General features: G+C 44.8%; 1 protein-coding gene across 1 annotated transcript; it reads right to left on the bottom strand.

Moving 5' to 3' along the window:
• Nucleotides 1-15,211: 15,211 nt before the first annotated feature.
• Nucleotides 15,212-40,505, bottom strand: LOC135893019 (butyrophilin-like protein 2). The gene is made up of 4 exons (XM_065420804.1): nucleotides 40,436-40,505; nucleotides 22,511-22,852; nucleotides 20,659-20,943; nucleotides 15,212-15,807 (listed from the first exon to the last, which is right to left on the bottom strand). The coding sequence occupies exons 1-4, from the start codon at nucleotides 40,503-40,505 to the stop codon at nucleotides 15,212-15,214; spliced, it is 1,293 nt and encodes a 430-aa protein (XP_065276876.1).
• Between the last annotated feature and the right edge of the window lie 31,584 nt (nucleotides 40,506-72,089).

Here is a 72,089-nt window from a genome sequence, read left to right as displayed (position 1 = left end):
CTGTATATGTGTGTGCTGGCAAGTGAGTAATGAAGTCTTGCAGTGACATGTGATCATGTCACCCCAACTGGAATCCATCTTTAACCTGGTGCTTTTCCAGTGAGGGGGGTGGAAACCCAGAGGGACAAAGGGTTCCCGCCTTATGCAAAAGATATATAAAGGGGTGGAACAGAACAAAGGAGAGAGGAGCCATCATGAAGAATCCCCTAGCTATCACCTGAGCTGCAACAAGAGCTGTACCGGGGGAAAGAATTGTGCCCAGGCCTGGAAGGTGTCCAGCCTGAGAAAAAACTTACTGAAGCATCTCTGAGGGTGAGATTATCTGTATTTAGTTTGATTAGACATAATCTGCGCATTTTATTTTATTTTGTTTGGTGACTTACTTTGTTCTGTCTATTACTACTTGGAACCACTTAAATCCTACTGTCTGTATTTAATAAAATCACTTTTTATTTAGTAATTTATTCAGAGTATGTATTAATACCTGGGAGAGCAAACAACTGTGCATATCTCTCTATCAGTGTTATAGAGGGTGAACAATTTATGAGTTTACTCTCCATAAGCTTTATGCAGGGTAAAATGGATTTATTTGGGTTTAGACCCCATTGGGAGTTGGGCATCTGAGTGCTAAAGACAAGCACACTTTTGTGAGCTGTTTTCAGGTAAACTTGCAGCTTTGGCGCAAGTGATTCAGACCCTGTGTCGGTGTTGGAGCAGATCGGAGAGTCTGGCTCAGCAAGACAGGGTGCTGGAGTCCTGAGCTGGCGGGGAAAACAGGAGCAGGGGTAGTCTTTGCACATCGGGTGGCAGCTCCAAAGGGGGGTTCTGTGATCCAACCCGTCACAGCACCTTTAAGACTAACAGAAGTATTGGAGCATAAGCTTTCGTGGGTGAATGCCCACTTCATCAGACGCAAGGTGCCACAAGACCCTCTGTTGCTTTTTACAGATTCAGACTAACACGGCTACTCCTCTCATACTAGACTAGAATAAGTAGTTCAGCAATATCACATTTGAGTTCTTTCGGAACTCTTGGGTGAATACCAGCTGGTCTTGGTAAGTTATTAATGTTTAGTTTATCAATTTGTTCCAAAACTTCCTCTAATGACACCTCAATTTGGGACAGTTCCTCAGATTTGTCACCTAAAAAGAATGGCTCAGGTTTGGGAATCTCCCTCACATCGTCAACATTGAAGACTGATGCAAAGAATTTATTTAATTTCTCCACAATGGCCTTATCGTCCTTGAGTGCTCCTTTAGCATCTCTATTGTCCATTGGCCCCACTGGCTGTTTAGCAGACTTTCTGCTTCTGATGTATTTAAAAATGTTTTTGCTATTACATTTGAGTCTTTGGCTAGCTGTTCTTCACATTCTTTTTTGGTCTTTCTAATTATATTTTTATACTTAATTTGCCAGAGTTTATGCTCCTTTCTATTTTCCTCATTAGGATTTATTGTCCACTTTGTAAATGATGCCTTTTTGCGTCTCACTGCTTCTTTTACTTTGTTGTTTAGCCATGGTGGCTCTTTTTTGGTTCTCTTACTATGTGTTGTAATTTGGGGTATATATTTAAGTTGAGCCTCTATTATGGTGTCTTTAAAAAAGTTTCCAGGCAGCTTGCAGGGATTTTACTTTTGGCACTATAACCCTTAATTTTTGTTTAACTAACTTCCTCAGTTTTGTGTAGTTCCCCTTTCTGAAATTACATGCTGCAGTGTTGGGCTCCTGTGGTGTTTTCCCCGCCACAGGGATGTTAAATTTAATTATATTATGTTCACTATTACCAAGGGCTCCATCTATATTCACCTCTTGGACCTGATCCTGTGCTCCACTTCGGATTAAATCAAGAATTTCCTCTCCTCTCTTGGGTTCCATGAGCAGCTGCTCTAAGAAGCATTCATTTAAGGTGTCAAGAAACTTTATCTCTGCATCCTGTCCTCAGGATATGTACACAGTCAATATGGGGATAGTTGAAATCCCCCATTCTTACTGAGGTTTTTTTTTTTTTATTTTAATAGCCATTCTAATCTCCCTGAGCATTTCACAGTCACTATCACCATCCTGGTCAGGTGGTCTTTAATATATCCCTACTGCTATATTCTTATTATTAATGTGTGGACTTACTATCCATAGAGATTCTATGGTACAGTTTGGTTCATTTAAGATTTTTACTTCACTGATTCTACACTTTCACATATAGTGCCACTCCCCCACCAGCACGATCTGTTCTGTCCTTCCAATATATTTTGTACCCTCATAACACCACAGCCCCATGGACAGAAGCACTGAGCAGCCTGAACAGCATTACTGAGGCAACGACATTACACCCTTCAGCACTTAAAAAAATATTTAGAGGGTTGTTGTTATCAAAATACACATGTTCCTATGGAAAGTTTTGGAAAATCCCTTCATCTGATAGTGAATACACTGGAGCAGAGACCAGAATATCTGGGTTCTATTTCCTGCTGTAGCAAACATTCTTGTGTTACTATCAGCACTTCCTTTGCAGGGGGATTGTCGACAAGCCTCCTCTGTGTTCTGCACAGGACGTGGGTTGCCAGTTTTGGGGAAGCTTTTTGGGGAAGACACTTCTCCCTCCATCCCTGAGGCAGCAGGTGTGGTGTCAGCCTGGCCTCAGCTATAGCTCAGACCCAGCTTTAGCAACTCTGTCCTGCTGCTCTCCACATTCAGAGCTTTGTCCTACAGGAGGATGTTCAGTTCCTGGAGCTCGTACATGTTTTTGCTCATTCCTGACTCCTTCAACCTCTCCTGTTCGGACCTTCTTTGAGAAGTGCTGGTGAGGTCTCAGCTCCATGACATACATGATTCCAGAGACATACATGATTCCGAGACCCAAGAGCCATGCAAAGAGAGAATCCCTGCTGCAGTCGGGGCTGTTAGAACCCATACAGGGCATGCAAAGTTTGGTCTGTGGACCGTAAGAGGCAAATATGACACATGATGCTCCTCTACTAATATGTCCTTGGTCAGGGCTCCCTCCATGTACATACTTATAAAGTGTGATTAAATCACCCCTTCCCTTTGGTAAGCTAAATAGATTGAGCTCTGGAGTCTATCAATATAAGTTATGTTTTCTGCTACCTTAATCATTCTGGTGGTTCTTCTCTGACACCCAATATATCAAATTTGTTCTTCAATTCGGCACATCAGAACTGGACACAGTTATCTAATTGTGTATTTCACCACATCCTGCTGTCTCTGCTGTTCGCACCCTACATCACAGATTACATCCCATTTCTTACACGCCATCTCATCCACACATGTGTGCAAGGTAACATTTCAAAATCTTCTGACAAAAACCTGCCAGCACCGGTCACATTTCTGACGACCAGAGAATTAACTGAGCTGAAAGAGGAGCACACAATTAAAAGTTAACATTTCCTGGCAGTGGCAACCTTTTGCAACTAGCAGAAGAAATAACCAGCCGCACCTTCAGATGTGGTCTGTCAGTGGCTATCCCAGTCTGGCTTAACCTGTTCCTCCCCACTGTTCAAAGACAGAGCGAAATAGGCTCCATTAGGAGTCTTTTGTTATTTTAAGTGCTCAATAAGAGCTGAAATCACATGTGGTGGGACAGCTTTTCTGCCCAGCCTGCTAAGAGCTGAAAGTCACTAAGAGCTGACAATGACTAAGAGTTGGGTGGACTCTCAAGACACTGACCAGCAGAGGTCACAACAGAGAGGCAGGTGGCAGAAGGGGACTGGAGAGAAGAACAAGCAGCTGGTGAGGGGGCCAGTGGGGGAGGAACAGCGGCTGGTAGGGAGGCCAGCAGGGGAGGAACAGCAGCTGGCAGGGAGGCCAGTAGGAAGGAACAGCGACAGGTGGATCAGCCAGCCAGAGCAAGTGCTCAGATAGCAGAACAAGCAAGGTGCCTTCTTCCCCAGATGGGAGGTGAACTCACACAGATGCACCTCTGAACCCTGGGTCCTCACTGACCAAGGACAACACACTGTGAGTAGTGTATGGTGAAGAAGCAGAGAGGGGCACAGAAAAGGAACTTTTGGTTGTAGAAATCAAGAACAGGAGGCTGCCAGAGACAAGGGAGGCCAGGAAACTGCTCTGGAAAAGAGCATCCTTGTATACAAAGCCCAAGACTCATGAGCATGAGGCCTCATTTCCCATCAGTCTTCAGCTCTGTGGAAATTTCTGTCTGCTTTACTCTCCGCTTTGTGAGGTAGGAACTCTCCGGATACCAAGGAAACATCCCTGGGAGAGGCTACTGGAGCTCCCAGTAGAGGTTTCCCATAAGATGGGATGATCGGGCCCTTCAGTAGAAATTATTCTTCTTGGCAGAAAGAAGGTATTTATCCTGAAGTTGTTATAGAAAGTTGTGTTGTAGAAGCTAGAGCTCATTGCTAAACATTTCCATAATGAAACGTCACTCTGTGTGATTGGCTCTGCAATCAAAGCAACTTCACCCTTGCCTTCCTGCCATTGTTTAGCAAAGGCAGACACTTCTCAATGTGTCACCCCTTTTGTCTTTGTTTTTTCTTCAAATTGGCTTAACAAATACATCTTTTCTCTGAAATGTGCTGTTCTGAAATCCTCACCCTGACCAAGCAGAGACACAACTTTTCAGTGAAAAAGTCCAAACTGTCTCGAGTCCCAATGGCAAATATGTATCTTCCTCCCCCTTGCGGCAAAAGCTCAAAGCTCCTGATCCCTCAATCAGTTGAAGGGACCCTGCCTACCCCACGTCCCTCACTGGGGAAATGTCAGGCCCTTCCTCCTTCAAACTGCAGCCATCAGAGAAAACTTATGTTTGTTGTCCCCCGGTTGATCTGGGGGAAAAAAACACCATAAGAACATAAGAATGGCCCTGCTCGTCAGACCAAAGGTCCATCCAGCCCAGTATCCTGTCTACCAACAGTGGCCAATGCCAGGTGCCCTAGAGGGAGTGAACCTAACATGTAATGATCAAGTGATCTCTCTCCTGCCATCCATCTCCACCCTCTGACAAACAGAGGCTAGGGACACCATTCCTTACCCATCCTGGCTAATAGCCTTTAATGGACTTAACCTCCATTTATTTATCTAGTTCTCTTTTAAACCCTGTTATAGTCCTAGCATTCAAAACCTGCTCAGGCAAGGAGTTCCACAGGTTGACTGTGCGCTGTGTGTTTTATTTGTTTTAAACCTGCTGCCCATTAATTTCATTTGGTGGCCTCTAGTTCTTATATTATGGGAAGAAGTAAATAACTTTTCCTTATTCACTTTCTCCACACCACACATGATTTTATATACCTCTATCATATTCCCCCTTAGTCTCCTCTTTTCCAAGCTGAAAAGTCCTAGCCTCTTTAATCTCTCCTCATATGGGACCCTTTCCAAACCCCTAATCATTTTAGTTGCCCTTCTCTGAAACTTTTCTAATGCCAGTATATCTTTTTTGAGATGAGGACACCACATCTGTACGCAGTAATCAAGATGCAGGAGTACCATGGATTTATATAAGGGCACTAAGATAATCTCCGTCTTATTCTCTATCCCTTTTTTTATGAATCCTAACATCCTGTTTGCTTTTTTGACTGCCGCTGTACACTGCATGGACATCTTCAGAGAACTATCCACGATGACTCCAAGTTCTCTTTCCTGATTACTTGTAGCTAAATTAGCCCCCATCATATTGTACATATAGTTGCGGTTATTTTTTCCAATGTGCATTACTTTAGATTTATCCACATTAAATTTCATTTGCCATTTTGTTGCCCAATCACTTAGTTTTCTGAGATCTTTTTGAAGTTCTTCACCGTCTGTTTTGGTCTTAACTATCTTGAGCAGTTTAGTATAGTCTGCAAACTTTGCCACCTCACTGTTTACCCCTTTCTCCAGATCATTTATGAATAAATTGAATAGGATCGGTCCTAGGACTGACTCTTGGGGAACACCACTAGTTACCCCTCTCCATTCTGAAAATTTACCATTTATTCCTACCCTTTGTTCCCTGTCTTCTAACCAGTTCTCAATCCATGAAAGGATATTCCCTCTTATCCCATGGCAACTTAATTTACGTAAGAGCCTTTGGTGAGGGACCTTGTCAAAGGCTTTCTGGAAATCTAAGTACACTATGTCCACTGGATCCCCCTTGTCCACATGTTTGTTGACCCCTTCAAAGAACTCTAATAGATTAGTAAGACATGATTTCCCTTTACAGAAACCATGTTGACTTTTGCCCAACAAGTTATGTTCTCCTATGTGTCTGACAATTTTACTCTTTACTATTGTTTCAACTAATTTGCCCGGTACTGACGTTAGACTTACCAGTCTGTAATTGCTGGGATCGCCTCTAGAGCCCTTTTTAAATATTGGCTTTACATTAGCTATCTTCCAGTCATTGGGTACAGAAGCCGATTTAAAGGACAGGTTACAAACCATAGTTAATAGTTCCTCAATTTCACATTTGAGTTCTTTCAAAACTCTTGGGGGAATGCCATCTGGTCCTGGTGTTAAGTTAAGATGGGGAGGGATAGCTCAGTGGTTTGAGCATTGGTCTACTAAACCCAGGGTTGTGAGTTCAATCCTTGATGGGGCCACTTGGGGATCTGGGGCAAAAATCAGTACTTGGTCCTGCTAGTGAAGGTGGGGGGCTGGACTCAATGACCTTTCAAGGTCCCTTCCAGTTCTAGGAGATGGGATATCTCCATTTAAAAAAAATCAATTAATTCCAAAACCTCCTCTAGTGACACTTCAATCTGTGACAATTCCTCAGATTTGTCACCTACAAAGGACAGCTCAGGTTTGGGAATCTCCCTAATATCCTCAGCCATGAAGACTGAGGCAAAGTATTCATTTAGTTTCTTCGCAATGACTTTATCATCTTTAAGAGCTCCTTTTGTATCTCGATTGTCCAGGCGCCCCACTGGTTGTTTAGCAGGCTTCCTGCTTCTGATGTAGTTAAAACACATTTAGTTATTACCTTTTGAGTTTTTAGCTAGCTGTTCTTCAAACTCCCTTTTTGGCATTACATTTTTACACTTAATTTGGTAGTGTTTATGCTCCTTTCTATTTACCTCACTAGCATTTGACTTCCACTTTTTAAAAGATGCCTTTTTATCTCTCACTGCTTCTTTTACATGGTTGTTAAGCCATGGTGGCTCTTTTTTAGTTATTTTACTGTGTTTTTTTAATTTGGGGTATACATTTAAGTTGGGCCTCTATTATGGTGTCTTTGAAAAGTGTCCATGCAGCTTGCAGGGATTTCACTCTAGTCACTGTACCTTTTAATTTCTGTTTAACTAACCTCCTCATTTTTGCATAGTTCCCCTTTCTGAAATTAAATGCCACAGTGTTGGGCTGTTGAGGTATTCTTCCCACCACAGGAATGTTAAATGTTATTATATTATGGTCACTATTTCCAAGCGGTCCAGTTATAGTTACCTCTTGGACCAGATTCTGCGCTCCATTCAGGACTAAATCAAGAATTGCTTCTCCCCTTGTGGGTTCCCATACCAGCTGCTCCAAGAAGCAGTCATTTAAAGTATCGAGAAATTTTGTCTCTGCATTTTGTCCTGAGGTGACATGTACCCAGTCAATATAGGGATAATTGAAATCCCCCACTATTATTGAGTTCTCTATTTTGATAGCCTGTCTAATCTCCCTTAGCATTTCATCGTCACTATCACTGTCCTGGTCAGGTGGCTGATAATAGATCCCTATTGTTATATTCTTATTAGAGCATGAAATTACTATCCATAGCGATTCTATGGAACATGAGGATTCAGTTAAGATTTTTATTTCATTTGATACTACATTTTCTTTCATATATAGTGCCACTCCCCCACCCTGCACAACCTGTTCTGTCCTTCTGATATATTTTGTACCCCGGAATGATTGTGTCCCATTGATTCATCCCACTCCACCAGGTTTCTGTGATGCCTATTATATCAATATCCTCCTTTAACACGGGGCACTCTAGTTCACCCATCTTATTATTCAGACTTCTAGCATTTGTGTACAAGCACTTTAAAACTTGTCACTGTTTATTTGTCTGCCCTTTTCTAATATGTCAGATTCTTTTTATGTGAATGTTTCTTGTCTGATGTAGCCCATACTTTATCCTCTTCCATCCTCTCCTCCTGACTAGAACCTAGAGAATCTCTATCAATAGACTTTCCTCTAAGAGAAGTCTCTGTCCGATCCACGTGCTCCACTGCAGCAATCGGCTTTCCCCCATTTCTTAAAAACTGCTCTGTTAAGTGCCAGCAGTCTGGATCCACTTTGGTTTAGGTGGAGCCCATCCTTCCTGTATAGGCTCCCCCTATCCCAAAAGTTTCCCCAGTTCCTAATAAATCTAAACCCCTCCTCTCTACACCATCATTTCATCCACACATTGAGACTCTGAAGCTCTGCCTGCCCACCTGGCCCTGAATGTGGAACTGGAAGCATTTCTGAGAATGCCACCATAGAGGTCTTGGATTCCAGTCTCTTTCCTGGCAGCCTAATTTTGTCCTCCAGGATGTCTCTCCTACATGTGCCACGACCACCAGCTCCACTCCAGCACTACACATAAGTCTCTCTAGATGCCTCAAGAGATCCACAAACTTTGCACCAGGCAGGCAAGTCACCATACGATTCTCCTGGTGATCACAAACCCAGCTATCTATGTTTATAATTCTTGAATCTCCCATTACTAACACCAGCCTTTTCCTAATGACTGGAGTTCCTTCCTCCAGAGAGGTAACCTCAGTGCGAGAGGATACCCCAACATCATCAGGAAGGAGGGTCCCAAATATGGGAAAGTTTCCCTCTGCTCCTGTTGACTGCTCTCCTTCCCTGAGCCTTTCATCCTCTTAACAACACAGGGGCTGTCCGACCGGAGGTGGGGAAAATCTACAGTGTCCCAGAAAGCCTCATCAACATACCTCTCTGCCTCCCTTAGCTCCTCCAGTTCCGCCGCCCTGGCCTCCAAAGCCCGCACTTGGTCTCTGAGGGCCAGGAGCTCCTTGCACCGAATGCACACATATGCCACCTGCCCACAGTGCAGGTAATCATACATGCTGCACTTGGCGCAATAAACTGGATAGCCCCCAATCTGCTGCTGGGCTTCTGCCTGCATTCTCCCCTACAGCTACCTATGTTAATGATAGGGTTAAATGTTTAAATCACAAAGTTTGATTATAGTTTAAGTTAAAGGTTTTTAAGAATTGCAAGTGTACCTCACCCCCTTCCAAACTCTCTCTTGAAACTTCCTGTTAGTGGCCCCTATTTGCAAAGCTCCCTGGTCACTTGCTCACTGCTTTATAAAGCCCTGGCCTTCCTGATAGCCCCACCCTCTGACTAAGGCTCAGCCAATGAACAGAGGCTTCTAGATTTCAAACCTTGGTTAGAAGCTCACAGGTTCCAACTGCTGGCCACAGCACACGGTCCTTCAAACAAACAAACAAACAAACAAACAAACAAACAGACAGACAGACAGACAAACACAAGCTCAGCTTACAGCAAGTAACCTCCCCACACACAAACACACACTACTGACAGCCACTTACCACAAGGATCCTGTATTTGCTCCTCCTTCACCTGGAGAACTCCCTCTCGAAACTCCCTGTTAGCGGCCCCTATTCGCAAAAACACAAACACGTTTCATTATATTCACTGTATGATCTGATGAGGAGCCTAATCCTGCTCCTTCTCATGTAAATCTTTTCATTGATTTCATTGGGAGAAGAACTGGGCCCTTGATTACATAATTATAATTCTCTGGCAAGAGCACAACCTGATATACCTTCAAATGTGTGATTGTAAAGTTCATGTTTTCACCTGAGTTTTGTCCTATGAAACAGACACAAGGGTTTGCACATGTGATTCTGTCCCAGAAGAGAGAGGCCTCAAGGAAAACAGAGGAAACCTCCCTCATACATGTGATTGTGATATAAAATCAGTGCAGGCCTAGGACCAGATCCAAATTCACTGAAGTCAATGGGAGACTTTCCATTCACTTCACTGGATTCTGAATCAGTCACTTGTCACCAGATTCACAGAAGAACGTAGCCATCTCAGTGCCTCTTTAGGTGCCTAAATCCAGCACTGAGGCATCACTGACATTCTCAAACCCAAATCTCATCTACCAACTAACCCCATAGGTGACCAAAGTCCACATGGTGTCTATATTTCTCTGGTCAGCAGGCACAAAACCAGCTAAATGCTGGTGTAGCTCCACAGCTAATGAGCAGCTCAGAGCTCTCACTCACATGTAACTCCCAGCGATCGCAAAGTGGTATTCACAAAACAGGCGTCTCCCTATCTATCCTCCAGGGGGCCTGATCTCATAGCCTTTCTTAGAGCTGGCCAACAGGCTGAGGTCTGCACAAAAGAGAGGGGGTGTGCTTGTCCCAAAATACCCAATAGCCCAATTACAAAGGGATCTGACAAAGCTGGATGAGTAGGAAACAAATTGGCAGATGAAATTCAAGATTGATAAATGAAGAGCAATGAACATTGGAAAACATAATCCCAAATACACATACAAAATGGTGGGGTTTAAATTCGCTGTTTCCACTCAAGAAAGAGATCTTGGTGTCATTGTGGATAGTTCTCAGAAAACATCCACTCATTGTGCAGTGGCAGTCAAAACAACTAACAGAATGTTAGGAATCATTAGGCAAGAAGTAGATAATAATAAGAAAATATCATAATGCCACTATATAAATCCGTGGTACTCCCATACCTTGAATACTGTTTGCATTTCTGGTCACCCTATCTCAAAAAAGATATATTAGAATTGGAAAAAGTAGAGAGAAGGGCAACAAAAAATGATTAGAGGTATGGAACTACTTCAATATGAGGAGAGATTAAAAAGACTGGGACTGTTCAGCTTAGAAAAGAGACGACTAAGGTGGGATATGATATAAGTCTATAAAATCATGAATCACTGAAGAAAGTAAATAAGGAAGCATTATTTACTCCTTCACATAACACAATAAACAGGGGTCACCCCATGAAATGAATAGGCAGTAGGTTTAAAACAAATAAAGGAATTACTGCTTCCCAGAACGCACAGTCAACCTGTGAACTCGTTGCCAAAGTATGTTGTAAAGGCCAAAAATATAATGGTGTTCAAAAAAAAAAAAAAAGAATAAGATAAATTCATGGAGGATAGCTCCTTCAATGGCTATTAGCCAAGGTGGTCAGGGATGCAAGCCAGTGCTCTGGGTGTCCCTAAGCCTCTGACTATCAGAAGCTGGGTCTGGATGTCAGGGAATGGATCATTAGATGTCAAGGAATGGAAGATGGGAGTGATCAGCAAGGAAAGCTACCTTATTGAGGTCAGAACATGTAGGGATAAAGTTAGAAAGGCCAAAAGCCATGTAGAGTTGGACTTTGCAAAGGGAATTAAAAGCAATAGTAAAAGGTTCTATAGCCATATAAATAAGAAGAAAACAAAGAAAGAAGAAGTGGGACCGCTAAACACTGAGGATGGGATGGAGTGGAGATTAAGGATAGTCTAGGCATGGCCCAATATTTAAACAAATACTTTGCCTCAGTCTTTAATGAGGCTAATGAGGCACTTAGGGATAATGGTAGGATGATAAATAGGAATGAGGATATGGATGTATATATTACCACATCCGAAGTAGAAGTCGAACTTGAACAGCTTAATGGGACAAAATCAAGGGGCCCAGATAATCTTCATCCAAGAATATTAAAGGAACTGGCACATGAAATTGCAAGCCCATTTGCAAGAATTTTTAATGACTCTGTAAACTCAGGGGTTGTACCATATGACTGGAGAATCGCTAACATAGTTCCTATCTTTAAGAAAGGGAAAAAATGTGATCCGGGCAACTACAGGCCTGTGAGTTTGACATCTGTAATATGCAAGGTCTTGGAAAAAATTTTGGAGGAAAAAATAGTCAAGGGCATTGAGGTCAAAGGTAATTGGGACAAAATACAACATGGTTTTACAAAAGGTAGATCATGCCAAACCAACCTGATCTCCTTCTTTGAGAAGGTAACAGATTTTTTAGACAAAGGAAACGCAGTGAATCTAATTTACCTCGATTTCAGTAAGGCATTTGATATGGTTCCAAATGGGGAATTATTAGCTAAATTGGAAAAGATGGGGATCAATATGAAAATTGAAAGGTGGATAAGGAACTGATTAAAGGGGAGACTACAATGGGTCATACTGAAAGGTGAACGCTCAGGCTGGAGGTTACTAGTGGAGTTCCTCAGGGATCATTTTTGGGACCAATCTTATTTAATCTTTTTATTACTGACCTTGGCACAAAAAGTGGGAATGTGCTAATAAAGTTTGCAGATGACACGAAGTTGGGAGGTATTGCCAATACAGAGAAGGACCGTGATATCATACAGGAAGATCTGGATGACCTTGTAAACTGGAGTAATAGTAATAGGATGAAATTTAATACTGAAAAGTGCAAGGTCATGCAGGGATTAATAACAAGAACTATTGTTATAAGCTGGGGAGGCATCAGTTGGAAGAAACAGAGGAGGAGAAGGATCTCGGAGTATTGGCTGATCACAGGATGACTCTGAGCCACCAATGTGATATGGCCGTGAAAAAAACTAATGCGGTTTTGGGATGCATCAGGCGAGGTATTTCCAGTAGAGATAAGGAGGTGTTAGTATTGTTATACAAGGCACTGGTGAGACCTCATCTGGAATACTGTGTGCAGTTCTGGTCTACCATGTTTAAGAAGGATGAATTCAAACTGTAACATGTTCAGAGAAGGGCTACTAGGATGATCCGAGGAATGGAAAACCTGTCTTATGAAAGAACACTCAAAGAGCTTGGCTTGTTTAGCCTAAACAAAAGAAGGCTGAGGGGAGATATGATTGCTCTCTATAAATATATCAGAGGAATTAATACCAGGGAGGGAGAGGAATTATTTAAGCTCAGTACCAATGTGGACACAAGAATAAATGAATATAAACGGGCTATCAGGAAGTTGACTTGAAATTAGATGAAGGTTTCTAACCATCAGAGGAGTGAAGTTCTGGAACAGCCTTCCCAAGGGAGTAGTGGGGGTAAATATGCCCAATGGCTTGTGATGGGATGTTAGATGGGGTGGGATCTGAGTTACTACAGAGAATTCTTTCCTGGGTGTCTGGCTGGTGAGTCTTGCCCACATGCACAGGGTTTAACTGATCGCCATATTTGGGGTCGGGAACGAATTTTCCTCCAGGGCAGATTGGCAGAAGCCCTAGAGGTTTTTTGCCTTCCTCTGCAGCATGGGGCATGGGTCACTTGCTGGAAGATTCTCTGCACCCTGAAGTCTCTAAACCATGCTTTGAGGACTTCAATGGCTCAGATACAGGTTTGACACAGGAGTGGGTGGGTGAGATTCTGTGGCCTGCATTGTGCAGGAGGTCAGAGTAGATGATCATAATGGTCCCTTCTGACCTTAAAGTCTATGAGTCTATGAGACAAATTGCCCTGTTCTGTTCATTCCCTTTGATGCATCAGGCACCGGCCACTGTCCGAAGACAGCATACTGGGCTGGATGGATTATTGGTCTGACAGAATATGGCTGTTCTTATGTTGCTTCCCTAGAGCAGGGGTGAAAGTGAGATGGTACGGGCTGGTACTCTTACTGGTAAGAACCTGCACTGGCCCATACCCAGCCTACATTAAAGCACTGCTGTGGCAGTGCTTTAATGTCCCTGCCCCTTTTGCCTCCCCTGTCGGCAGCCCTGCCAATAGGGTCTGTACTGGCAGGGCCGCCGATGGGGGGGCGGGGGAGGGGAATCCTCACAGCACTGCCGTGGCAAAGGACCGCTTTAAGGTCACTGCCCCTTCCCCCCATAGGCAGTCCGTACCGGCAGGGCCGCCGAAAGGGGAGGCAAAAGGGGCAGGGACATTAAAGTATTGTGTTATTAATATGCTGGGTTATATTTCTTGTAAATAGATAAGTATCATTAGTCATTTTCCAAAGAGACAGCACCTGTATGTCCCAAGTACAGAGCGCTGAAATGAAGAACCCAGGACCCAATGCATGCCAGGAGGGAAGATAAGCCATTCCGATTAGCAAGCAGCAAGGAAGAGGCTTAAGCCACAAGGCGGAGAGGGGAGGGAGGCAGGCTACGTGAAATACAATGTTGGCATTTCCCTCAGAGAGCTGCCTCTGCAGCAGGGGGGACTGAAGGATCCTCTGACTCCTGTGTGGCACAACAAAACTGTCAGGGAGTTAGGAATTGCAGGGGATAGGTAATTCCCCTGCTGCCAGTGACAGACAGGTTTGATTCTGAACCCAGGCTGCAATCAGGCAGAGGTAGCCCTCCCTTTTAAGGGAGCCGGGAGCTCTAGCAAAATGAAGAAACACCCACATAACACTTTCTACACTAGGTGTTAGGTCAGTATAATTACGTTGCTCAGGGGTGTGGATTTTCAATACCCCTGTGTGACATTGTTATACTGATGTAGATCTGTATTGCAGACCTAATCTAAGTTTCCTGGAAAGTTAATGGGACTTAGTCTCCAAAGTATCTAAGGACTTGTCTCCATGAGGACACTCAGGAAAGTTAATCTGGGTCAACTTTTAACATGGATTAGTTAAACCACAGTAAACACATGTGGACATTCTTATTCAGAATGAAAGTGGCCTTAATTTGATTTAGCTTAGTTCACAAATCAAATTCAGGCAACTCAAAATCTGAATAAGAATGTCCACACAGGGGGTTAATGACATTTAACTAATCCACTTTACATTCAAACTTCAGTTAATTTGAATTAATTTTCTAGAGTTTTTCAGTGTAGACAACAACTTAGTTACTTTTGAAAATGGGAGTCAAGATCCTAAAACATTTTACCACTTTTGAAAATGTTATCCTTATAGAATAAAATGTATTTTTTTCAACCTGAGTGTGGAAAGAAAAACATCTGTTCTCTGTTGTAAACAAATTGTTGCCATAATAACTCTTACAAAGTTCTTGAGGTCCCTTCCAGCCCCACATTTCTTTGATTCTATGTCATTATGGCTGAAGGTTCTCCTGTTCTTAGGATGCTAACAAACTCTGTTGTAAAATTAAGAATGCTTCAAAAGGGCTTATTAAAAAATAGTTTAAATTACATTCTAATATCACTTTAATTTTTGGAAGATAGATTTAATAATACAGCTCCAAGTATTGGTATTTTAAAAGCAAATAAAGGGGAGAGTGATTATTATTGGTATCTCTTCTAACAGCAGACAGAAACTGATCTCACAGTGACATGCATTAGACCATCTAATAGCTACCCAATGGAAGAAGTGGAAATTCCATTATTTGGGAGTTTTAAAACAATAATAGACAAAGCAATAAAATGTGCTGTGGAGACGGGACAAGCCTGCACAGGCTCCTGAGGAGACAGAATAATAGAGTTTGATAAATCTGCTTTCTCCAATTCTAGGCCTTTCTTACCTATAACCAAGACTTTAATGATGATCTCTCTGTGAAATGAGTTGGCACTGGCAGAACATACATATTTCCCTTCATCTTCCACCTGAATATTGTTCAGTTTCAGGGAAATATTTCCTTTCCCAAACTCCTTCCCTTTAAAAACTTCTGCCTTTTCTTCATATTTCTTCCTGGGCCATTCTCTGCTGTTGACTCCATTTGGAGACAAATAACCCATTGAGCATTTGTCATCCTGTGGATAAGAATTAACCAGGGGGCTGATTTCATCATAGAGGTAGAGATAGATTGTCTTATCCTTCCTAGGTCCAACTTTCCTCCACTGCAGCTCCATGCTGGGGGGCAGATGTTTCGTAATCAGCCGGCAGGGAAGAATGGCATTTTCTCCAATTACCGCGGTAATGATGTCATGTTCTGCCTCCACATCAAAGAAACCTGAAAAATGTTCAGGGGGTTATAATTGCACCAGCAGCACATAATGACTCATATTAATGTGTAAGAGAGAGTGAGTGAAAAGAGGACAGCCCTAATTCTCCTCTTATTTATACTCTTTTTATAATAGTGTAACTTCAATAGCTTCGGGGGATTCACTCCTAATATACACACAGATAAGTAAAATGCTGCACCAAAGACTTGTCTACGCTGTGGGGTAATGCGCACTACTGGAGAGTGATTAATAAAATGCACCAATGTGTTGTGCGTTAATTGGTCTGTGTAGACCTTGGATGATGCACACTAAAAGTTCCCTAGTGTGCTTTCCTGAATTACTGTTAACATAATAACGGCCATACTGGGTCAGACCAAAGATCCATCAAGCCCAGTATCCTGTCCTCTGACAGTGGTCAATGCCAGGTGCCCCAAAGGGAATGAACAGGCAGGTTATCATCAAATGATCCATATCCTGTCACCCAATCCCAGCTTCCGGCAAACAGAGGCTAGGGACATCATTCCTGCCCATCCTGGCTAATAGCCATTGATGGACCTATCTTCCATGAATCTATCTAGCTCCCTTTTGAACTCCATTATAGTATTGGCCTTCACAACACCCTCTGGCAAGGAGTTCCAGAGGCTAACAGTGTGTTGCGTGAAAAAAATACTTTCTTGTGTTTGTTTTAAACGTGCTACCTTTTAATTTCATTTGGTAGCCCCTCGTTTTTGTATTATGAGACGGAGTAAATAATACTTCCTTATTTACTTTCTCTATACCAATCATAATTTTACAGAAATCTATCATATCCCCCCTTAGTCGCCCCTTTTCCAAACTAAAAAGTCCCAGTCTCATTAATCTCTCCTCATATGGAAGTTGTTCTATACCCCTAATCATTTTAGCTGCCCTTTTCTGAACCTTTTCCAATTCCAATATATCTTTTTTGAGATGGGGCGACCACCTCTGCATGTAGTATTCAAGGTGTGGGTGTACCATGGATTTATATAGAGGCAATATGATATTTTCTGTCTTATTATGTATCCCTTTCTTGATGATTCCCAACATTCTGTTAGCTTTTTTGAGTGCCGCTGCACATTGAATGGATAATTTCAGAGAACTATCCACAATGAAAAGGGGAAAGCAGTGGACGTGTTATTCTTTGACTTTAGCAAAGCTTTTGATACAGTTTCCCACAGTATTCTTGCCAGCAAGTTAAAGAAGTATGGACTGGATGAATGGACTATAAGGTGGATAGAAAGCTAGCTAGATCATCGGGCTCAATGGGTAGTGATCAGTGGCTCCATGTCTAGTTGGCAGCTGGTTTCAAGCGGAGTTTTGTTCAATATCTTCATTAATGATATGGAGGATGGCATGGACTGCACTCTCAGCAAGTTTGCAGATGACACAAAACTAGGAGGCGTGGTAGATACACTGGAGGGTAGGGACAGGATACAGAGGGACCTAGACAAATTAGAGGATTGGGCCAAAAGAAACCTGATGAGGTTCAACAAGGAGAAATGCAGAGTCCTGCAATTAGGATGGAAGAATCCCGCACTTAGGATGGAAGAATCCCATGCACTGCTACAGATTAGGGACCAAGCTGCTAGGCAGCAGTTCTGCACAAAAGGACCTAGGGGTTACAGTGGGATGAGAAGCTGGATATGAGTCAACAGTGTGCCCTTGTTCCCAAGAAGGCTAACTACATTCTGGGCTGTATAAGTAGGGGCATTGCCAGCAGATTGAGGGACGTGATTGTTCCCCTCTATTCGGCATTGGTGAGGCCTCATCTGGAGTACTGTGTCCAGTTTTAGGCCCCACACTAAAAGAAGGATGTGGAAAAATTGGAAAGAATGCAGTGGAAGGAAACAAAAATGATTAGGGGGCTGGAGCAGAAGAGAAGAATGAGGGGGGATTTGATAGCTGCTTTCATCTATCTGAAAGGGGGTTCCAAAGATGATGGATCTAGACTGTTCTCAGTGGTACTAGATGACAGAAAAAGGAGTAATGGTCTCAAGTTGCAGTGGGGGAGGTTTAGGTTGGATATTAGGAAAAACTTTTTCACTAGGAAGGTGGTGAAGCACTGGAATGAGTTACCTAGGGTGGTGGTGGAATCTCCTTCCTTAGAGGTTTTTTAGGTCAGGCTTGACAAAGTCCTGGCTAGGATGATTTAGTTGGGGATTGGTCCTGCTTTGAGCAGGGGGTTGGACTAGATGACCTCCTGAGGTCCCTTCCAAACCTGATATGCAATGATTCTATGAATGACTCCAAGATCTTTTTCTTGAGTGGTAACAGCTAATTTAGACCCCATCATTGTATATGTATAGTTAAGATTATGTATTCCAATGTGCATTACTTTGCATTTATCAACACTAAATTTCATCTTCCATTTTGTTGCCCAGTCACCCAGTTTTGAGAGATGCTTTTGTAGCTCTTAACAGTCTGCCTGGGACTTAACTATCATGAGTAGTTTTGTATCATCTGCAAATTTTGCACACCTCACTGTTTACTCCTTTTTCCAGATCATTTATGAATATGTTAAATAGGACTGGTCCCAGAACAGATCCCTGGGGGACACCACTATTTACCTCTCTCCTTTCTGAAAACTGACCATTTATTCCTACCCTTTGTTTCCTATCTTTTAACCAGTTACCAATCCACGAGAGAACCTTCCCTCTTATCCCATGACTGCTTATTTTGCTTGAGAGCCTTTGGTGAGGGCCCTTGTCAAAGGCTTTCTGAAAATCTAAATACACTATATCCACTGGATCTCAGTTGTTTGCTTGTTGACCCTCTCAGAGAATTCTGGTAGATTGGTGAGGCATGCTTTCCCTTTATAAAAAACATGTTGACTATTTCCCAACAAATTATGTTCATCTATCTGTCTGACAATTTTGTTCTTTATGATTGTTTCAACCAATTTGCCCGGTACTGAAGTGAGGCTTACTGGCCTGTAGTTGTCAGGGTCACCGCTGGAGCCCTTTTTAAAAATTGGCATTGTATTAGCTATCCTCCAGTCATTTGGTACAGATGCTGCTTTAAATGATAGGCTACAGATGACAGTTAGTAGTCCTGCTATTTCACATTTGAGTTCCTTCAGAACTCTTGGGTGAAAACCATCGGGTCATGGAGACTTATTACTGTTTAAATAACAGGAGTACTTGTGGCACCTGTAACTCCTGTTATTTTTGCGGATACAGACTAACACGGCTGCTACTCTGAAACCTGTTATTACTGTTTAGTTTATCAATTTGTTCCAAAACCTCCTCTAATGACACCTCAATCTGGGACAGTTTCTCAGATCTGTCACCCAAAAAGAATGGTTCAGGTTTGGGAATCTCCATCACATCCTCAACCATGAAGACCCATGCAAAGAATTCATTTAGTTTCTCCGCAATGGTCTTATCGTCTTTGAGTGCTCCTTTAGCATCTCGATCATCCATTGACCCCACTAGCTGTTAAGCAGGCTTTCTGCTTCTGATGTATTTTTTTTAAAATTGCTATTACATTTGAGTCTTTGGCTAACTGTTCTTCAAATTATTTTTTGGTCTTTCTTATTATATTTTTATACTTCATTTTCCAGAGTTTATGCTCCTTTCTATTTTCCTTATTAGTATTAGGATTTATCTACCACTTTTTAAATGATTCCTTTTTGCTTCTCGCTGCTTCTTTTACTTTGTTGTTTAGCCATGGTGGCTCTTTTTTGTTTCTCTTACTCTGTTTTTTAAATTGGGGTGTACATTTAACTTGAGCCTCTATTATGGTGTCTTTAAAACGTTTCCATGCAGCTTGAAGGAATTTTACTTTTGGTACTGGACCTTTTAATTTCTGTTTCACTAACCTCCTTGTTTTTGCGTAGTTCCCCCTTTTCTGAAATTAAATGCTACAGTGTTGGGCTGCAGTGGAGTTTTCCCTGCAACAGGGATGTTAAATTTAATCATATTATGGTCACTATTACCAAACGGTCCAGCTATATTCACCTCTTGGACCTGATCCTGTACTCCACTTAGGACTAAATCAAGAATTGCCTCTCCTCTTGTGGGTTCCAGGACTAGGTGCTCCAAGAAGCAGTATTTAAGGTGTCAATAAACTTTATCTCAGCATCCCTTCCTGAGGTGATATGTACCAGTCAATATGGGGATAGCTGAAATCCCCCATTATTAGTATTTAGTTTTTTATTTTAATAGCCTCTCTAATCTCCCTGAGCATTTCACAGTCACTATCACCATCCTGGTCAGGTGGTCGGTAGTATATCCCTACTGCTATATTCTTATTATTAGAGCATGGAATTACTATCCATAGAGATTCTATGGTACAGTTTAGTTCATTTAAGACTTTTACTTCTTTTGATTCTACACTTTCTTTCACATATAGTGCCACTCCCACACCAGCACGACCTGTTCTGTCCTTCCGATATATTGTATACCCTGGTATTACTGTGTCCCACTGACTTTTCTCATTGAATCAGGTTTCTGTGATGCCTATTATATCAATATCCTCATTTAATACGAGGCACTCTAGTTCACCCATCTTATTATTTAGACCTTATTAATTTTAAGTTACAGCAATCTGGTTCCATTTTGGTTAGGTTCTGGTTTGGTTTTGGTTTACCATATTATCGTTTCAAACAATAATATGGTAAAGGACACCTGGGAAACTTTAGTGAGTACCAGCTGGGGTCTCCATGGACTAATTAATGTGCAACCCTTTAATGCGCGTTAGAAATCACAACTCACTAATGTGTATTGGTGCTCCATGTAGGCAAGCCTTGAATGACATGGTTGGCCACAAGACGGGTAAGTTTAGCCCTATTTTGTAAGTAAGAGCAGGAATAGTTGTTTTGACAGTACAACATCTCTTACCAGAAATTGCAATAACTTTTTTACGGTGCCTCTTCAGCAAGGGGTTTATTATAGTACATGAGATAGTGTCAGAAGCAGTATCTGCTACCCTGAGCGTACTGTGGATTTGATACAGCTCTGTCACATCTTTTTGGATTCTTGTTTCAGCCATAGCAGTTATGTTTTGTCCTGTGCTGTCAGTCCAGCATACTTCAGGTTGTGGGTACCACCCTTGGGACGTACACCTCAGAGTGGTTGAATTATTCTGCTGATGTTCTATAGTTAAGCGAGGTGCTGATCCAAAACCTAGAGTGAAAACCAATTTCAAAAAATGTTAAACAGGCTGAAGAACTAGCTAACACACCAAACAAACGGTGCTAATGATGATCACCACTATCATTAGAGTCTCCATGTTCTATTGAATCTACACTGAACTATAATCTTGCATTTCAAAGTATCTTAAATCCATAGAGAGAGATTTCCACCTCAAAAGATCACCAAACACTTCACCAGCTGATCCCAAACTGTATGTAGACATGACTACATCGTATGCATGTGACAGCTTCACTTTTGGGATGGCAGCAGGTTAGTCAGCAAACAGTATTTTCAAAAGGGGAGATCCACCTTTGTGCGGTCCATATTTTGGGCACATTCAGGGGCCCCACTAGGTCCCTATTATCAGCGGGGTAGCCGTGTTAGTCTGGATCTGTAAAAAGCAACAGAGGGTCCTGTGGCACCTTTAAGACTAACAGATGTATTGGAGCATAAGCTTTCGTGGGTGAATGCCCACTTCATCAGACCCAATGGTCCCAATGTAAGTCTGAGCAGCTTTAGGGCTATTCTAACGTACACTTTGTTTCCCATCGTCCCCTATGAGGCCTTGGAAGCAGAGTATAGCCAAAGCAGTGTGCTCCAGCCATACCCCTACCAGCCCTTAGTCTGCTCCCTCTCTCCCACAATCCTGACATGCCCCTTACACCACGTCCGGAAGCAAGACCACTACAGAGCCCTTACATCAGCTCTACACTGGCCAAGGAGACCTTTCTCTGTACAAGGGGTAATATCAACAGTTCATTTCCACGTAAAAGGACCTTAGTGTAACTGAGAATCAGGTGCAGTGTGTACAAACCATAGGTGGGCAGTGACCTCACAGTTCCGCAGGACTCTAATGTACTGCCTGGGTGCATGTGCGTGTGTGACGGGAGGTAATGGCCCAGCTTTCCCCTGCGCTTTAGTCATTTTATTGCTGTTGTACAACAGCAGCACACACAATGCAGGGGGCAGGGGTCGCTTGCAGGGGTTGCTTGCTGGAGGATTCTCTGCAACTTGAAGTCTTTAAATCATGATTTGGGGACTTCAACAGCTGAGTCAAGGGAGAGAATTATTCCAGGAGTGGGTGGGTCATGTTTTGAGGCCTGCATCATGCGGGAGGTCAGACTAGATGATCATAATGGTCCCTTCTGACCTTAAAATCTATGAGTCTATGAGTCTATGATTGCACATGCCACCAACAAAAAGCCACAGAAAAATGTACATGAGGTATCCATGTTGTGTGCATACACTGTGTATAATTTGCATATACTATGCAAGATGGACACCAAACTGCTGAAGCTTCTCTGACTCCCAGTCCAGCACTTCTCTCCTCTTCCTTCCCAATGCATCACTTCCTCTGCCCACCTCCCATAACATTGCACACACGTGGGTGTTTCTCCTTCCCCTGCCAGCTGATGAACCCTCCCTGTTGGGAGGAAAGGATTAAATGGAAATACAGCTGCTACACACAGTGCACGGCAATGGAGAATCAGCACCACTGTGATCAGTGCAGCATTGTTCCCTGCCAGCAACACTTTTGTATCGACATCTCCATGCTTACCTAGAACAGTCACCTGAGCGATAGCTTCTTGATAGACACCATCACTTGTCACCGCACACACGTACTGACCACTATCTTCTACTTGCACTGGAAAGAGCTTCACCTTAACGACTCCATTCGCATATCGTCCTTTGATCCTGTGCCGGTCCCCAGCCCGGCCCAGCTCAGTCCCTTTTTCCGTGCTATTGTAAAAATATAACGTTGTATTTTTGTTCCTTTCCAGTTTGTACCAATGCACTTGAATGTTAGCGGGGACCTTTCCTATGAGATGGCAGCACAACGTCACAGCTTGTCCAACCAAGACAACTGCAGGAGCAACATCTACAGTGACAGTAAAATCACCTGCAAGAAAGGAAATAAATCATGATCACTGATTTTCTTCAAAAGCTTGACATTGGTGTAGACAGAACAAAAGAAAAACTAGATGCAATTTCTGAGAAACAACAACAGCGCTATCTTTCCTTGGAGAAACTCTCCCCATCTAATCTAATTACCCCCTTCATAATGGAGAGAGTGTTTGAGGTCTCACTGGTAGCTCGGCTATTCACAGATTTGAGCACGAGGTGGTGCAGACTGAACTTCTCAGGGGTCGGTGCAGGATGCATAGTTCTTCCTGAGGTTCTAGGCAGAGAAGGAGCCTGTACCATCATTAAAGGTGTTACAGTGTGTTCTCCTCTTAGTGGCTGGCCAGCATGGGGAGGTGGACGTAGAGTTAAGGCTAGACTTGGCCGAATTCAATCTTTAAAAAAAATAATTTTGATGGATAATATCAATGTTTATTCTTAATCATTTTTTCTATTTTTAATCTATTGAAATTTTCAAGAGTTTTGTAGACTTACAGGCTTTACAAATTTTTTTATTTGTATCAATTTAAATTTTCACAGTTGCAGGAAATTACGGAGGGGCACACAATGGGGGTGGGTCAGACAAAGTTTATAAGCATTAAAACACAAACAGTCACCAGCATATAAAAAATGTTAGCATTAAGTCAAACTAATTTCTTACTTTACATCTCTGAATATTTTAATTAGCAGCTATGGAAATATTTTTTAATCAGTTTGTGTGCATACAGTGAAATTGACATTTTATCGACATTTACTGATAAAAATCTAAGCCTAGTTATGATCCTGCTCTGTAAGAAGTAGGAGGGAGAAGTCCCTGAGCATAGGAAAAGCAATTGTAGTCTTCAAGGTGACGCCCAGCCTGTAGAGTTTTGTTGGGAAAAGAGAAGGTTACTCACCTTGTGCAGTAACTGAGGTTCTTTGACATGTGTGTTCCCGTGGGTGCTCCACTTTAGGTGTTCATGCGCCTCGTAGTCAGAGACTTTTGGTAGCAGTGCCCAATTGGGTCACACATGCATGGTCCCTGCCTTGCACTGCTGCAGGCAGTTAACCGAGGCTGTGCAACTAACCCCCACTCAGTTTCTTCTCTACTGCAGAGACTAATAAGGAAACTCCGAAGTAGAGGTGAGGAAGGAGAGTAGTGGAGCACCCACAGGGACACATCTCGAAGAACCTCAGTTACTGCACAAGGTGAACAACCTTCTCTTCTTCTTCGAGTGCTGTCCCTGTAGGTGGTCCACTTTAGGTGACTTCAGAGCAGTGCCCTCCGATGGAAGGAGGGGCTTCAGAATTGAAGTCGTGACCGCCGATAGTACAGAGCATCCAAAGGATGTATCAGATGTTGTCTGTTGCTTGAAGGCATAGTGCTGTCTAAAGGTATGGGCTGAGGCCCAGATAGCAACTCCACAGGTGTCCGTGATAAGTACATTTTGCAGGGAAGCTGTGGAGGCTGATAAGGCTCTAGTGAGATGTGAGAGAATCCCCATGAGGGGATATCATCAGTTGCACTGATGATAGCAGAGTTTTGTGTGATTATGGATCTACATGAAAAGTCTTTGTTTAGAGACAGTGCTCCTTTTGGAGCATTCAGTGATGGATAGAAACAGTCTGGGGGATTTATGGAATGGTTTAGTCCTGTCTATGTAAGAAGCCAATGCCCTCCGAACATCAAGATTATGAAGTGTGTAATGTGTTCTATCTGTGTAGGGTTTAGTGGTGTGGTCTGAGGGAGGCTTTATCCTCAAAGAAGACCATGTATGGGGTTTCCACCATGAAAGCCTACAGTGCTCCCACACATCTGACAGATGTCATTGCCACAAGAAATGCTACTTTTATAGAACGGTGTAGCACTTATTATGTCATCATGGGTTCAAATGGGGAAGAGGTGATGATCCGAAGGACCAGGTTGAGGTCCCATGGTGTAGAAAGCTCACGTAGTTCAGGGTAGGCGTTATTGAGTCCTCTGAGGAAATGTTGGGTCAGTAGATGGGTAAAGACAGGATGGCAATCAAACTTGGAGTGAAATGTTGTGATGGTAGGTAGATGGACTTTTACTGAGCTCATGGATAGGTCTGACTATTTGAGTTCTAATAGGTAACGCAGTATAGAGGGTAATGTCCCTGGGATGGAAGTAATCCATTTTAGTTGGCACCAGGCCTAAACTTGTCTCCCCTTCAGGGTGTATGGGCAACAGTTCATTGATGTTCAACTGTGTTACAGTATATTTCGTACCTCCTTTGAACAGGCCAGCTCAGGTTCCATGAGCTATGGAGGAGCCATGCCCTGAGATGGAGTTTCTGTGGATGCAGGACATGGCATGAGTCCTGGGACAGTGGGTGAGACAGAAGTGGGAGTGTGATTCATGGATGCACGGTCATGCTGAGGGGGTAAGGATACCATGGTTTGGCGAGACCATGCTAGTAGAATTACTGTGGCCTATCCAGCCTGATCTTTTGGATCACTCGGTTCAAGAGAGGAATAGGAGGGAAGGCATAGAGAATGGGAGTGTTCCACTCGAGGAGGAATGAATCACCTAATGACTGCACACCGAGACCTGCACTGGAACCAAAATGAGGGTGTTTGGTATTTTGCATAGTTGTAAAAAGGTCTACTGTGGGGAACCCCCAGTGTTGAAATACATGCAGGAGTACTGTGTTGTTGAGCTCCCTTCGCGGTCCTGAGAAATTTGTCTGCTGACGGTATCTGCTGTGGTGGTGTGGCTATTGTGTCTGATGCACCATCATCAGGTTTTTATGGCTTGTACACAGAGGTACGGTGAGTGTGCTCCCCCTTGTCTGTATATATAATACATACAAGCTAAGGCTTCAAATAGCCTTGTCCTTGATTAGTGGCAGGAATTGGGAGCAAGCATTGCGGACAGCTTGAAGTTCCAATAGGTTTATATGTCGAAGGGATTCCGCAAGGGACCCACGGCCCTATATAGAATGTGGGTGCAGATGTGCTCCGCATCCCAGGAGTGAGGCATTTGTGGTCTGAATGAACGGTGTCCCATGCATACATTGGTTGGTTTTACTCACCAGAGAAGGGGGTCCTTTATTTTGCCTGATATCGTGGGGTGCTTGTTTATGCTGTGCCTGTGTGGAACAAAGCTGATACGTAGCCTTCCTTGTAGGCAACGGATGTTTAATTTGGTGTGTCTGACAGCAAACGTTGTGGCTGCCATGTGGTCAAGGAGCTGGGGGCAAGTCCTGGCAGATACCTGTGGGCTATTTTGCGCAGTGGGTATGAGGCTGGTGAGAGTGAGAGAACGTTGTCTCGGTAGTGAGGCTATAGCCTTGATAGAGTTGAGGTGGGCCCCAATGAAGTCCAGCTCTTGCACTGTTGTTAGAGAGGGCTGGTCAGTATTTATTAGGAAGTCCAGATTCGTGAAGAGGGTTACCACCTGTTCGGTGGCTTGCAATGCTGTCTGCTGGGTTGACGCTTTAAGCAGGCAGTCGCTTCTACTGTATAGTGTGACCATCTTGAATTGTGTTTCTGACAAACTTGTTGAATTATCGGAGGTCAAGTATTGGTGTCCATCCGCCAGAGTTCTTGTTCGGGGAGGTTGATGGTTGGGATGCAGCAACTTGAGAAGTAGATTGTTGTCCCCTCAGGGCCGTGTCTGCGACCCTGTGAGTCAAATCACCGCTGTTGTTGTGAAAACATTGGCTGGTGGTACCGTTGGGATGTAAAGTAATTCCTCTGTTTCCTCTTGGGTTTGGGGTTATAGGTCCCCAAGGATCAGAGAGTCGCTCGTGAGTCAGTGAGCGAGTGGAGTGAGTCGTCTGTCTTGTTGGTGAATAATTTGGGCTGGCAAGTCTTCCACCGTGGATTGCATCTCTTCAGGGAAGCCAGAAAGATAGAGCCATGAGGCCCTTCTCATTACAACCACCGTTGACACAGATGTTGCAGCCCTGTCCTCAGAATCAAGTGCTGCGAATTGTTCTCCCTGGTCCTTGGCAATACAATTAATCAATTTGGATAGTTCTGTGTCATTTGTATAGTTGTATTTCGTTAGTAATGTTGCATAGTTGGCTATGCGGAGGTGAGGAGTAGCCAAAGAGTAAGTCTTATTGCCAAAGATGATCAAGTCTTTTCCAATCCTTATCATGAGTTGTGTTTCTGGGCTGTTGTCGTATGCCACATTGCTGGACTGCATCTATAACTAAGAAATTAGGTGCTGGATGCGAAGTCCGTGCCCTTTGTTGGTACACACCTCTTGTCGGACCTCCCGCTGGCTGGAGGGGCAGCCGCAGGGGTCCACAGAATGACCTTTATAGGATCCATCAGTGCCTCATTCATGTAAAGGGTAATTTTTTTTAAATGAAGCGGATGTATGCAAAAAGTCCACTAGCCCATGCTGTATCATGGGGACCTCCTCACGGGAGATGTCCAGAGAGGGCCACCCTCTCAAATAAGCCATGGAACAGTTTGAAATAATCCCCTATATTAGGGGGAGGAGGCATAAAGGTGTCCTCTGTGGACAATGATGACAAGTGGGTAGGTGATGTCCCCTGCAGGAGTGGGGGATATTCCTCCTCTTCCCTTGGGACCACTGAGGGTGCTGGTACAGAAGCTGTGGGGAATTACTGTGTGCTGGGTCTGGCCATAGTGGGATATGACCTATGGATATGACCCATGGATTCCAGTTTGCCCATTGGAATGGGAGTGGCATAGGGATCCCCATACCACTGTAAGTAGTCGGGGACAGCATAATATGCCCCAGGAGAGACTCCTGGGTTGACTGACACCTGATGGATAGGAGCTGGTGGGGGAATAGCTCCCTGTTCTTCCTCATCTTCCTCCTTCAAATAAGGAGCAAGACAGTGAGTGATGTTGGGGATGCAGGGAGACTCAGTACCCAGGGTATCATTCTCATATAAGTATCACAGATAGGGGGATCAGGGGAAGAGACGAATACCAGAATTCCAAAGAGGATGGATCTAGACTGTTCTCAGTGGTACCAGATGATAGAACAAGGAGTAATGGTCTCAAGTTTCAGTTGGGGAGGTTTAGATTGGATATTAGGAAAAACTTTTTCACTAGGAGGGTGGTGAAGCACTGGAATGGGTTACCTAGGGAGGTGGTGGAATCTCCTTCCTTAGAGGTTTTTAAGGTCAGGCTTGACAAAGCCCTGGCTGGGATGATTTAGTTGGGAATTGGTCCTGCTTTGAGCAGGGGGTTGGACTAGATGACCTCAAGAGGTCCCTTCCAACCCTGATATTCTATGATTCTATGAACCCTCTGTCTGAGGAACTGCTGCTGTTCTGGTTTGATTGGCCACTGGGGCTGCCTCCTTGTCACTGTCAGGGCTGCAGAAGAGAAGGAGGCGCTGCTGGCTGCATCTCTGTGCGTGTTGGGTGCGCCTTTGAAGAAGCCGCCTTTTATAGCGGCGCCACACCACGGTGCAGAGGCACAGGGTTTTGGTTTCCCCTTAGTACCTGTGTCCAAGCCAGCTCTTGTAGAGTCTCTGGCTCTAGCAGGGCTGGCAGTGCTGGGGTTTTCCACCACCTCGGCTCCCGGCGCTGACAGCCCAGGCGGTGTATGCACTGGATGCCTGTCCACAGAGCGGCTGTGGATTGTGGCATGGAGGCACGGGGCTCCCCTCAGTGCCTGCGCCGGGGCCATCCCCTGCAGTCTCTGTCTGCAGCAGTGCCGGAGCTCCCAGTGCTGACAGCACAGCCAGTGCTATTATTATCTAAGGGACGGCTGGTTTTTTTTAATTATTATTATTTATTCCTGTGGTGAGGACCCAGGTGCTTCCTCGAGTGACAGCAAGCGGGGCACTCCGATGTGGGGTTGGAGAAAGGACCCCTGTCTGAAGCCGTGGTTGGTGAAGTGAGGGGGGGGATCCCGAGCCTCATGCCCCAACACAGGTCTGAGAGATGTCTTCACTTCATGCCATTCTGGTCCTGAGCCTGAGGCAATGCAACACTTTGTGGCATGCCTGCTTTGCCCAGGCAGCAAACATACCGACCGTGGCTGCCAGAGACAGGCACTGTGAGCCTGGAGGCAAGGCGCTGAAAGAGGAGGGGCTTTCACCCTCAAAATGGCTGTTTTTCTGGCCATGAAGGGTTTTTTTGTTTTTGTTTTTTTAAACCAAGGAGAAAAGAAAAGGGAAACAAGCTAAGTAGCTGCTAACAAGAAACTGAAGTGACTGTAACTAATTAACTACAAAGTAGCGAGGCACTGCTGATTGCTCCAACTGGTATCCAAGCAGGGCCGGTGCAACCACTAGGTGAACTAGGCAGCCACCTAGGGTGCCTAGTGGTTGAGGGCGCCTAACAGCCCGCTCAGGGGAGGAGGCGGAGTGGAGGTGAGCTGGGGCGTGGGGCGAGGGGAGGGCCGCCCGCAGTAACGGGGGGCGCACAGGGGAACTACTCCCCACCCCAGCTCACCTCCACTCTGCCTCCTCCGCTGAGCACATAGCCCCCGCTCTAATTCTCCTCCAATCAGCGCCACACGCCTGGGAGGGGAGAAGAATTAGAGGGGCACCAGCGTGCTCAGCGGAGGAGGCTGAGCGGAGGTGAGCTGGAGCGGGCTCAGCTTCTGCGGGGGGGTTGCCGTGGGGGGCTGCCACAAGAGGGGGGGTGAGCTGCCGCAAGGGGGCTGCCACGTGGGGGGGTGAGCTGTCACGGGGGGTGGGAGGGGCTGCTGTGGGGGGCTGCCACGGCGGCAGGGGGGGCTGCCGTGGCGGGCGGGGTGAGCTGCCACGGGAAGGTGACCTGCCGTGGGATGGGGGGGCTGCCGCGGCGGGCGGCATGAGCTGCCATGGGGGGGGGGAAGCTGCCGCGCGGGCGGGGTGAGCTGCTGCGGGGGGGGGGAGCTGCCACGGGGGGGCTGCCATGGCGGGCACGGTTAGCTGCCACAGGGGGGGCTCCCCGGGTGGGGTTAGCTGAAGAGGGGGGGTAGTTGCTGCCAGGGCCGGCTCCAAGCACCAGGCAACCAAGCTGGTACTTGGGGCGGCACCTGGAGGGGGGCGGCGCGGCGCTCGGGCCGCCGGGGAGAGCGGGGCCACAGCCGGGCTCGCCGCCCTCCCCCGGCGCTCTGGCCGCCCTCCCCCCGGCTGCCTGGGGGAGAGCAGCGAGCCCCTACTGGGGCTCGCCGCCCTGCGCTCTGGCCGCCGGGGGGAGAGCCGAGCCCCGGCCGGGGCTCGCCGCCCTCCCCCCCGGCGCCCTCCCCCCGGCCGCCGGGGGCAGAGCGGAGCCCCCACCGGGGCTCGCCGCCCTCCCCCTGGGGCTCCGGCCGCCCCCCTCCCATGGGGGGGGGGGGCGGCCGGAGGCTTTTTTGCCTGGGGCGGCAAAAAAGCTAGAGCCGGCCCTGGTTGCTGCAGGGGCGGCGGGCTCCCTGGGCGGGGGGGCGGCAGGCTCCCCGGGTGGCAAGTGGGGTTAGCTGCCGTGGGGGAGCGGGGGTCGCAATGTGGCAGTTTCGCCTAAGGCACGAAACTTCCTTGCACCGGCCCTGTAGCCAAGGGTGGTAGAGAAGGAACTGAGTGAGGGTTGGTCGTACAGCGTCAGTTAACTGCCTGCAGCAGCGCGAGGTGGGGTGACTCAACAGGACACTGCTACCATAAATCTCTGACTACGAGCGCAGGGGCACACGAACACCTAAAGTGGAGCACCCACAGGGACAACACTCAAAGAAGATCTCCCCCACACAGCCAGGCTGAGTTAGCCTTTCAGCTCCCTAGGGAAACTCTGCCCTTTTTTAATGCTCTAAGTCAACCTAAGTTAGGGCAGTTAAGTTACATAGTTTATGTAACTTATGTAATTTACCTCCACGTAACTTACATCAACTTAATATGGTGCTCTCCCATTGATATAGTTTCTGCCTCTCTTTCAGGTGGATTTATTAAGTCTACCGGAGAGTGCTCGCCTGTCAACTTATCACGTCTTCACCAGACTCATTAAATCAATGTCACTGCATAGATTGCAGGGGTGCCAATTCAGCCTGTAGTGTAAACAAGGCCTGAGTCACCACATGGCACCACTGCTCTGGGTGCTGGTTCAGGGCTGCCTCCTGCTGAGAGTGTGTCTGAGCCCTAGGGTTGGAGACTACAGTTAGGATTTTAGTTGAGTTGTTGTAATCTGCATCATGAGCCCTCCCCACCCTCCTTTGTGGTAAGGGGAAAGCCTGGGATCAGAAGCAGCCTCACGCCTGCCAGCAGCAATCATCAGCCCCTCTGCAGTGACTGAGGAGGCCAGATCCATCTCTGAACCTGAGGATCATTCACAGAGTGCACCATCTTTAGTTAAATAGGGAGATTGTTTGCGAGACCCCCCCTACTGCCTGAACTGTGTCCTCAAACCAGGGGGTAAAGGTGTGGAGATTTCCCTACCTGTTGCCCATTAAACCTGTGAAGGGACTTACTGCCTTATCGTTTGGGTGGCACCGAGCCCAGTTAGCCAAGCTGCTAACTGCTGCTGCACAGAAGATATTATGGTGACAGTTCATCAAGGGCTCCTACAAAGTACACATACTAACAGGACACTACATTTTATGTTTGCTATATTGGGTCTTCTGATTGGGAAAATTCATTGGTATTATCTGTGTGTGCACCTATAATTGGAGACTCCCAAGAAATAACACAAATTACATAACAGGGTAAAACTCTACTCTTAATTTGTGTTATTTCTTAGGAGTCTCCAATTATCTGCCATGCAGGTGAGGGTTATCCTGTGGGTAGAATGTCCATTTGGCAAATAATTCCAAATGAGTAATATATTTGAGAATTTTACTTTCTACTTGGGGAAATTTGTGGGCAGATAATGAGAGGGCAATCATCAAATATACTGAAATATGCACTCAACCCTAGTTATCACTAACAACCTAAGAAAGAAATTCCAATTCATAAAAGTAATGCAATATTAGCATATGTAATGCAGTATAATAATGGTTGGAAAAAAATTCCCTTCCATGGAGAGTTTTCATTTTTTTGTTATTAAACCAAAACCCAATTTTTTAACAGAAGTCAGCAGGGTTTTTTGTTTTTTTTGCTGAAAAAAGGGGGTTTGAGGGTTTCTAATGAAACATCAGAAAAATTTGAGGGAGGCAGATACTTTCTACACAAAAAGTAATTCAGTCAAAAGCCCAATTTTCTACTAAAATAGTTTTGATGGAGGATATTTTGACCAGCCCTTGTACAATGTGCGTGATTTGGAGCTTTTGGCCAAAATATTCCAAATAGGGACCTAAAGCAAGACTCTTAAATAGAAGTTAGATAGTCTTATTTAGGTATGTAAATATGGCTGAAATGCATCCAAAAAATTATAACAATTGGAGTCTGTGATGAGCTCTTCAGGTTTTGAGGGTGGTGTGTGTGTGTGTGAGAGAGAGAGAGAGAGGGTGGGTGTGGTGGGGGGAGAGAGAGAAAAAATACATTGGTGGTGGCAACAGTGGTTGTAGCCATTATCTGATCTAAGGGTACGTCTACACTACCCGCCGGATCGTTGGGTAGCGATCGATCTATCGGGGATCGACTTATCGCGTGTGGTGTACACGCGATAAATCGATCCCCGATCGCTCTCCCGTCGACAGGGGAGCTAAGTTGATCTAAGATATGTCGACTTCAGCTACGCTATTCTTATAAGTGAAGTTCTGTATCTCAGATTGATCCCCCGCCCCCCAGTGTAGACCAGGCCTCTTGTACACATGTATATACCATACCAGTAGCTCCTTTCCCAGATCACTGACAAAACCATTGGCAGGTAGCTACCCCTCCTTCATGTGCAGGTGATACAAAAGCCTTGCTAAGCAATCTCTCATCCTGAGTGATCCCCATCATTAATGATCTGGATGATGGGTTGGATTGTACCCTCAGCAAGTTCACAGATGACACTAAGCTGGGGAGAGAGGTAGATAAACTGGAGGGTAGGAATAGGTTCCAGGGTGACCTAGACAAATTAGAGGATTGGGCCAAAATAAATCTGATGAGGTTCAACAAGGACAAGTGCAGAGTCCTGCATTTAGAACAGAAGAATCCCAGGCACTGCTACAGACTGAGGACCAACTGGCTAAGCAGCAGTTCTGCAAAAAAAGACCTAAGTATTACAGTGGTCAATAAGCTGGATATGAGTCAACAGTGTGCCCTTGTTGCCAAGAAGGCTTACGGCATATTGAGCTGTATTAGTAGGAGCATTGCCAGCAGATGGAGGGGAGTGATTATTCCCCTCTATTCGGCACTGGTGAGGTCACATCTGGAGTACTGTGTTCAGTTTTGGGCCCCCCACTACAGAAAGGATGTGGACAAACTGGAGAGACACCAGCAGAGTGCAACAAAAATCACATGATTTATGAGGAGAGGCTGAGGGAACTGGGCTTCTTTACTCTGCAGAAGAGAAGAGTGAGGGTGGATTTGATAGCAGCCTTCAACTATCTAAAGGTGGGGATGTATTGGTGAATGTGATTTAAGATAAAAGCCAGTGGAAACAATCGGAAATAATCTTCCTCTTTCCAGAAGCAGATGCACTTCAGTCTGCCTGAACAAAGATGAAGGTTCAAGTGTTGCTGTCATTTACACCTGTACAACCTCAGTGAAGCTAATAAGGGGCTAATGGGGTTAACAGAGGGGAGAATTTGCCCTGGATATTTTCACTGGACTGAATGTGCTCCACAAAGAGAGAGACTGAGCTCCAGCCAAAGCCCCAATCACTGCACCTTTACAGAGTGTGCCTCAGCCTGAACAACCCTGTCCTGTCCAGGGCCGGCTTTAGGAAGTGCGGGGCCCAATTCGAACATTTTTGGCAGGGCCCCTACAGGGATGACTTAAAAAAAAAAAACACGTAAAAAACCACCTTTCATTTCTTCCATGTATTATTTACTTTCCATAACTATATAAATAATAACAAAATTATATATTACATACATTGCGTAATATATACGGATGCATGCTAAGCCTACCTAAAGTTCTTGACACACACACCCCCGGGACCACTGCCCCATCCACCCCCCTTCCCTGTCCCCTGACTGCCCCCTGCCGCCCCATCCAACGCCTCCTCTCATTCCTGATGGCCCACTGGGACCCCTGCCCCATCCAACCACCCCTTCTCTCTGTCCCCGACTGCCCCTGGAACCCCTGCCCCTGACTGCCCCCCACCGCCCCATCCAACCCCTGCTCCTTCCTGACTGCCCCCCCGGGACCCTTGTCCCCATTCAATCCCCCTGTTCCCTGCCCTCTGACCGCCCCGACCCCTATCCACCCCCCCACAACACTCCAAACTCCCCTGCACTCTTCCAACACCTGCTCCCTGCCCCCTTATCGCGCTGCCTGGAGCCGCTCGGCCGGGTCCGGGTCTGGGCCGGGTCCGCTCGGTCTGGGCTGGGTCCAGGGTCGGGTCTGGGTCCGGTCCGGGCCCGCTCAGCCCGGGCCTGGGTCCGGGTCCAGGCCGGATCTGCTCGGTCTGGGCCGGGTCCGGGCCGGATCCACGTCCGGGTCCGGGTCTGGGCCGGAGCCGCTGGGCCAGGGCCGGGCCGCAGCCTCTCGGTCCGCGCTGGCGCCGCTCGGCCGGGTCCACATTCGGGCCAGGGCCAGGTCTACGTCCGGGCCGGGTCCTCTCGGGCCAGGCCGGAGCCGCTTGGCCGGTTCTGGGGCCGGGTCCGGCCCAGAGCCACTCAGCCGGGTCCACGTCCGGGCCGGGGCTGGGCCCGGGGCCATGCCCCACGGAGCCTCTAGGGCCAGGCCGGCACCGCGGGGCCCGGGCCGTGCCGGAGCCGCTTGGCCGGTTCTGGGTCTGGGGCCGGGCCGGAGTCGCTCAGCCGGGAACGAGACCGGCGCTGCGGGGTCCGAGCCGGGCCAGGCCAGAGCCACTCGGCTGGGACCGGGCTGGGGGCGTTCGGTCCGGGCCCGCTCAGGGGGCCAGGCCGGGGGGCCAGGGCAGAGGGAGCCACGTGCTTGGCCAGGGGCGGACTGGGCCGCACTGCGCCTCCCTGGAACCCTCCTCGCGCCCTCCCCCGCTCCAGCTTACCTCCTGCCTGCTGCTTGTTTCAGGCTTCCCGCGAACATCTGATCCGCGGGAAGCAGGGGAGGGGGAGGAGCAGGTGGGCGGAGCGTTCAGGGGAGGAGCGGGAAGTGGGCTGGGGGCGGGGTGGACAGCTGCACGGGGCCCTCTAGGCGCGGGGCCCCATTCAGGGGAATCTGCCGAATCGGCCTAAAGCCGGCCCTGGTCCTGTCCCTGATATTCCTATCACCTCCAGAGAAAGGGAAGAGCCTAGAAGATGTAAAAGGAAACTTAGTTTGATAGCATCCTGTCTGGCAAGAACTCACTTATCAATAGCTGGGATGTGAAATCCTCATTTCTGTATTGTTCTATCACTGTAGTCTCCACTTCCCTATTGTTTGTCTGTATAATCTCTGTCTGGTTCTGTGATTGTTTCTGTCTGCTGTATAATTAATTTTATTGGGTGTAAACCAATTAAGGTGGTGGGATATAATTGGTTAAATAATCATGTTACAGTATGTTAGGATTGGTTAGTTAAATTTCAGTAAAATAATTGGTTAAGGTATAGCTAAGCAGAACTCAAGTTTTACTATATAGTCTGCAGTTGATCAGGAAGTAAGGGGGGGAATGGGAACAGGGACTGGGAACAGGGATACAGGCAAGGCTCTGTGGTGTCAGAGCTGGAAAAGAGGACACTAAGGAAGGGAACTGGAATCATGCTTGCTGGAAGTTCACCACAGTAAACACTGAATTGTTTGTGCCTTTGGACTCCGGGTATTGTTGCTCTCTGTTCATGCGAGAAGGACCAGGGAAGTGAGAGTGCGAAGGAATAAGCCCCCTAACAGACAGCTGCCACAGTAACGGTGGCATGGTTGAGCAAAAGGGCACATGAAGGACTCATTTTGTGTAGCAACTAATGGGTGCAACTGCCCCCAACTGCTCAGAGAGAAATACGTTATGTTAATAAGATGGCAAGAAAAGAAAGAAAATATATGGAATTGCAGGAAAATGACAGCAACCAGCTGCACCTGTCAACATATTACACTAGGGTTACAGGGTCCTCTACCTGTTCCAGTCCTCTCCTGGAGCCGTCCCCTTCCTAGGCCCCAAAGAGCCGTCTATCTCATGTATCTCTTTATTATGAATTTTAAGTTCACACATAAAGAGAAAACTACAATTCCATCATAGCTCATTTGCTACTCTCAGCCTTTGGTTTTCTATATTTGCTTTTGTATCTCTTAAATAATAACCAGAAGACAGCGCTGGTACCAGCGTCTCATCCGGTGAGGGAGATGAGGGGGTCAAGGACATAAAATGACATTAACTGACAACAACTACTCGTTATAACAGCACATTCAAAGATGGAAGAAGCTGACAGCATGGTCCCACCATCGAGCTTGCACAGTAAGAAGGAACTGAAGGATCCGTGGAATGACTCCACTCTTTATCCCCCTGGCTTAGAGTATGAGGGACACCAGGGCACAGGCGAGGTCCCTTCTACTGATACCATTAGCAAAAACTCTCTAGAACTGGCACATGAGAAACACACCTAATGTAATGGGCATAGGCAATTACTCAAAGCAGAACAAAGATGGTTTATCACAATGGAATCAAGTCCGACAGTCCAAAAAGATGAGAGAAAGAGCAAGCAAAAATACCTCCTTTTTCAGCTGATGTTTTTTGTTATTTCTCTTTCGGCCACAACATTTTGATACTTAAATTTATAACAAAAATTGAAATTTTCTGTGGAAACAATGGACTCCATTAGTGAATGAGTTATTCTAACCAGGTTTAACTCTGTTTAGCTCAGTAGCTCTGAAAGTTCACAGGGCACTGTGGAGTGGGTCTCTGCCAACAATTAAAACTCCCCTTTAGACTGTGATGTGGGAAAGCACAGGTGCCTAAGCTCTAGATTATTATGAAACTCCTCTGTGCCGTATTCCCTGTTTATAGCAACACTGCCTTTCTGCTTTTGCCCTGACACCTGGGCTGCTCCAAGCCAGAGCAGAAAAGTCTCCCCATGGACGGCAGCCCCAGAACATTTCATCGTGACAACTGAAACCTCAGCAGCTAAGGAGCAAACAATTCTCACTAGAGAATGATCATGCATGATGGGATGGACAGCAGAGTTAGGGTTAGGCACACACACACAGACACACACATATATATAATCAATGTTTATTTTTAAGCATTTTTTCTTTGTTTATCAATTTAAAATTTCAGAGTTTCAGGAAATTTGAGGGGAGACATACAGAGAATTATTTAATGACTGTAGATTCTGGGATTCAAAAAGTGAAAGCATCTAACCATTAAAACAGAAACTGTCAACAGCATATGTTGAAATGTTAGCCTTAAATCAAACGCTAAGAAATTCTCAAGCCCCATTTTTGTTACTTTATCTCTCTGAGTATTTTGATTAGCAGCAATGGAAATATTTTCTCGTCAGTTTGTGTGCATACAGTGAAATCAACAATTACACTGCTCTACAGCCAAAATGCTTCTGAAATAAATGTAGTCAAATTTACTAATTCTGGGTCACTGAGAATGAAAATGATGCTTAAAATTGTTGATTGGCTCTCGTTTTCAAGATATGCTATTGGGTCAGTATATACGACCCTTGACTTGGGAATGGCGGAGGATAAGTGAGTTATAAAGGGAAGGGATCTCAATTTAAACCAGAAATGACTAAAATACATCTTTGACTGGATCTATGAATAAATCTATCACTGGGTTTGGACAGTACTTGCTTTTTAGGCAAAACAATGAATGGTGCAATCTGAAGCTGGTATTGCGTCATACATGATATGAATTGCATCATGTTATTCCTAGGAGTCATGGATGATGCAATCATAACGAAGCTTACATCACTCTGCTGAACAAATTGCCCTATATCAGCTCTAGAAATCATACAGTGTCATGCTCTCTTATTTGTCAGTGTTTGATTTTGGAAAGGGACATATTTATGTTTAGCCAAAGTGAGCAGAGATGCCTCGTACTTGTGTGAACAGTGCAGATAACTTATGCTATGTTTGTGGTGAAGTGACATTTGCATCACAAAAGCGCAGTATAACCACTATGGTTAAGAAAGCCTATCACCAATTTTGCAGCCAAAATAAAGGAAATCAGGACAAGAGGTGGGCCCCACACATATGCTGCATCACTTGTCCAACAAATCTTCGCCAGTGGTTGAACAGGAAAAGGAAATCTATGCCTTTTGCAGTGCCAATGATTTGGAGAGAGCCAACAGATCATACCAGCAATTGTTACTTCTGCATGGTGCCTCCAGTTGGGAAAGGTATGTCAAAGAAGAAAAAGTGGACTGTGCATTATCCAAACATTCCATCAGCTATACGCCCAGTACCCCATGGAGAAGGACTGCCGGTTCCTGATGCACCAGAATCATTCTCACTTGAGTCAGACGAGGAAGAGGAAGAGGATGAAACTTCTGGTCCTGAACCATCAATGTCACAGGACCCACATTTTCTCCCATCCTCCTCCTCTGAACCACACCTCATAACACAAGGTGAACTGAATGACCTTGTCAGGGATTTGGAACTACCCAAGAGTAAGGCAGAGCTGTTGGGCTCCAGACTACAGCAGTGGAATCTCCTGGCAGGTGATGTTAGGGTTTCCATGTTCCGTGACTGTCAAAAGGAACTTGTCCCATTCTTCTTCATGGAAGGTGATCTTGTAGCCTGCAACAACATCGATGGTGTGATGGCAGCCCTCAACATCGTTCACGATCCAGATGAGTGGAGACTGTTCATTGATTCATCGAGGACGAGTCTTAAAGCTGTTTTACTGCATAATGGCAATGTTTTGCCATCAATTCCAGTTGGTCATGCAGTCCATATGAAGGAAACCTATGACAACATGAAACAACTTTTGAGGTGCATAAACTATGACCAACATCAGTGGCAGCTTTGTGGCGATTTGAAGGTTGTTGCTCTCTTGCTTGGTCTGCAGACTGGATACACAAAGTACTGCTGTTTTCTCTGCGAATGGGATAGCCGTGCAAGAGATTCCCACTACATCAAGAAAGATTGGCCACTCCGACAGTCATTGGAGCCTGGGAGGAAAAGTGTTCAGCATCCACCACTTGTTGAATCAAGGAAGATTTTGTTACCACCCTTACACATCAAGATGGGTCTGATGAAGAACTTTGTCAAGGCCATTGACAAAACACAAGCAGCTTTCAAGTACCTCCGTGGAAAATTTCCAAGGTTAAGTGAAGCTAAGATAAAGGAAGGTGTCTTTGTTGGTCCTCAGATTCGTGAACTTCTTTGAGATGATGCATTTGACCATGCACTGCGTGGCAAGGAAAAGACGGCATGGAAAGCCTTCCAGTTAGTGGCAATAAATTTTCTCGGAAACAACAAGGCAGACAACTCCAGGTTGTTGGTGGAAAACCTCCTCAAGGCATACAAAAGCCTTGGTTGCAACATGTCACTAAAGATACATTTTTTGCACTCTCATCTAGATTTTTTTCCACCGAACTGTGGAGCAGTGAGCGACGAGCAATTTCACCAGGACATTGCAACAATGGAGAAACGCTATCAGGGCAAATGGAGCCCATCAATGCTTGCAGACGATTGCTGGACAGTGACAAGAGATGCTCCATTTAATGAATACAAGAGACAAGCCAAGAAGCGCCGAGTAGACACTGAATAGGACTAAACTATGTACATAATAGTTTGTTGCCTTTTGTTTCATAATAAATTTTATTTATATAACCCTTTTGCTGATTTTTAAAGTGTTACATAAACAGGACAGGTGAAATATTATCATGTAAAGCAACCATAAACACATGAAAAGACCTAGGCTTACAATTTATGATTAAAACTCTACTATCTACAGAATATATATATATATAGACATAAAATGTAAAAACTTAAATATCTTAGAAACAGTAGCCAATCAGTTGTTTTAATTGTCATATTTGAATTCAGCACATCAAAATACATAATAACTAGCACATTTTATCTCTGAAGCAGACGACTTCTCAAAAATTGTAGACCAGTGTTATCAACATTTACTGAGAGCAATACAAATCTAATCCTTCCAAGCTTAGTTATGGTCCTGCTTTCTACCTAACCCTTTTGGGTGGCTTGTGCCTCTGGAAGAAGTAGGAGAGAGTAGTCCCTGAATGCAGGAAAAGCAATTGTACCTAGCCATTGCCAATCTTTCTGTTACTTTGAAATAATAACAATCATTCTGTTAGTTTAGGCTTCTCCTAACAATAGCCACTGGTAGGATAAATGTCCTATCTAAGCAGCAGTGTCACTGTGCTTTCATCCTGAAACACGGCTCTCTGCACTTTTCAGCAGCTTGAGGAGGGTGACTAATGACTTGTGTTCAGACAAGGAGCTTGTATGCTCATTCCCCTCCCCCTTTCCCCCCCCCCCCCCGGTTAATGAAGCAGGCTTACTGAGATTTTACACACATCTGTAAAAACAGCTGAAGAGATAGACAGGCTCCAGAACATAGTGATGTTATTCCCACCACAAGCCATTAGATCTATCAAATTTTGTTTGGATTTCCCTCTTTATATTGCATCATGGTTTCCTTACACAGTATTTAGATAGGCAGCAATGGATATGTACATATTTATTATCTAATCCGTAGTTAATAAAAAATGGTGTACTTACCCCAAAACCATTTCATGACAAAAAGCAATGGTAAGCTGACGGTGGACAATATTTTGATTCCTAGGTGCATTGTGAAGTGATTGCAATATAATTCATCCAACTCTCTGCCAATGAAAATTGTAAACATCACAAACTGTAACATGAGGTGTACACACAACTAGAGCTGGTCAGGAATTCTTCTACAATGCGACTGCATCCAAAAATGCTTATTCATCAAAACCAAACAGCACACCTGGCCAGGGGAGTCTGGACTTCTGTATCAGAGGCCTCCCCAAACTTTGGGGGACTCCCCATACAGCCAAGGGAGTCTCTAGGACTTGGGGCAGCCAGCTGCTCTATTTCATTTTGGGAAAGCTGAATCAAAACCATGTGATTTTAAATAAATATTTTATCAGAATTTCCTTTATGTGAGAAATTTCAAACTTTCCAGTTTTTGTTCCGAATCAAAATTAAAACTTTCAAAATTTCAGAATTTACAACAGAATGGAAATTTTGAATTTTGACCAGCTCTATACAAAACCATTCATTTTACATGGCAATTTCTACTTTCCTGAAAAACAAAACACTAAGAAAAATATATCCTTTGTGGAAGTAGGCTGAGGGAAGACAAGGTAATTCCTGTGATATTTAGTTAACCCTAGACACTTTCCCCTGTCAGTGGCTGCATGAATAAAATGCAGACCAAGCTGTGGGTGATGTAAACTCAGCACATTCAGTGATTATATTCTGGGCTATGTGAAATGTGCTGATTTTTCCAGCCAAGTTACTAATAGCAAAATGTTCTCACTAAAAAGTGAAACAAAACACACACAAAATGAACCAATTAGTACTAATCTCCTCCTTTGCTGGATGGGGCTTGTGTAGCACAGACATGAATGGCATTCACCATTGTGGTCTGTAGAACAAGATTGGGGAATTTGTGCTTCTTTTTATTATTATTTTTATTATTATTATTATTATTTCTGCAGCAGATGTTCTGAAGGAATTTATCCTCCGCTGATCTCACATGAGAACTCTTCACTAACACAAAAATTATTTAAAAGAAAAAATTCAAATTCTAACTCACGATGTATTGTCTTGTAAATTCACCGTATTTCTGTTTCAAGAAATGCTGATTCAACTGCTACTCAGATGACAGTCACACACCTTGTAAAGTAGAGACCAACATAGGAGAAGTAAGTACTTATTGTCTCCATGAGTGAGCCTTGAAGAATCAGGCCATGTAGTAACAATTTATTTACTGCTACTGCAGTATTTTTCTTCCCAGAGGGCTTCACAAACATAACAAATTCAAATATCAATTACTTCCTTGTACAAATACGGGATTAGCAGAGCTGGGTGAAATTTTTCAAACTTTTTTCAATGGAAAACAGGGACAAGTTTTTGATAAGGAAGCATGGGACGTGGATCACCTGCTAGAGCACCTGGGTGGATGTCACTGTAGCGGGGTGGCTACCCCACTCCTAAAACAGAAGGGGTTAAAAGCAGCCCTGGAGAGGACTGTGGCTGGGGACAGCTGATTGTGGAAGCAGCCTCAGCTGAGCCACACCCCAATCAGGCCACAGCTGGCCTAGAAAGGGCTGTCAGCCAGTCTCCCTCTAGCTCTGGAGGAAGATGGTCCTTGCTGCCTGAAAGCTAAGCGTACTGCGGGTGGAGCAGTGCTGGGAAAGGGGCAGGCTGAGCTAGGGAGCTCAGGCCTGGTGACCTCCCAGGCTGCGGCCTGATAGCAAAGCCTAAAAGGTAAGGCAGCAGGTCCAGAACCTCCCTTGCCTATGATGACTGGCTTTTACACTGCAGTCTGCCCCAAGGAGTGGGGGCTTGATGCTGACTGGCAGTAGCCATGGACTGAGGCAAGGTGGTGATAGCAGGTTGGGGGTTCCCTGGGGAGGGGAGACCCAGAGACTGTGGGGATACTGCTGGGGCAGAACCCCGGGATAAAGGAGCACTGGGGGTCTGGGAGGGACACGGGGCCAGCGACAAGCGGGATGGCGACCAGCAGAGAGTGCTCCAACGGCTGGTGATCTAATTACCTGGACAACCAGCAGAAGGTGCCACAGGGGTGAGTTGTCGCACTGCTATGGTCACCTAATCCATTCCCTCCAACTGCAGGGACAGCAGGTGTGGAGATGTGTTTGGGCAAGATTATTATTTAGAGAGGCTCCCTCATAAAGGACTATAGGAATTCTGAGCTGTGCCCTGAAAACAGTGGGTGAGAACACAATATAGCTGTGTGCAGCAGTTCACCACAGATACTCACTGGTTTACATAAGAATGGCCGTACCGGGTCAGACCAAAGGTCCATCTAGCCCAGTATCCTGTCCACCGACAGTGGCCAATACCAGGTGCCCCTGAGGGAGTGAACCTAACAGGCAATGATCAAGTGATCTCTCTCCTGCCATCCGTCTCCACCAGATCCGTAACTAGGTATTTTTGCGTCCGAGGCAAGAATATAAAATTGCGCCCTCCCCCAGGGCTGGCTCTTCGGCGGCGGGTCCCTCAGTCCCTCTCGGAGGGAAGGGCCTGCCGCCGAAGAATGAATGAAGCGGCGGCAGTAGAGCCTGTGATTTTGGGAGGTCTATCTCATGATTTTTTGACTGCTTGGGCTGGTAATGTTGCTTCCAAGATGGTCCTTGGTTCCAGTCCAGTTCCAATCCCGAGAGGGACTCGCAGGTTAAGAGAGGAGGGAGGTGCTGGATATCAGCAGTGGCCACTAGGGATCAGCGTGTGTCCTGAGAATGCTGGGAGTTCAGGTTTTCAGGGCAGGATCAGGGGTGGCAGGTTTGTAGAAGTTTTGGTGGTGCCCAGAACCTGCCCCCGCCCAAACTCCGCCCCCCACCCGCCCAAGGCTCTGGGAGGGAGTTTGGGTGAGGGAGGAGGTCTGGTGTGCAGGCCCTAGGCTGGGACAGGGGATTGGGGTGCAGGCTCTGGGAGGGAGTTTGGGGATGGGAGGGGTGCATAGGGAGGGGGTGCAGGGGTGAGGGCTGTGGGTTGTGGCTGCAGATGAGGGGTTTGGAGTGTGGGAGGGGCTCAGGGCGAGAGTAGTGGTGAGGGCTCTGTCTGGGGCTGGGAATGGGAGGTTTGGGGTGGGAGGGGGCTCAGGGCTGGGGTAGGGGGTTGGGGTGTGGGGGTGAGGGCTCTGGCTGGGACTGGGGATAAGGAGTTTGGGGTGCTGGAGGCGCTCAGGGCTTGGGCAGAGGGCCAGGGTGTGGTGGGGGGTGAAAGCTCTGGCTGGGGCTGTGGGCTCTGGGGTGGGACAGGGCAGGGGATGAGTTTGGGGTGCAGGCAGGCTGCTCTGGGACAGGGGCTGGAGAGGACTCCCAGCCCCCCGCCCCTGTCCCTGCTGGCAGCAGCAAGCTCTGAGGGAGGAGCCCCCCTTTCCTGCCCCCCCCCCCAGCAGCACACTCACCCCCACCACTGTCACTGCACGTGCTCCTAGGGCCCCTCTCAGGTCCAGGAATCTCCCTCGCCTCCCCCGTGGTGGGTGCCGGGGGGTTCTGCGTACGCCTCCTCCCCTGCTGTTGCCCCTGACTGCAGCTTCACTGGGGGTGAGGGATGGGGCTGCCTCCTTGCCCAGCATGGGGCAGGAGTGGTGACTGCAGGCGGGTCCCCCCTGTGCTGCTGGAGGGTCCCATTGGAAAATGAAAGGGTCTCAGATGGAAGGGCAGGCTCAGAGTCAGTCTGCCCTGGCAGTGGAATTGGGGGGCACTAGGACCCTGCAGCAACTGCTGCTGCAAGCAGCATGGAGCTGCTCCGCTCTGGGGGTGGGGAGCAAGTTGGGGCCGGGGGACACTCGGGGGAGGCGCGGCAGGAGTGGCAGGTGCGGCGGGGGGAGATCACCTGGATTATAAATATCTCCGTGCCAGCAGCTTTTTTTTTTCTTCTTTCCATCGCTTTCTGCACTCCCCCGCCCCCTCTGCCCCCCCCCCCGGGCTTTGTGTGCCCGAGGCAAGTGCCTCACTCACCTCACCCTTGTTAGGGCACAGATCTCCACCCTCTGACAAACAGAGGCTAGGGACACCATTCCTTACCCATCCTGGCTAATAGCCATTAATGGACTTAACCACCATGAATTTATCCAGTTTCTTTTAAATGCTGTTATAGTCCTAGCCTTCACAACCTCCTCAGGTAAGGAGTTCCACAAGTTGACTGTGCGCTGCGTTAAGAAGAACTTCCTTTTATTTGTTTGTTGTTTAATGAACTCCAAGATCATTCCATGGTGTCAGAAGTGCTGAATGAGAAAGAGACTGCAGTCATTTTGAGGTTAACTTCTGTGTTTGAAACTGAAAGCAGAGTCACCAGGACCAGATGGCAAACAGAGGTTAGGGACGCCATCCCTGCCCATCTTGGCTAATAGCTGTTGATGGACCTATCCTCCATGAATTTATCTAGTTCTTTTTTTGAACCCTGTTATAGTCTTGGCTTTCACAACATCCTCTGGCAAGGAGTTCCACAGGTTGGCTGTGTGTTGTGTGAAAAAATACTTCCTTTTATTTGTTTTAAACCTGTTGCCTATTCATTTCATTTGTTGACCCCTAGTTCTTGTGTTATAAAAAGTAGTAAACAACACTTTATCTACTTTCTCTAAACCAGTCATGATTTTATAGACCTCAAACATATCTCCCCTTAGCCGTCTTTCTTCCAAGCTGGAAAACCTCAGTCTTATTAATCTCTCCTCATACGGAAGCTGTTCCATACCCCTAATCATGTTTGTTGCCCTTTTCTGAACCTTTTCCAATTATATCTTTTTTGAGATGGGGCAACTACATCTGCACACAGTATTAAAGATATGGGTGTACCATGGATTTATATAGAGGCAAGATATTTTCTGTTGTATTACCTATCCCCTTCTTAATTATTCCCAGCATTCTGTTAACTTTTTTGACTGCCGCCGCACACTGAATGGATGATTTCAGAGAACTATCCACAACAACTCCAAGATCTTTCTTCAGTGGTAGCAGCTAATTTAGACCCCATCATTTTATAGATATAGTTAGGATTATGCTTTCCAATGTGCATTACTTTGCATTTATCAACATTAAATTTCAAATAGGATGAAATTCAAAAAGGACATGTGCAAAGTACACCATTTAGGAAGGAACAATCAGTTGCACACATAGAAAATTGGAAATGACTGCCTAGGAAGGGGTACTGCGGAAAGGGATCTGGGGGGGTCATAGGAGACCAAAAGCTAAATATGAGTGCAACGCTCTTGCAAAAAAAAGTGAGCATTCTTCTGGGATGTATTAGCAGGAAGGTTGTAAGCAAGACATGAGACTTAATTCTTCTGCTCTGCTCCATGTTGATTAGGCCTCAACTGGAGTGATGTGTCCAGTTCTGGGAGCCGCATTTCAGGAAAGATGTGGACAAATTAGAGAAAGTCCAGAGAAGAGCAACAAAAATGACTAAAGGTCTAGAAAACTTGACCTATGAGGGAAGGTTTAAAAAATTGGGTTTGTTTAGTCTGGAATAGAGGAGACAGGATAATTGTTTTCAAGTATGTAAAAGGTGAACTGTTTAAATAGTTAATTGCATTATGCTAATGAATACAACTGTTTACCTATGTATGCGTAGGAAACAGATTACCTTCAGAGCAACAGTATACATTGTCTATTCTTCATCCCAGAAAAGCTCTGCTGTGATGATGGCTTGCTGCAACTATAAAGAAAGCTTTGGACCCGATCCTTTTTATCTCAGATTTGCTTAAACTTTGTCAGGGAAAGTCTAAGCCCATAAGACTGAGATCTCCAGGTTACTCTGCACATGAACTGCCTACTGAACTATCACCATTTAAATTGATTTCTGAAAGACCTTCACAGATCAGCAGCCTCACTATCCCTGCTATGAAACTGACCTAAGAACTTTACCTCATATCTATATGCATGTCTTTTAACCACAGTAACTCTTTCATTTTTTTATTAATAAATCTTAGATTTAGTTAATAAGGATCAGCTGTAAGCATGCATTTTGGGGAGATCTGAAATATTTATTGATCTGGTGGGTAATGTGTCCAGACTTTTGGGATTGGTAGAACTTTAGATATGGTGAATAAGATTGTTAGTAATCCAGCACTGTACTAGACTTGGCTGTGTGGATGGGAGCCAGTAGCTGCAATGTTTAAAGGAGACTGTATTTTGTCTTGTATCTACAAAAACAACAAGGAGTCTGGTGGCACCTTAAAGACTAACAGATATTTTGTCTTGTTGATAACCAGCATAATAGTACAGAAGCTGTTTGATACTGGAATTTAAGTATAGAGTAAACCAGCAGTTTGGGGGATTGTCTGCCCTATTGCTTGCAGTTTGTCGTGAGTATGCGTTCTCAGTGTGGCTGCTCCAGGCACCACAGTCACATATAGGAGTTCATAAAAATGAGATTTTTCATGGGAAAATATTGGTTTATCATTATTTTTCAATGGAGCACTGTGAATGCTCCCTAAGGGCACAAATGAACAACGCAAGGACACACTAGGAGTGACCTCCCAGAAGACAGCACTCTTGGAAACTGAGAATTTTAAGGAAGTCAATGAATGAGTTGATATGGATCTCTAAAATGCTGGAATTCTGCAGAGTATTTAACAAAACTGTGGACTTCAAACCTACACAGTTGGTTCATAGTCAGGATTTATCAGTGATTCATAGGGATAAATTTTTGACAGTAGTTTTCTTGTTTTTATGCTTAAAGGTCTTGTAAGTTGTGAAGGCTGTTTGTTGTTTGTTTTTTTAAATCCCCATGATATAATATTGAAGGATAATGTGTTTTTTGTTTTGTTTCATTTCAAATTAAAATCTTTTTCATCGCTAAATGCAATAGATTAACTGAATGATGTCCATGGTTTGTTTGCTGCTTTTTTTTTTCTGATTTCCCCCCCCACACACACACTCTAGAACTTTACAAAACTTCTAGAATCTTGGAAGAAATAGAGGGGGGGGGAAGGAAAGAAATAAAAAGAAGAATGGGTCAGGAAATGGGGAGAAACAAAAACTCAAAAAAGCAACAAGCAAAAACTGAATGTTGTGGTCTGTGAAACCCCAAAATGAATCAAGGTTTTCTATTAAAAGTGAAAAAAGTCATTAAATTTAATGTGAAAAGTTTCAATTTTTCATGGAAAATTTTCAGAATGAAATTAATTTGTTCAAAATTTCTCATAGGAAAAATTTGGAGAGTTTAACCAGCTCTGATCTTCTGTCACTTTTAAAACTCTTATATACATTTTATAATTCACCTATCACCAAATAACAGATGGTTGTTTGTTTTTGTCTGTTTGTTTTTTCCTTTTTTATAGAATCATGGAATATCAGGGTTGGAAGGGATCTCAGGAGGTCATCTAGTCCAACCCCCTGCTCAGAGCAGGACCAATTCCCAACTAAATCATCCCAGCCAGGGATTTGTCAAGCCTAACCTTAAAAACCTCTAAGGAAGGAGATTCCACCACCTCCCTAGGTAACCCATTCCAGTGCTTCACCACCCTCCTAGTGAAAAAGTTTTTCCTAATATCCAACCTAAACCTCCCCCACTGCAACTTGAGACCATTACTCCTTGTTCTGTCATCTGCTACCACTGAGAACAATCTAGATCCATCCTCTTTGGAACCCTCTTTCAGGTAGTTGAAAGCAGCTATCAAAATCCCCCCTCATTCTTCTCTTCTGCAGAGTAAACAAACCCAGTTCCCTCAGCCTCTCCTCATAAGTTATGTACTCCAGCCCCCTAATCATTTTTGTTGCCCTCCGCTGGACTCTTTCCAATTTTTCCACATCCTTCTTGTAGTGTGGGGCCCAAAACTGGACACAGTACTCCAGATGAGGCCTCAGCAATGTCGAATAAAGGGGAACGATCACGTTCCTCGATCTGCTGGCAATGCCCCTACTTATACAGCCCAAAATGCCGTTAGCCTTCTTGGCAACAAGGGCACACTATTGACTCATATCCAGCTTCTCATCCAGTATAAGCCCTAGGTCCTTTTCTGCAGAACTGCTGCCTAGCCATTCGGTCCCTAGCCTGTAGCGGTGCATGGGATTCTTCCGTCCTAAGTGCAGGACTCTGCACTTGTTCTTGTTGAACCTAATCAGGTTTCTTTTGGCCCAATCCTCTAATTTGTCTAGGTCGCTCTGTATCCTATCCCTGCCCTCCAGCATATCTACCACTCCTCCCAGTTTAGTTTTCTTCCCCCTTAAAGCTCCAAAGACAACTGCCAACTACCGGAAGAGCAATGCTGTTAATCCTGTAAATTATGCATCTCCTCACTTGAAGCAACGCCAGTTAAACACGAATTATGCACAAGTCCCTTTTTTCCCGTCTCTCTTCTTTTCACCAACTGACCCCCAGTTGCCTACCCATCCCATGTACACACCGTACCCTAGTATATTTTACACCAAGATATGCTTTCTGATATATTGCTCAGTGAAGAGGGAGAAACAATAATGGGAAACTTGGAAATGGCAGAGGTGCTTAATGACCTCTTTGTTTCGGTCTTCACCAAGAAGTTTGATGGTGACGGAACACCTAACATAGGGAATGCTAGTGGAAATGGAGTAGGTTTAGAAGTTAAAATAAAAAAACAAGTACAAAATTACTTAGAAAAGTTACAAAAACAACAAGGAGTCTGGTGGCACCTTAAAGAGTAACAGATTTATTTGGGCATAAGCTTGTGTGGGTAAAAACCTCACTTCTTCAGATGCCACCAGACTCCTTGTTGTTTTTGTAGATACAGACTAACACGGCTACCCCCTGATACTTAGAAAAGTTAGATGTCTGCAAGTCACCAGGGCCTGATGAAATGCAAGAAGTAACTTTTAAAAATCCAAAATCTACAGTAAATATAAGAAACTTATTTTAGAAATCACTTCCCTGAATTATAAATTACATTCACACACAGCAAGTTTGTGTACTCACCTCAGTATTCTCTCTGCAGACACAAATAAGCCTGCCAAAATCCGTTGGACTATAAAAGCAGGTGAGGGCAAAGTGCAAATGTTTAAACAAGCACTCAGGAAACATGGGAGGGGGCCTGGAGGACAATGAAAGAAAAATGCTGTGTGTGTGTGTGTGTGTGTGTGTGTGTGTGTGTCCCACCCCATCCAGGTAGGAGTTTTATTCCCAGAATCCACAGGCCCCAAGATTTCTACACTGGCTTTCCAAAAGAAGAACCAGTTAAAAATTACTCAGAAAAAAGTTAGATGTCTGCAAGTCACCAGGGCCTCATGAAATGCATCCTAGAATACTCAGAGCTGATAGAGGAGGTATCTGAGCCTTTAGCTATCATCTTTGAAAAGTCATGGAAGTCAGGAGAGATACCAGAAGACTGGAAAAGGGTAAATATAGTGCCCATCTATAAAAAGGGAAAGAAACATCCCAGGAAACTACAGACCAGTCAGTTTAACTTCTGTACCAGGGAAAATAATGGAGCAAGTAATTAAGGAATTCATCTGGAAGATAATAAGGTGATAGGTAACAGCCAGCATGGATTTGTAAAGAACAAATCATGTCCAACCAATCTGATAGCTTTCTTTGATAGGATATCAAGCCTTGTGGATAAGGGAGAAGTGGTGGACGTGGTATACCTAGATTTTAGTAAAGCGTTTGATACAGTTTCACATGACCTTCTTATCAATAAACTAGGGAAATACAACCTAGATGGGGCTACTATAAGGCGGGTGCATAACTGGCTGGATACACGTCTTCAGCTAGTAGTAATTAACGGTTCACAAACATGTTGGAAGGGCATAGCAAGTGGGATTCCGCAGGGGTCTGTTTTGGGACAGGTTCTGTCCAGTATCTTCATCTACAATTTAGATGTTGACATACAGAGTACGATTATTAAGTTTGCCGATGATACCAAGCTGGGAGGGGTTGCAAGTGATTTGGAGGATAGGGCTATAATTCAAAATGATCTGGAGAAACTAGAGAAATGGTCTGAGGTAAATAGGATGAAGTTTAATAAGGACAAATGCAAAGTACTCCACTTAGGAAGGAACAATCAATTTCACACATACAGAATGGGAAGTGATTGTCTAGGAAGGAGTACTGCAGAAAGGGATCATAGTGGACCACAAGCAAAATATGAGTCAACAGTGTGACACTGTTGCAAAAAAAGCAAACCTGATTCTGGGATGCATTAAACAGGAGTGTTGTGAGCAAGACATGAGAGGTCATTCTACCGCTCTACTCTGCATTGATTAGGCCTCAATTGGAGGCACCACATTTCAAGAAAGATGTGGAAAAATTGGAGAAGGTCCAGAGAAGAGCAACAAAAATGATAAAAGGCCTAGAAAACATGCGCTATGAGGGAAGACTGAAAGAATTGGGCTTGTTTAGTTTAGAAAAGAGAAGACTCAGGTGGGATATGATAACAGTTTAAGTATCTAAAAGGGTGTAACAAGGAGGAGGGAGAAAAATTTTTCTCCTTGGCCTCTGAGGATAGGACAAAAAGCAATGGGCTTAAATTGAAGCAAGGGAGGTTTAGGTAGGACATTAGGAAAAACTTCCTAACTGTCCGGAGTGGTGAAACACTGGAATAAATTGCTAGGGAGGTTGTGGAATCCCCATCACTAGAGATATTTAAGAGCAGGTTGGATAGACATCTATCAGGGATGATCTAGATGCTGCTTGGTCCTGCCGTGAGGGCAGGGGACTGGATTTGATGATCTCTCAAGGTCCCTTCCAGTTCTAGCTTTTCTATGATCTGATACTCAAACTATAGTTAAAAATAAGTATATTTTGTATTTGAAAGCTCTAAAGACACATGTCTAGTTCTCTCATCTCCACAGCTCTGTCAGAGCAAATTTCTGCCTTAAAGCTCTAATAAGAAAAGGTGAGGTTTTGGTTACAACTTGCCTCTTTTGAAAAACAAACAAACAATAAAATTAAAATACACCCAAAATGAAGTGCTTGCCTCTTCTTAGCATTGCAACACTGAACCCTACATTATGTGACAAGGAAATTAGTTTCTATTGCTCTCTTCTACACATTCAGCAAGTTCCAGTTAATACAGATCAATGTTAGTTCAATCTCTGTATTTGCCCCAAACTCCTTCTGATCATATGCCACTGTTTTATGAACGACTTGCAATTTTTCCCCCATCTTCAGTTATATAACATCCCTGTGATGCATCTAAACTTTAACTTCAGTCATTCCAATTACTCCAGAAACAAGAAGTAACTTCCAAAAAATCCAAAATCTACAGTAAATATAAGAAACTTATTTTAGAAATCACTTCTCCGGATTATAAATTACATTCACACACAGCAAGTTTGTGTACTCACCTCAGAATTCTCTCTGCAGACACAAATAAGCCCGCCAAAATCCGTTGGACTGTAAAAGCAGGTGAGGGCAAAGAGCAAATGTTTAAACAAGCACTCAGGAAACATGGGAGGGGCCTGGAGGAGAATGAAAGAAAAATGCTGTGTTTCCATGTGTGTGTAGAGTTTGTATCCTACTCCATCCAGGTAGGAGTTTTGTTCCCAGAATCTACAGGCCCCAAGATCTCTACATTGGTGTAAGTGACTACAGAAAGTGCAGGGCAATGATGAATTGTCTCAATGCGCAGTCTTCACCATAAGGATAAAGACTCAAGGTGGCTACGCCTTGGCTTTCCAACTATGGAAATATACCAACTTAGAGGGGCACTTTCACAGAGCTCAGGGCAGCTGTTGAAGTGGCAGTATCCCTCCATACGAACACTTCAGCCCGGTATCCACAATGGTAGTCTGCCTCACTCAGGAACCTGTGTTGTGTCTCCCTGTAACGGGGCTGGGCTTATCAATTAAGTCCCCAGGTAAGACATTCCCCTGTCTCTAGCATCCGTTTCTGGCGGTTGGTCCATTCAAATAGCAGCCCCTCTTTCAGCAGATACCAACTCAGACCTCCAGGCAAGTCACCTTTGAAGTCCACCCCTTTCCCAGGTGACTGGTTCCAACAAAATATAGAAGTCTAACATCCCCAAAAAAGAGCCTCCAGGCCTCCATAGGGCTTGCACCCTTGGCTCAGGGCTTCCAGTGCCTTTATCCCCCTTATCTTTGGGCGGTCTTAGGGTCGTCACCCTCTTGGGTGACTGGTAGAGGATCCTGTATCCTCCCTCTCAGTCGAGTTCCAAACCAGGGCCCCACAAGTGGCAGTGAGATCAAGGAGTGCCCCAAGGCTGTCTCCTGGTCCACTTCCTGCCACCTATTTTCCCAGTCCAGGGTGCAGTCAAAGTCTCACAAACAATCCAGCAGAAGATGGAAGGAAGGGTTCCCTAATCCTTAAAGACAAGCTAGTTACTCCTCTGGGGCCTGATGTAGCTGCTGTTTTACACTTACTTCTGTTATACACTTACTCAGGAGTTTTCAGGATAAGTTTGTTGTATCCTCTCTGCTGCCTTCTCCTGACCCCCCCCCCCCGCCACCACCACTCAGCTGTCTGTCTCTTTTTTCAAACTCCCCCTCCATATACAACTGCTTCTGTTGGTGCGATGGAGCAGGGCCACCTGAGTCCAGAAGTGCTCCTTAACCCATCTGTCCTAGTGTGGGGTTTCTATACCTCCATCACACTCCCCTTCAGTGGCGTGGAATGGGAGGAATGCAGGAATTTTGATCATTTTTCACTCCTATTGGAATGTCTAGTTGAAATTTCATGAGTTTGCCAGAAGCATAATGGTACTCAAAATGTGTGTCTCCCAGCTCCACACCCTGCAGGCTGATGCCCTGTTACATGCACATCTGCAAATTCATATATTTCAAGGCCAGAAGGTACCATTGAGATCATCTAGTCTGACCAGCATAACAGGACAGAGAATTTCTGCATCAAGCTGATAACTTCTGGTTGAACTGTAGCATCTCTTTGAAAAAGACATGCAGTCCTATTTCACTGATGGCAAATTCATCACATCCCTAGGTAATTTGTTCCAAGTAGTTAGCTACCTTCACTGTTGAAATCATCCCCTTATTTCTACTCTGAATTTGTCCAGCTTCATCTTCCAACCAGTAGCGCTCATGATTTTTTGATCCTAAATTTAAAAACCCTCTACTATCACAAATCTTTTCCTCTAGAGGGGGGAGATGTGATGTGAACCCTGAGAAGTGTTATGAACTTCAGAGGTCTGTACTGAACAATGTGTTGGACAAGAACTTTTAGGACAAACAGGGTCAAGTGGTTTGCCTGAGGAATCTCTAGGGAGAGGTAAATGCAAATTCCCCACCTCTGGGTATTCAAAAAAAACAACCTTTCGAAGCGACAACCTGAGGCAGGAAGCATTTTCTGCTGATTTCATGATCCGGAGACTTAGGATCAAAGACCCAAGTTGTATAAAGGAAAGACTAACCTATTAATGGATCTGCTAGTTCCAAACTCAGGTTGTTGTGAACTTGTAACCATAGGAAAACTGCTGTATGCATTTTGAAGTGCTGATCACCTACCAGAGCCCGAGGATGATGTTGGAGCGACCTCTAGTAAACTTGTTAGCCTGTTGGTAGGTTGTTTTAATATGTTTTCTCTGTAATACTTTCACCTTTAGAACAAATGTGCTTGCTTAGAAACAACTGTGTTATCTTGTGGCAGTGGGCAATTACAGCTTTTTGTAGCCTCTAGGAGAAAGCAAAGTGCAGATGCTGGCCTATTAAGGCAATCTGGCCTCCTGCTGGGAATAACACAGTGTAGGCAGAAAAATGTGCAGCCTAAAAGAACTCTGGTCAAAAGGGAAACAGTTGAGGAGCTGTGAGCCTAGAATGGGTGTCCTCGAGGAACCATGAAGGGGGACTATAGGTGCAGTTGCCCTGAACAGTGATATAAGGCCCTAGAGTTTTTACATAGGGGATTTTGAGAAAATGAATAAAATAAACAATGTTAATGTGAGCTGTACTCACATACTAAGAGAAAAAACAGATATATGTTACAGAGATGGAACCATTTCAAAAGATTCCAGAGGAACATGGATTTAGCCTTGAAGTTGATCAGAGGCAGGGATGTGTGCAAAAGAAGATGCTATTTGAGACATTGAGATCAGGGAGGGGATCACTCTATCAAGGGGTTGGGGAACTTGTAGCCCATAGGGCTAGCTGGGGTACCACTGAGAACAACTAGGGTGACCAGATGTCCCGATATTATCGGGACAGTCCCGATTTTAGGGGAGTTGTCCCGCGTCCCGATCTTACATTGGTCGGCACATCTGGTCACCCTATATGAGGGGGACGCCACTCACCTTTCCTCCCTGGGCCCTGGGGCAGCGCGCAGCCCGGCCGGCAGGAGCCTGCAGAGCGCAGCCCTGCCCCTGCCCTGGGCACACAGAGAGGCAGCAAGGATGTCTCGCTCCACTGTTATTCTTAGCGTGACCAGATTGAAAGAGGAAGCTGCGAGAGGGGGCCCTAGGAAGCGTCCCTAAGAACAACCCTCCTGGCAGAATGGGCGCCCTTCCACTCCTGTCTTCCTGAGCCAGACACTCAGGGGGCCCTAGGAAGCTGCGAGAGGGGTTGTACGGCCCCTGCTGCAGCCCGCACCACAAGCCACAGGGCAAGGACACCTATTGAATTAAATGAACAATTTTAGAATAACATTCAGTGCTGTGGTTTAAAAGAAAAAAACCTGTTAAAACTCATAACTTAGCAGCATTCAGTGTTTGAAAAAAAAACAACTTCTAGGAGCTCTAGGATACAAGTTAAGAATGTTGAAACAGGAAGATGTTATGCTTAGTTACCACTTGGGCAACCTTCCTGCTAATACATCCCAGAAGAATGCTCACTTTTTTTTGCAAGAGCGTTACACTCATATTTAGCTTTCGGTCTCCTATGACCCCCCAGATCCCTTTCTGCAGTACCCCTTCCTAGGCAGTCATTTCCAATTTTCTATGTGTGCAACTGATTGTTCCTTCCTAAATGGTGTACTTTGCACATGTCCTTTTTGAATTTCATCCTATTTGAAATTTAATGTTGATAAATGCAAAGTAATGCACATTGGAAAGCATAATCCCAACTAGATCTATAAAATGATGGGGTCTAAATTAGCTGCTACCACTGAAGAATGATCTTGGAGTTGTTGTGGATAGTTCTCTGAAGTCATCCATTCAGTGTGCGGCGGCAGTCAAAAAAGTTAACAGAATGCTGGGAATAATTAAGAAGGGGATAGATAATACAACAGAAAATATCTTGCCTCTATATAAATCCATGGTACACCCACATCTTTAATACTGTGTGCAGATGTAGTTGCCCCATCTCAAAAAAGATATAATTGGAAAAGGTTCAGAAAAGGGCAACAAACATGATTAGGGGTATGGAACAGCTTCCGTATGAGGAGAGATTAATAAGACTGAGGTTTTCCAGCTTGGAAGAAAGACGGCTAAGGGGAGATATGTTTGAGGTCTATAAAATCATGACTGGTTTAGAGAAAGTAGATAAGAAAGTGTTGTTTACTACTTTTTATAACACAAGAACTAGGGGTCAACAAATGAAATGAATAGGCAACAGGTTTAAAACAAATAAAAGGAAGTATTTCTTCACACAACACACAGCCAACCTGTGGAACTCCTTGCCAGAGGATGTTGTGAAAGCCAAGACTATAACAGGGTTCAAAAAAAGAACTAGATAAATTCATGGAGGATAGGTCCATCAACGGCTATTAGCCAGGATGGGTAGGGATGGTGTCCCTAACCTCTGTTTGCCATCTGGTCCTGGTGACTCTGCTTTCAGATTCAAACACAGAAGTTAACCTCAAAATGACTGCAGTCTCTTTCTCATTCAGCACTTCTGACACCATGGAATGATCTTGGAGTTCATTAAACAACAAACAAATAAAAGGAAGTTCTTCTTAACGCAGCACACAGTCAACTTGTGGAACTCCTTACCTGAGGAGGTTGTGAAGGCTAGGACTATAACAGCATTTAAAAGAAACTGGATAAATTCATGGTGGTTAAGTCCATTAATGGCTATTAGCCAGGATGGGTAAGGAATGGTGTCCCTAGCCTCTGTTTGTCAGAGGGTGGAGATCAGTGCCCTAACAAGGGCGAGGCGAGTGAGACACTTGCCTCGGGCACACAAAGCCCGGGGGGGGGAGGGGGAGGGAGGCGGGGGAGTGCAGAAAGCGATGGAAAGAAGAAGAAAATCTTCTGCTGGCACGGAGATATTTATAACCCAGGTGATTTCCCCCCGCCCCACCTGCCACTCCTGCCGCGCCTCCCCCGAGTGTCCCCCGGCCCCAACTTGCTCCCCACCCCCAGAGCGGAGCAGCTCCATGCTGCTTGCAGCAGCAGTTGCTGCAGGGTCCTAGTGCCCCCCAATTCCACTGCCAGGGCAGACTGACTCTGAGCCTGCCCTTCCATCTCAGACCCTTTCATTTTCCAATGGGACCTTCCAGCAGCACAGGGGGGACCCCGCCCGCAGTCACTGCTCCTGCCCCATGCTGGGCAAGGAGGCAGCCCCATCCCTCACTCCCAGTCAGGGGCAACAGCAGGGGAGGAGGCGTACGCAGAACCCCCCGGCACCCACCACGGGGGAGGCGAGGGAGATTCCTGGACCTGAGATGGGCCCTGGGAGCACATGCAGTGACAGTGGTGGGGGTGAGTGTGTTGCTGGGGGGGGGGCAGGAAATGGGGGCTCCTCCCCCAGAGCTTGTTGCTGCCAGCAGGGAAAGGGCTGGGGAGTCCTCTCCAGCCCCCGTCCCGGAGCAGCCTGCCTGCACCCCAAACTCATCCCCTGCCCTGTCCCACCCCAGAGCCCACACCCCCAGCCAGAGCTTTCACCCCCCACCACACCCTGGCCCTCTGCCCAAGCCCTGAGCCCCTCCAGCACCCCAAACTCCTTATCCCCAGTCCCAGCCAGAGCCCTCACCCCCACACCCCAACCCTCTACCCCAGCCCTGAGCCCCTCTCACACCCCCAAACCTCCCAGCCCCAGACAGAGCCCTCACCCCTACTCTCGCCCTGAGCCCCTCCCACACTCCAAACCCCTCATCTGCAGCCACAACCCACAGCCCTCACCCCTTCACCCCATCCCTATGCACCCCTCCCATCCCCAAACTCCCTCCCAGAACCTGCACCCCCTCCCTCCGCACCCCCTCCAATCCCTAAACTCCCTCCCAGAGCTTTGGGCGGGTGGGGGGCGGAGTTTGGGCGGGGGCGGGTTCTGCGCACCACCAAAATTTCTACAAACCTGCCACCCCTGATCCTGCCCTGAAAACCTGAACTCCCAGCATTCTCAGGACACACGCTGATCCCTAGTGGCCACTGCTGATATCCAGCACCTCCCTCCTCTCTTAACCTGCGAGTCCCTCTCGGGATTGGAACTGGACTGGAACCAAAGACCATCTTGGAAGCAACATTACCAGCCCAAGCAGTCAAAAAATCATGAGATAGACCTCCCAAAATCAAAGGCTGTACCGCCACCGCTTCATTCATTCTTCGGCGGCAGGCTGAGGGACCCGCCGCCGAAGAGCCAGCCCTGGGGGAGGGCACAATTTTATATTCTTGCCTCGGACGCAAAAATACCTAGTTACGGATCTGGTGGAGACGGATGGCAGGAGAGAGATCACTTGACCATTGCCTGTTAGGTTCACTCCCTCTGGGGCACCTGGTATTGGCCACTGTCGGTGGACAGGATACTGGGCTAGATGGACCTTTGGTCTGACCCGGTACGGCCATTCTTATGTAAACCAGTGAGTATCTGTGGTGAACTGCTGCACACAGCTATATTGTGTTCTCACCCACTGTTTTCAGGACACAGCTCAGAATTCCTATAGTCCTTTATGAGGGAGCCTCTCTAAATAATAATCTTGCCCAAACACATCTCCACACCTGCTGTCCCTGCAGTTGGAGGGAATGGATTAGGTGACCATAGCAGTGCGACAACTCACCCCTGTGGCACCTCCTGCTGGTTGTCCAGGGAATTAGCTCACCAGCCGTTGGAGCACTCTCTGCTGGTCGCCATCCCGCTTGTCGCTGGCCCCGTGTCCCTCCCAGACCCCCAGTGCTCCTTTATCCCGGGGTTCTGCCCCAGCAGTATCCCCACAGTCTCTGGGTCTCCCCTCCCCAGGGAACCCCCAACCCACTATCACCACCTTGCGTCAGTCCATGGCTACTGCCAGTCAGTATCAAGCCCCCACTCCTTGGGGCAGACTGCAGTGTAAAAGCCAGTCATCATAGGCAAGGGAGGTTCTGGACCTGCTGCCTTACCTTTTAGGCTTTGCTATCAGGCCGCAGCCTGGGAGGTCACCAGGCCTGAGCTCCCTAGCTCAGCCTGCCCCTTTCCCAGCACTGCTCCACCCTCAGTACGCTTAGCTTTCAGGCAGCAAGGACCATCTTCCTCCAGAGCTAGAGGGAGACTGGCTGACAGCCCTTTCTAGGGCCAGCTGTGGCCTGATTGGGGCGTGGCCCAGCTGAGGCTGCTTCCACAATCAGCCGTCCCCAGCCACAGTCCTCTCCAGGGCTGCTTTTAACCCCTTTTATTTTAGGAGCGGGATAGCCACCCCGCTACAGTGACATCCACCCAGGTGCCCTAGCAGGTGATCCACGTCCCATGCTTCCTTATCAAAAACTTGTCCCTGTTTTCCATTGAAAATGTTTGAAAAATTTCACCCAGGTCTGCTAATCCCGTTCAGAGATGTCTTTAAAGCAGCGCATGGTATTTGGGCTGGTATTTATAAAGGAACCTAAGGGCTGTTTACTTGAGTTTTGCAGAGCAATAAATCCACAGACCTACCTGCTCCCTTTCTGCCAATCCCCCCACCGGGAAAGCTGCTTTCTTTTTTCACTCCTCACTTAACAAATAACTTTGGGAAATAACCGCTCTGGCTTCACTAGCAGCAATTACGCAGAGGCAGAGTTTAAAAGAAGCATTCAGGTGAATGAAGTGTTAAACTCCTGTTCTAGCAGCATTGTACTTTGTACTTTGTACAAGGAAGTAATTGATATTTGAGTTTGTGAAGCCCTCTGTGAAGAAAAATACTGCAGTAGCACTATATAAATTGTTACTACATGGCCTGATTCTTCAAGGCTCACTCATGGAGACAATAAGTACTTACTTCTCCTATGTTGGTCTCTACTTTACAGGGTGTGTGACTGTCATCTGAGTAGCAGTTGAATCAGCATTGCTGGAAACAGAAATATGGTGAATTTACAAAACAATACATCGTGAGTTAGAATTTGAATTTGAATAATTTTTGTGTTAGTGAAAAGTTCTCATGTGAGATCAGCGGAGGATAAATTCCTTCAGAACATCTGCCGCAGAAATAATAATAATAAAGAAGCACAAATTCCCCAGTCTTGTTCTACAGACCACAATGGTGAATGCCATTTGATGTCTACTCTACACAAGCCCCATTCAGCAAAGGAGGTGATTAGTAGTCATTTGTTTGTTTTGTGTGTGTTTTGTTTCACTTTTTAGTGAGAATATTTTGCTATTAGAAACTTGGCTGGAAAAATCAGCACATTTCACATAGCCCAGAATAGAATCACTGAATGTGCTGAGTTTGTCACCCACAGCTTGGTCTGCATTTTATTCATGCAGCCGCTGACAGGTGAAAGTGTCTCGGGTTAACTTTAATATCACAGGAATTACCTTGTCTTCCCTCAGCCTACTTCCACAAAGGATAATTTTTTCTTAGTGTTTTGTTTTTCAGGAAAGTAGAAATTGCCATGTAAAATGAATACAGTTTTGTATAGAGCTGGTCAAAATTCAAAACTTCCATTCTGTTGTAAATTCTGAAATTTTGAAAGTTTTAATTTTGATTCAGAACAAATAGTGGAAAGTTTGAAATTTCTCACATAAAGGAAATTCTGAAAAAATATTTATTTAAAATCACATGGTTTTGATTCAGCTTTCCCAAAATGAAATACAGCAGCTGGTCCTAGAGACTCCCTTGGCTGTATGGGGAGTCCCCCACAGTTTGGGGAGTCCTCTGATACAGAAGTCCAGACTCCCCTGGCCAGGTGTGCTGTTTGGTTTTGATGAATAAGCATTTTTGGATGCAGTCACATTGTAGAAGAATTCCTGACCAGCTCTAGTTGTGTGTACACCTCATGCTACAGTTTGTGATGTTTTCAATTTCCATTGGCAGAGAGTTGGATGAATTATATTGAAATCACTTCACAATGCACATAAGAATCAAAATATTGTCCATCTCCACCGTTTTCTCCAGCGTTCCATTGATTTTTGTCATGAAATGGTTTTGGGGTAAGAACACCATTTTTTATTAACTACTGATTAGATAATAAATATATACGTATCCATTGCTGCCTATCTAAATACTGTGTTAGGAAACCATGATGCAATATAAAGAGGGAAATCCAAACAAATTTTGATAGATCTAATGGCATTGTGGTGGGAATAACATCACTGTGTTCTGGAGCCTGTCTATCTCTTCAGCTGTTTTTACATGATCTCAGATGTTTGTAAAATCTCAGTGACCCTGCTTCATTAACCGGGGGAGAGGGGAATGACCATGCAAGCTCCTTGTCTGAACACAAGTCATTAGTCACCCTCCTCAAGCTGCTGAAAAGTGCAGAGAGCCGTGTTTCAGGATGAAAGCACAGTGACACTGCTGCTTAGAGGGGACATTTACCCTACCAGTGGATATTGTTAGGAGAAGCCTAAACTAACAGATTGATTGTTACTATTCCAAGGTACCAGAAAGATTGGCAATGGCCAGGTACAATTGCTTTTCCTGCATTCAGGGACTACTCTCTCCTACTTCTTCCAGATGCACAAGCTACCCAGAAGGGTTAGGCAGAAAGCAGGACCATAACTAAGATTGGAAGGATTATATTTTTATTGGTATCGGTAAATGTTGATAAATGTCGATTTCACTGTATGCACACAAACTGACGAGAAAATATTCCCACTACTGCTCATCAAAATACTCATAGAGGTAAAGTAACATTATGGGGCTTGAGAAATTCTTAGAGTTTGATTTAAGGCTAACATTTCAACATATGCTGTTGTTAGTTTATTTTTAATGGTTAGATGCTTTCACTTTTTGAATCCCAGAATCTACACTCATTAAATTATTGTCTGTGTGTGTCTCCCCTCAAATTTCACGAAACTTTGAAATTTTAAATTGATACAATTTTTTAAAAAAGTCTAAACACCATAATTCTGCAAAACTCTGAAAATTTCAATAGATAAACATAGAAAAAATTCTTATAAATAAACATTGATTATGTGTGTGTGTGCGTCTAACCCTAGCTCTGCTGTCCATCCCACCATGCACGATCATTCTCAGTGAGAATAGTTTGCTCCTTAAATGCTGATGTTTCAGTTGTCACCATGAAATGTTCTGGGGCTGCCTTACATGGGGAGACTTTTCTGCTCTGGCTTGGAGTAGCCCAGGTGTCAGGGCAAAAGGAGAAGGACAATTTTGCTATAAACAGGGAATATGGCACAGAGGAGTTTCATCATAATCTAGAGGTTAGGCACCTGTGCTTTCCCAAGTTTGCAAGTAAAGAAAGCCATTCACAACTCATTGTTTCTGAAGCACCCTTAATGGCTTTCACTTGATCTGTCTACATCAGTAATACAAGTTTATATCTTATATTTCTAACTTCAGATATAAGAATGATACATGCATACAAATAGAAAAATCAAATTATTCACATTATAACTTTTCCAATGATATGTTACACGAGACCTTTTGCATAAAGCACATTCCAGCTATGTTATTTTCATAAGCATATTTTCATAAATCATATGAAGTGCAACATCACACCTTCCTCCTGAACTTACTCCCAAGTCTTGGACACTGTCTATGGTGGAGGCATTACATGTAAAATTCCTGGTTGTCTCTGGTTACACTCCCTCCCAGTACATTTAAACCCTATAATGTCATTCATAGGTGTTCTTACAAAGTTCTAGATTCCTGGTTCCCGGTTGCCTGAAAACATGTATGGGTGTAGTATTGCCAGCAGAATGCAGACAGCAATATCTGTTAAAATGTAGGTGTCTTGGCATTCTCCCACCAGTGCCATGAGGTGGCGTGCCTCAGTTTCCCCTTCCACACAGCAGTGTGGGTCTGATACGCTCTTGCCGCTGTGCCAAGCTCTAAGCCTGTTTACAGATATTAGCTGAGAAGCATCATGCTTGTGGGACTGTCTTGTTACCGTCCCTACCATGTACAAAAGTTTTTCCCCAAAATCAGGTATGTTACCCATTTTCACAGAGTTTATCATTAGCATCAATTCCTTTGTCTTGAGCCATAGATGAAGTAGCAGAAGACACAGCATTAGCAGCAAATTTATGATGAACAGACTCTGTTCACACAGTTCAGCTTGCTCAGTGTCTATTGCATTTCCCATTCCCTTTGTGTACCATGGTAGGTGTTTGGGTGACCAGATAGCAACTGTGAAAAAACGGGATGGCGGTGGGGGTAATAGGCGCCTATATAAGAAAAAGTCCCCAAAAATGGGACTGTCCCTTTAAAAACGGGACATCCAGTCAACCTATAGGTGTTCATACACAGATTCGTCTGTCTCCTTGGTGAAAGCTCGCAATTCAGGTATGTGTTTGGGGTTTTGGCAAGGAAAGGGTGCATTGCAACCAAACCTGCCCTTGGCCCCCCTCTCTGCTTGTGGAGCTTCCCAAATGCAAAGTTTTTCCTCCTCCTGCCTTGAAGAGACAGCTTTAGTTTTTACAAGCATAGCAGGAACAACAATATTTCCCCTTGTGACTGAAAGTCAATGCTGCTGCCACTGCAAACCCTTGACAGGGTTATAGTCTGTGCAGTTGCGCAGAACACATCATGTGTTAGCCCTAGGGTTATAGGGGAACATGCCACAGCTGAAGGCCCATTTCTGTAGATTGAGTAACGGTCAGGTTAGACCTCACATGCAGGGGCCATGACCGGAGAAGGGGAGACACTGGGGCTGCCTTATGCCCTGGTGGTCCCCAATTACTGAAATGGCCCCTTTGAGCTAATAGCAGCCAGCACAACTTAGAGCAGCCCCCACCCTGCTCTAAATTGTATCAAGATGGCCCCAGGATTGGGGGATCACATAGGTGGCTTAACACCTCCTTGGCAAGTCCCTTTCTTGAGTCACACACATCACTCCTTGCCCCCAACTCAGGATCTGGGCCTATCATGCTAAAAATTATGCATCTGAGTCTGCTCTGACTTCCATGGGTGTAAATCACTGTTTTGCTTTACCACAGCAGCTAGGACATACTGGCCCACAGCTTTTATAGGCAAATGAGCTCCAACTGGTTGTTATACATCACTCTGCAGATGAAGCAGGTTAAGGGTAATAGGCTAATCAGCATCTTGTTAGCACATCACTGGTGTCTAATTAGGAACCTAGTTCACCTAATCTTTAAACATAAAAATGGGTTAAAATGACTAAACAATTCATATTTTTTTCTCTTGGGAACTATTTTTCACAGTAGAAGGATCAGTTGCATGATTAATAAAGTTAGTTTCAAAAATAAAATGAATGTGCCAAACTCCACTAAGAACAACCTATGACCTGAGAGTGAATTCATTGGCTCCTGGTTGGGAATATTGTGACAAAAAAAAAATTTCATCAGAAAATTCTGATTAATCAGAATCAAAACTTTTTATGGGAAAGGGATAATACTGTGAAAAATATCACTGGGAAAAAAATTCAGGGTGTGTGTGTCCCAGAATAACCACCACGTTATGACACTTGCCTGGAATGTAGGACACCCAGGCCCAAAATGGGCAGAGCAAGGTCTCGAACCCCACCAAAAGGGTATTGGCTATTCATTTTTCATGAAACATCTGGATAAGTCTCAGGTTCATCCCATTGTTACACAAATGCCAAAAATCCATAATTTTTTGTGGGATAGAAATCCATTTTCCAGCCAGCTCGGCTCTTGGTTCACTGCTTGGTATAACTACATAGTTCAGCGGTATGGTTTTTTCGCACTCCTGTGTGATGTAGTTAGACAGACATAGGTCTGTTGTGTAGACCAGACCTCAGAATTAAAGTGGTCTTAATTCAGTTTAGCTTAATTCGCTGTGAGTAAATTCCCGGAGAATTCTGTCTTGGTAGGAAGTGTCAGGAAGATTGGATAACTTTATGGGACAGGGATGTGCGTAAAAATTGGTTTATACTAGAAAACTACCTTCAGTCTAATTTTGGTCCAGACACTGCTTTTTCATAATACAGTAGAATACAGTCCCAACTTATGGTTATTAATGAGATATCCAAGTCATCTATCTTTTATTATAGAGGAAGATGCAGAAATTAGCAATGAGATTCTCGTTATTGTGCCTCCGAGGTGAAGTTGCCAATAAGGAACATGTGTGTCTTTTTAACACCTGCATCAAATGCCCCAGAAACACTGTGATTTTGAGAGGCTAGTCAAATAATGTATTGGACAAAAGTCACAAGCAAAAAAACAATAGGAAACAAACACATTTTACTGCAAAAAAATATGTAAAAACAGCATGACAATATACATTTTTTTAAAAAAATACAGCTTTTTTACATCAAAATACATTAATGAAAACCTTGATTTCAGTTACATCAGTATAAAATCAGCATCAGTGTCATGTTATATTTATTCCTCTTTAATTGAACAAATTCTCATTGTTGTTTCCTTGTGTGAATTTTAAAAAATGGATACACCTCTCCTGAGAATGAACAATCGTTAAATGAGATCAACACAGGCATGTCAGGTACATTGAAAAAAGTCAGCCGCCCCTCTTGGTAACTGAGGTAAATTCCAATTTTCTTGGGCTGTTTCTGCACCATGACCCGGGTCCATGGGTCCGTTTTTGCCCAACAGTCTCTCCCACTCAGACCCAGAGCCCAGAATCCTGCCTTAGGGACAGGGAAAGTTTTCCTTTTTTCTCTATGGATTCTCTGGCCACTCCCAGGTCCCAGTCATTGCTGCTCCCGACATGCACCTCCCAGTAGTGCTTTCGAGGGGAGAATCCTTCAGAGCCCAACACACAGACAGTCGAACCTCTATGTACTGCTAACACAACTTTGTAGTGCTAACAAGGCAAATTCAGGGTGGATGGTCCATACTTAACAGATGATGGGATGGGAAGATCACTTCTTAGAATGACTCAAGCCATCTTCTTGTCAACTGTTTGAAATGGAAAACAGTCCCCCCCCCCCCCCATTGAATTAGCCTAGTTAGCTTCTCATGTGCTGTATATTTAGGCCTGCCTCCTGTATGTTCCACTCTATACATCTGAAGAAGTGGGTCATAGCCAACGAAAGCTTATGCTCCAATCAATTTGTTAGGCTTTAAGGTGCCACAAGACTCCTCCTTGTTTTTGCTGAAACAGATGAACACGGCTACCACTCTGAAACTTTTCTTTCTTGAGTAGCATAAAGAAAGGCCATAGCTAGTGAAGACTGTTCATAGATTAGTCAATCTGTGGGCTAGTCCCATGTCCTTCCCCCGAGATAGTAGAAAAACAAGATTCTATTCTTGTTTGAATACATTTAACAAGTTTCATGGCTAATTAGCAAAAAAGGCGCATATGACAACTAATTAGCAAAAAAAGGTGCATATGACACTCGATGCTCCTATTTTGGCCTCTTTCATGATTGTCAAATTGTGGCTTTAGGTCCATTTTATAGACTCTTCTGAAAGAACTCCCAATTTTCATTCACACTTTTCTGTTTAACTTTTTCTTTTCAGTCAATATTACTTATATTTTCCCTCATCTTTGAGAAATTAGCCCTTTTGAAGTCTAAACTATATGTATAATTGGTAGGGAATGCATTCGGTTTCCCCATCCTCAATGTGATCAGGTGTTAATCACAAGTGCCTAGACAAACAGTTCAGTGATTAATTCATCATTTCCCATCCCACTGTATATTTTAGAAATGCTAATGATGTTTATGACAGTCTGCACTGGACTTCCAGCAGTGGAGTGTAACTGGCAAGAAGTCAAACAGATTTACTGAGGAATAGATGTAAATACAGTTGCTCTGTGAAAAAAGACAACTTTTGCTATTGGATAAGGTGGGAGAGGGGAAAACTTACCTGCTAGAGAATGATCTTCTTTAATTTCTGAATGTGGAGAAGAAAACAACATTTTTCATTGACTAATCATATTTGTATTTCTCAGGTCTACAAGCATACACACATACACACACATACATGCACACGCACAAACTCATCTTCCCATTGCCTGATCCCGCAACCACTGATGCTAATGGAAAACATCTTTTAACTTTAATGGGTGCAATACTGAGACTAGAGTGTCTGTCTATTGAAAACACCACTCTGCAGCTTACCATCTTCAGACTGAAATGTAAGTATCATTTCTCTGAACTGTGTTTCCTCAGTTAAAAGAGGAGAATTAACCCAACCAATCACAAATGAAAACTAAACTATATAAGGTGTCAGATGTGGAGAAAGACAGAGCAATTTTGATAAGATTAGTATTAGAAATTGTAATGTGTGCAGAATTCAAGAAATGACTAAAAAGAGATCAGAGTAAGTAGAAAAATGATCTGACACAGTTTCATCTAAAACAAATGAGCAATTGTTGGATCAGAGTCCATTCTTAAGACCTCATAATGGTTCACTTAAAATTTATATTGATTTCATTGGGAAGTTGGAGTGTGGGAAAAGACATCACACAGTAAGGTACATGGTCTACTTACAGCGGAACCAGAATTTGCATTTTGTGGGAATTTCCAGGATTTTAAACTTACTTTTGTTTCAAAAGAGAACACACATATACACACAGAGAATTTTGCAATTCCCTGCAACATTTTTAAGTCAAACCATTCTGTTTTTATAAATTGAAAACACTTTTTTCCAACTTTGAAAATAAAAAATCAAAAGGTTCCATTTCAATAGAGTCAAAAGGAAAGTTAGAATATTACTGAAATAATTTCTTGCTTGCCTGCCTGCCCCCAAACAGTTCTTTTTAGAAATAGACATGTTCCCATGGAAAGTTCTTGACCAGCCCTCAGTCTAGTAGTGAATACACTGGACCAGAAGGGACAATATTTGGGTTCTATTCCCTGCTCTAGCAAACATTTCTGTGTGACTATCAGCACTTCATTTGTCAGGGAATTGTGAAAGAGCCTCCTCTGGGTCCTCTGCACAGGATGTGGGTTCCCAGTTTTGGGGAAGCTCTTTGGGGAAGATTATATCAGCCCCATCCTTGAGGCAGGGGTGTAGGGAGTCTCTGCCTGGCCTTGGCTATTACTGCAGAGGCACAGCTTTAGCAGCTCTGTCCTACTGCACCTCCCATCCAGAGCTTTCTTCTACAGAAGATATTTTCAGTTCATGGACTTCCTGGATGTTTCTTCTCTCATCCCCAACTGCCCTTGAAACTCTTCCCTTCTGGCCCTCTTTGCAAAGAGCTGGTGAGGTCTCAGATACGCAATGCACCACCAGGGATGCAGAGTCCCCTACATGGCCCCTCCTCCTCCCAGCCCTGAGGAATAACTTTCCTGCTGCAGTTGGGGCTCTTAGAACCCAGCAGGGAATGCAAGATTTGTTTTTTGGATGTAACAATTCAGTCAACTAGGCTAACTCACCCGTTTCCTCCTGTAGTTCTTCTACAAAAAATGGGGAGAAGAAGAAAATAATTCAGTGTATGTACATTTAGTTACAAATTGAAGAGGGTGAATGAGATCCTTTCCTTCCTGAGTAGCATAAATATTGGCCAGGGCAAGTGAGGAGCACAGAGCCTTCACAGACCATTCAATCTGTGGGCTAGTCTCATGCCTGTCCCCCTAAAAGCAGAAGGACAAGATTTTATCCTTATTTGAATAAATGTAACAAGAAGCTTCATGGCCACAACTAATTAGCAAAAGAGTCAAATATGAAACATGATGGTCCTCTACTAATATGGGATCTGTTAACAAAGGAGCAGTAATACCATTTATAGCATGACCTGCATTTCATTTCAGCTTCAATGCAGAGTCCTGTCCATTTGTACAATTCCTTTCATACTGTGGTTTTTGTTGTTGATTTTTTGTTTTGCAGGAAGGTTGAGCAGCACTGGTCAGATGTAGCAAATGCTCAAATATGCTATTGATGAGGAAAGGAAAGGAAACTGCTCCGTCAAAAGTGGAAGGGAGAGGAAGTTTAATAATCAGTCAATCATTTTTCTTTTCATTCTACAAGAGTCCTACATATTAGTACTACACATGGAAGAAAAAGGATATAAATTTAAATATTCTCTTCTCCAAGTTCCCTAAAAATAAAAAAATAAAATGTATTTAATGATAACAATAGCACCTTTTCTAATAATATGGCCAAGAATGAAGGTAACTAATAGTTAAAATATTGAAAGCTGTATTGTCTTTATTGGAGGAAGCAAGTGAGGCAATGAACACCATAGATTTTAAGGCCAGAAGGGACCATTCTTATGATCTATCACACAGCCCAGAAATCTTCACCAAAATAATTCCTGTTTGTATTACAGGAAATATGTTAGAAAAACATCCAATTTTGATTTAAAAATTACTACTTATGGACAATCTTCCATGACTCTTTGTAAATTGTTCCAATGGCTAATTACCCTCAATATTAAAAATGTACACCTTATTTCCAGTCTAAATTTCTCTACCTTCACTCCCAGCCATTGGATCTTGTTAGACCTTTCTCTGCTAGAGCCCATTATCATATATTTGTTCTCCACATACGTACTTTTAAACTTTGATTAAGACACCCTTCACTTTGTTAAGCTAAATAGATTGAGATCTGGAGTCTATTAATATACGGCATGTTTTCCACTATTTCAATAATTCTCATGGTTCTTCTCTGACACCCTCTCCAATTTATCAACTTTGTTCTTCAACTGGGCACACCAGAACTAGACACCGTTTTCCAATGGCAGGGCCAAATACAGAGCTAATATAACCTCGTTAGTTCTACTTATGACTATCCCCATGCCCTGTGGCCAAGTGCCTAGCCAATCCTCAGCTACTGAGGGGGCTTTGTGCACTCCAGGGAAAAGGGCATAGCCCTGCTGAGACAGAAATTGCACCTAGTCCCATCACAGACCATGTGTGTGGGATAGGTCCAGCCGTCTGTCAGGAAAGGTGAGTGGGTTGCTGAACTGCACCACCCTTGGGAGCTCCAGGTGGGATTGTGCCTCCAGGGGTTAACAGCTCCTCCTGGAGATTCTAGGCATGGAGGCGACAGCACCCTCAGCACTCTGCTGCTAGTGGCAGGGGAGGCCAGGATGTTCTTCTTGCAGTAAAGCACAGAATATGAGGCCTGGCTTCCAGCAGACTTTTAGGCTTTGCTTTGAATCCAGGATGCTCTTCACTCTGCTCTGTGAGGAGAGAACCTCTCCCATCAGTGGAGGATGCAGTGAAAGGTCCCTGAAGTTCCCATCAGAAGTTTCTCATCCAAGGGATGCTTTGGCCCTTCATTAGCAAGAGTTCCCCTTCATGGCATGGTATTAAACCACTCTGTGGGGTTTAAGATTTAGGGAGGGTTGCTTGGTGCAATCTAGAATTCTCTGCGGAACATTTCCCAGATAAAAGCCCATTCTGTGCAACCATCTCAGAAATTAAAGAAAACTCACCCTTGCCCTCTAGCCATTGCTTTGCAAAAGGAGACATATCACCACGTGTCACCTCTTTTGTCTTTGTTTTTTCCTAAAATTGGGTTAATGAACATTTCTTTCCTCTCAACTACCCCAGTCTGACATCCCAGCCTTGACCAATCAGAGAGACAACCTGACAGTGAACCATACCCAGACTCTCCTCAGTCCCAATTACAAAACTCATGCACTTTCTGCTTCCTGCAAAAGATTCTGACCCCTCAGCAGTTAATGAAACCCTGTCTCCTCCACTTCCCTCAATGGAAAAATGACTGACTGCTCCCCCCATTGCAGAAATCAAAGCCAACTTACACTTTTCTTCTTTGAGTTGAGCTACAAAGAAAAAAACAAAAGAACACTTTTCGATACATGCACTTAATGTTATCAAATTAGGGGCCCGATCCTTCTCCTAGTGTAGCCAATGCAAGTCTTCCTATTGAATTCATTGAAGGAATGGTCAAGTCTTGGATTCAGTAATGCTAGTTATTTTGTTTGTTTGTTTTTCTGAAACACCTACTCCGCCTCCATATAATTGAGTAACTGAATGGAACCTTAACAATGCCTCCTTGAATTTGTTCTGTGGAATAGAACAATAGAACAAAGAGGAATAGGGTCAAAGTCACCACACACACACAAAAAAGAGGAAAAGTCATTTTGAAATAAAAAAAATCAGACTGTTCCAATTTAATATGGAGGAAATAGAAAGATTTAACTCTACTGAAATGGTTTTGTCTCCTTTTTTTAACCCATCCCCAAAATATTTTTCCTGAAATACACACATTCCCATGGAAAGTTTCTGCCAACATCTTGGTCTAATAGTGAATACACTGGACCAGAACCCAGAATAGCTAGGTTCTATTTCCTGCTCTAGCAAACGTTCCTGAGTGGCCGTCACCTTTGGAGAGGGTTTGTCATAGAGACTCCTCTGGGTCCTCTCCACAGGACATGAGCTCCCAGTTTTATGGAAATCGATTGGGGAAGACTATTCTCCCTCCATCCCTGAGGCACAGGGTGGAGTGTCCACATGGCCTCAGCTACTACAAGCCCGGGCACAGCACTAGCAACTCGGTCCTGCCACACTCCCCATCCAGAGCTTTTCATTCAGTGGATATGTTCTGTTCCTGGAGCACGTGGATGTTTTCACTCACATGCCCGACTGCCGCTGAACCCCTACCCCTCTGACTTTCTTTGCAAAGTGCTGATGAGATTTCACCTCCATGTTATACCATGACTCTAGAGTCACCTACAGACACGCTCCTCTTCCCAAACCCATGGGCTGAGCAATGAGAGCATACCTGCTGCAGATAGGGCTCTTGGAAACCACACAGTGTCATCAGGGCTTGATCTTTGGACTGTAACTATTTGGTAAACTAGGCACACTCACCTGTTTCTCCCTGGAGTTCCTCTGCAAAGGAAAAATGGGGAGGAGAAGAAAATAGTTCAGTGTTTGTCCATGGACTTACAGATTGAAGATGGTGAATGAGAGCCTTTCATTCTTGAGTAGCATAAATATTAGCCAGGGGTAGTGAGGGGCACAGAGCCTTCACTAGCTATTCAACGTGTTGGCTAGTTCCATGCCTGTCTACCTAGATAGTGGAAAGATAAGATTCTATTCTTGCTTAATATGGCCACAACTAATTAATAAAGGAGGTGAATATGACACTCAGTGCTCCTCTGTTGGTCTGTTTTGATGCCCCGCATGATTGTGTAATTGAATGGAACTTTAACAATGTCTCCTTGGATTTGCCGTGTGAAAGAGGCACAGGGACTACACACGTTTCATGAAGGGGTAACATTTCCCTCATCTATCTGACCATAACTGATAGAAAGTGGCTGCAGACTTACTGATTTACTTAGGCAGGACATCTGAACAAGAAATGTTGCAATGACATCAAAATGGTTATTTCTCAAACTTGGAAAATGTACTTTTATTTCTCTGCTAAAGCTTTCATGACACTCTATGTCACACTAAATGTGCAGTTTGGGGGAGCAATTGGGAAAATTGAATCTAACAGCTGTTTTTTACATGGATCCTGAGAGGTGGGGTGACGGGTTAAAATCCATGTGCATTTTATATAACAACCTGGTATATGGATTGTGCCAGCTCTTTTCCAGACCCGAAGTCTAGAGTTTGGTTAAGAGACCAGAGGCCTAGCTAATAGTGATCAGCTAAGAGAAAAGCTGGGGTAAACAAGATAACATTGCC

This window comes from Emys orbicularis, chromosome 21 (genome assembly GCF_028017835.1).
Source record: "Emys orbicularis isolate rEmyOrb1 chromosome 21, rEmyOrb1.hap1, whole genome shotgun sequence".
Taxonomy (NCBI): Eukaryota; Metazoa; Chordata; order Testudines; family Emydidae; genus Emys; species Emys orbicularis.
This window is presented reverse-complemented; position numbering and strand designations above follow the sequence as displayed.

What these genes read in the sequence shown, in the direction of transcription:
- LOC135893019 (XM_065420804.1), bottom strand. Translation starts at nt 40,505, where the DNA reads ATGCACCTAGGAATCAAAATATTGTCCACCGTCAGCTTACCATTGCTT. An exon ending in TGTCATGAAATGGTTTTGGG is followed by an intron (nt 22,853 to 40,435) that starts GTAAGTACACCA and finishes CCTTTCTTGCAG; the next exon opens with GTGATTTTACTGTCACTGTA. An exon ending in CGCTCAGGTGACTGTTCTAG is followed by an intron (nt 20,944 to 22,510) that starts GTAAGCATGGAG and finishes TTTTCACTCTAG; the next exon opens with GTTTTGGATCAGCACCTCGC.